The sequence below is a fragment of the Ranitomeya variabilis genome, chromosome 4 (genome assembly GCF_051348905.1).
Source record: "Ranitomeya variabilis isolate aRanVar5 chromosome 4, aRanVar5.hap1, whole genome shotgun sequence".
In the NCBI taxonomy this organism is placed as follows: Eukaryota; Metazoa; Chordata; class Amphibia; order Anura; family Dendrobatidae; genus Ranitomeya; species Ranitomeya variabilis.
The window spans coordinates 661117767-661189855 of record NC_135235.1 but is presented as its reverse complement, the minus strand read 5'-3'; the positions used below and the strand labels follow the sequence as shown (position 1 = coordinate 661189855).

Genomic DNA, 72089 nt, shown 5'->3' with positions numbered 1-72089 from the left:
GTGTCGTCTAATGTAATCCCACCGCGGGCCAGGGATCCTGTTGTGAATTTGGATTCTGGGCTCCCCCGGTGGCTACTGGTGGAATTGAACTGGTGTTTTCATCTTCTCTGTTCACCTGTTCCCATCAAGATGTGGGAGTCGCTATATAACCTTGCTGCTCTGTTAGTTGCTTGCCGGTCAACAATGTTATCAGAAGCCTCTCTGTGCTTGTTCCTGCTCCTAGACAACTACTAGATAAGTTGGACTCTTGTCCATGTTTGTTTTTGCATTTTTGTTCCAGTTCACAGCTGTAGTTTCGTTACTGTGTCTGGAAAGCTCTTGTGAACAGGAATTGCCACTCTGGTGTTATGAGTTAATGCCAGAGTTTTAAAGTAATTTCTGGATGGTGTTTTGATAGGGTTTTCAGCTGACCATGAAAGTGTTCTTTCTGTCTTCTGCTATGTAGTAAGTGGACCTCAAATTTGCTAAACCTATTTTCATACTACGTTTGTTATTTCATCTTAATTCACCGCCAATACATGTGGGGGGCCTCTGTCTCCTTTCGGGGTATTTCTCTAGAGGTGAGCTAGGACTAATATTTTCCTCTGCTAGCATTATTTAGTCCTCCGGCTGGTGCTGGGCATCTAGAATCAACGTAGGCATGCTACCCGGCCACTGCTAGTTGTGCGTTAGGTTTAGTTCATGGTCAGCTCAGTTCCCATCTTCCAAGAGCTAGTTCCTATATATGCTGATGCTATGTTCTCTTGCCATTGAGAACATGACAGTTTGACTGGCCCACTAAAGGGTTAAAATCCTTGGCTGAGAAAGGAGAGAAATAAGAAGTCTGCTGAGAATTTTTTTTTTTTTTTTTTCTCCTTCTAATCTTTGAATGGCTCTGTGTCCACCTGTTTGTAATGGATCTTCAGAGTGTAACTGCAGGTTTGAATAATCTCGCCACGAAGGTACAAAATTTGCAAGACTTTGTTTGTCATGCACCTGTATCTGAGCCGAGAATTCCTTTGCCGGAATTTTTCTCGGGGAATAGATCTGGGTTTCAGAATTTTCGAAATAATTGCAAATTATTTTTGTCCCTGAAATTTCGCTCTGCCGGAGACCCTGCACAGCAGGTCAGGATTGTGATTTCCTTGCTCCGGGGCGACCCTCAAGACTGGGCTTTTTCATTGACACCAGGGGATCCTGCGTTGCTCAATGTGGATGCGTTTTTTCTGGCCTTGGGGTTGCTTTATGACGAACCTCATTTGGAGCTTCAGGCAGAAAAAACTTTGATGTCCCTATCTCAGGGGCAAGATGAAGCGGAAATTTACTGTCAAAGATTCCGTAAATGGTCTGTGCTTACTCAGTGGAATGAGTGCGCCCTGGCGGCGACTTTCAGAGAGGGTCTCTCTGATGCCATTAAGGATGTTATGGTGGGGTTCCCTGTGCCTGCGGGTCTGAATGAGTCCATGACAATGGCTATTCAGATCGATAGGCGTTTGCGGGAGCGCAAACCAGTGCACCATCTGGCGGTGTCCACTGAGAAGTCGCCAGAGAGTATGCAGTGTGATAGAATTCTGTCCCGAAGCGAGCGGCAGAATTTTAGACGGAAAAATGGGTTGTGTTTCTATTGTGGTGATTCTACTCATGTTATATCAGCATGCTCTAAGCGCACTAAAAAGCTTGATAAATCTGTTTCCATTTGCACCTTACCGTCTAAGTTTATTCTATCTGTGACCCTGATTTGCTCTTTGTCATCTATTACCACGGACGCCTATGTCGACTCTGGCGCCGCTTTGAGTCTTATGGATTGGTCCTTTGCCAAACGCTGTGGGTATGATTTAGAGCCTTTGGAGACTCTTATTCCTCTGAAGGGGATTGACTCCACCCCATTGGCTAATAATAAACCACAATACTGGACACAAGTAACTATGCGTATTAATCCGGATCACCAGGAGATTATTCGCTTTCTGGTGCTGTATAATCTACATGATGATTTGGTGCTAGGATTGCCTTGGCTGCAATCTCACAACCCAGTCCTCGACTGGAGAGCTATGTCTGTGTTGAGCTGGGGATGTAAGGGGGCTCATGGGGATGTACCTGTGGTTTCCATTTCATCATCTATTCCCTCTGAAATTCCTGAGTTCCTGTCTGACTATCGTGACGTCTTTGAAGAATCCAAGCTTGGTTCGTTACCTCCGCACCGAGAGTGCGATTGTGCCATAGATTTAATTCCGGGTAGTAAATACCCAAAGGGTCGTTTATTTAATCTGTCTGTGCCTGAACATGCTGCTATGCGAGAATATATAAAGGAGTCCTTGGAAAAGGGACATATTCGTCCATCGTCATCTCCCTTAGGAGCCGGTTTTTTCTTTGTGTCAAAAAAAGACGGCTCTTTGAGACCATGTATCGATTATCGGCTTTTGAATAAAATCACTGTAAAATATCAATACCCATTGCCGTTGCTGACTGATTTGTTTGCTCGCATAAAGGGGGCCAAGTGGTTCTCTAAGATTGACCTTCGTGGGGCGTATAATTTGGTGCGAATCAGGCAGGGGGATGAGTGGAAGACCGCATTTAATACGCCCGAGGGCCACTTTGAGTATTTAGTGATGCCTTTTGGTCTTTCAAATGCTCCGTCAGTTTTCCAGTCCTTTATGCATGATATTTTTCGCGATTATTTGGATAAATTTATGATTGTGTATCTGGATGATATTCTGATTTTTTCGGATGACTGGGACTCTCATGTCCAGCAAGTCAGGAGGGTTTTCCAGGTTTTGCGGTCTAATTCTTTGTGTGTGAAGGGTTCTAAGTGTGTTTTTGGGGTACAGAGGATTTCCTTTTTGGGATATATTTTTTCTCCCTCTTCCATTGAAATGGATCCTGTCAAGGTTCAAGCTATTTGTGATTGGACGCAGCCCTCTTCTCTTAAGAGTCTTCAGAAATTTTTGGGCTTTGCTAACTTTTATCGTCGATTTATTGCTGGTTTTTCGGATATTGCTAAGCCATTGACCGATTTGACTAAGAAGGGTGCTGATGTTGCTGATTGGTCCCCTGACGCTGTGGAGGCCTTTCGGGAGCTTAAGCGCCGTTTTTCCTCTGCCCCTGTGTTGCGTCAGCCTGATGTTGCTCTACCTTTTCAGGTTGAGGTTGACGCTTCTGAGATCGGAGCTGGGGCAGTGTTGTCGCAGAAAAGTTCTGACTGCTCCGTGATGAGGCCTTGTGCCTTCTTTTCCCGTAAATTTTCGCCCGCTGAGCGGAATTATGATGTTGGGAATCGGGAGCTTTTGGCCATGAAGTGGGCTTTTGAGGAGTGGCGCCATTGGCTTGAGGGGGCCAGACATCAGGTGGTGGTATTGACTGACCACAAAAATTTGATTTATCTTGAGACCGCCAGGCGCCTGAATCCTAGACAGGCGCGCTGGTCATTATTTTTCTCTCGGTTTAATTTTGTGGTGTCATACCTACCGGGTTCTAAGAATGTTAAGGCGGATGCCCTTTCTAGGAGTTTTGAGCCTGACTCGCCTGGTAACTCTGAGCCCACAGGTATCCTTAAGGATGGAGTGGTATTGTCAGCCGTTTCTCCAGACCTGCGGCGGGCCTTGCAGGAGTTTCAGGCGGATAGACCGGATCGTTGCCCACCTGATAAACTGTTTGTTCCTGATGATTGGACCAGTAGAGTCATCTCTGAGGTTCATTCTTCTGCGTTGGCAGGTCATCCTGGCATTTTTGGTACCAGGGATTTGGTGGCAAGGTCCTTTTGGTGGCCTTCCCTGTCACGAGATGTGCGAGGCTTTGTGCAGTCTTGTGACGTTTGTGCTCGGGCCAAGCCTTGTTGCTCTCGGGCTAGTGGATTATTGTTGCCCTTGCCTATTCCTAAGAGGCCTTGGACGCACATCTCGATGGATTTTATTTCAGATCTGCCTGTTTCTCAGAAGATGTCTGTCATCTGGGTGGTGTGTGACCGTTTCTCTAAGATGGTCCATTTGGTTCCTCTGCCCAAGTTGCCTTCTTCTTCCGAGTTGGTTCCTCTGTTTTTTCAAAATGTTGTTCGTTTGCATGGTATTCCTGAGAATATCATTTCTGACAGAGGGACCCAATTCGTGTCTAGATTTTGGCGGGCATTCTGTGCTAGGATGGGCATAGATTTATCTTTTTCGTCCGCTTTCCATCCTCAGACGAATGGCCAGACCGAGCGGACTAATCAGACCCTGGAGACATATCTGAGGTGTTTTGTGTCTGCTGACCAGGATGATTGGGTTGCTTTTTTGCCATTGGCAGAGTTCGCTCTCAATAATCGGGCCAGCTCTGCCACTTTGGTGTCCCCGTTTTTCTGTAATTCGGGGTTTCATCCTCGATTTTCCTCTGGTCAGGTGGAATCTTCGGATTGTCCTGGAGTGGATGCTGTGGTGGAGAGATTGCATCAGATCTGGGGGCAGGTGGTGGACAATTTGAGGTTGTCCCAGGAGAAGACTCAGCTTTTTGCCAACCGCCACCGTCGTGTTGGTCCTCGGCTTTGTGTTGGGGATTTGGTGTGGTTGTCTTCTCGTTTTGTCCCTATGAGGGTCTCTTCTCCTAAGTTTAAGCCTCGGTTCATCGGCCCGTATAAGATATTGGAGATTCTTAACCCTGTTTCCTTCCGTTTGGACCTCCCTGCATCCTTTTCTATTCATAACGTTTTTCATCGGTCATTATTGCGCAGGTATGAGGTACCGGTTGTGCCTTCCGTTGAGCCTCCTGCTCCGGTGTTGGTCGAGGGTGAGTTGGAGTACGTTGTGGAGAAAATCTTAGACTCTCGTGTTTCCAGACGGAGACTCCAGTATCTGGTCAAGTGGAAGGGATACGGCCAGGAGGATAATTCTTGGGTGAATGCATCTGATGTTCATGCCTCTGATCTGGTTCGTGCCTTTCATAGGGCCCATCCTGATCGCCCTGGTGGTTCTGGTGAGGGTTCGGTGCCCCCTCCTTGAGGGGGGGGTACTGTTGTGAATTTGGATTCTGGGCTCCCCCGGTGGCTACTGGTGGAATTGAACTGGTGTTTTCATCTTCTCTGTTCACCTGTTCCCATCAAGATGTGGGAGTCGCTATATAACCTTGCTGCTCTGTTAGTTGCTTGCCGGTCAACAATGTTATCAGAAGCCTCTCTGTGCTTGTTCCTGCTCCTAGACAACTACTAGATAAGTTGGACTCTTGTCCATGTTTGTTTTTGCATTTTTGTTCCAGTTCACAGCTGTAGTTTCGTTACTGTGTCTGGAAAGCTCTTGTGAACAGGAATTGCCACTCTGGTGTTATGAGTTAATGCCAGAGTTTTAAAGTAATTTCTGGATGGTGTTTTGATAGGGTTTTCAGCTGACCATGAAAGTGTTCTTTCTGTCTTCTGCTATGTAGTAAGTGGACCTCAAATTTGCTAAACCTATTTTCATACTACGTTTGTTATTTCATCTTAATTCACCGCCAATACATGTGGGGGGCCTCTGTCTCCTTTCGGGGTATTTCTCTAGAGGTGAGCTAGGACTAATATTTTCCTCTGCTAGCATTATTTAGTCCTCCGGCTGGTGCTGGGCATCTAGAATCAACGTAGGCATGCTACCCGGCCACTGCTAGTTGTGCGTTAGGTTTAGTTCATGGTCAGCTCAGTTCCCATCTTCCAAGAGCTAGTTCCTATATATGCTGATGCTATGTTCTCTTGCCATTGAGAACATGACAGGATCCGTGGCCATGCGCAGTGCATATCCTCGCCTCTCACTCCCCTCCCTCCGGCTTCTTCAGACTGTGCGGTGTCACGGCGGTGGCATGCTATTAGGGATCAGCTGACGGCGCACAGTCTGAAGAAGGCGGAGGGAGATGAGTGACAGCCTGAGGTGAAGATATGCACTGCACATGCCCATGGATCCCAGGCCCGCAGTGTGATTAAATCAGAAGACACTGCGAGGCGGGATCTCGGCCAGCGCGGCTGCACAGGCGCAGCCAGCCTGACACCAAATGATGTCAGAAGATGGGCAGCGCTAAGTGTGCCTGGCCAAGGGATAACATTACAGCGCAGGCTCCGGGACAGAATCAAACAACGCTGAGGAGGCGGCGCACGGCGCCAAGGGGGTAGGAATGACGGCTGTGCTGCATCACATTACAAAGGAAAGTCCCACCTCCGGGACGGTTTAACGGTGTGAGGGGACACATTTCATAAGTGTGTAGTTCAGCCTTTGAAAGGAGCATAATTAAAAGAGCCACCTTTTCCTTCTGCAGCATTACTGCTGCACAAGGTGGCTCTTTCAGTAACAAATGCCTGGGGGGGTGGGGGTGGTCAGTTTCCCTTAAGTATTAGTTGTGCCAGCGTGGCGGTCGCATGACACGTTGCCAGATACACAGCAGGGGAGCAGCTGACGTTACTGAACCCCACTAACACATTGGCGAGGTGTTTGGCTCTGTGCAAACAGCACTTTCGGGCAGCAACCAGCAGTGTTGGAGCCCAGGGACAGCAGGAGGATCAGATAGGAGGTATTGCAGCACACACAGCAGAAGAACAGCTGACGTTACTGAACCCCAAGAACAGAGGAGCGACTGTTGACTGTGCGGACAGCACTTCCAGGCACCAACTAGCGGTGTTAGAGCCCAGGGACAGCAGGAGGATCAGATAGGAGGTATTGCAGCACACACAGCAGGGGAGCAGCTGACGTTACTGAACCCTTATAACAGAGGAGCGACTGTTGACTGTGCGGACAGCACTTCCAGGCACCAACTAGCGGTGTTGGAGCCCAGGGACAGCAGGAGGATCAGATAGGAGGTATTGCAGCACACACAGCAGGGGAGCAGCTGACGTTACTGAACCCCAATAACACGGCAGCAAGTGTTAACTGTGCATCCAGCACTTCCAGGCACCAACTAGCGGTGTTGGAGCCCATGGACAGCAGGAGGATCAGATAGGAGGTATTGCAGCACACACATCAGGGGGGCAGCTGACGTTACTGAACCCCAAGAACAGAGGAGCGACTGTTGACTGTGCGGACAGCACTTCCAGGCACCAACTAGCGGTGTTGGAGCCCAGGGACAGCAGGAGGATCAGATAGGAGGTATTGCAGCACACACAGCAGGGGAGCAGCTGACGTTACTGAACCCCAAGAACAGAGGAGCGACTGTTGACTGTGCGGACAGCACTTCCAGGCACCAACTAGCGGTGTTAGAGCCCAGGGACAGCAGGAGGATCAGATAGGAGGTATTGCAGCACACACAGCAGGGGAGCAGCTGACGTTACTGAACCCCAAGAACAGAGGAGCGACTGTTGACTGTGCGGACAGCACTTCCAGGCACCAACTAGCGGTGTTAGAGCCCAGGGACAGCAGGAGGATCAGATAGGAGGTATTGCAGCACACACAGCAGGGGAGCAGCTGACGTTACTGAACCCCAAGAACAGAGGAGCGACTGTTGACTGTGCGGACAGCACTTACAGGCACCAACTAGCGGTGTTAGAGCCCAGGGACAGCAGGAGGATCAGATAGGAGGTATTGCAGCACACACAGCAGGGGAGCAGCTGACGTTACTGAACCCCAAGAACAGAGGAGCGACTGTTGACTGTGCGGACAGCACTTACAGGCACCAACTAGCGGTGTTAGAGCCCAGGGACAGCAGGAGGATCAGATAGAAGGTATTGCAGCACACACAGCAGGGGAGCAGCTGACGTTACTGAACCCCAAGAACAGAGGAGCGACTGTTGACTGTGCGGACAGCACTTCCAGGCACCAACTAGCGGTGTTAGAGCCCAGGGACAGCAGGAGGATCAGATAGGAGGTATTGCAGCACACACAGCAGGGGAGCAGCTGACGTTACTGAACCCCAAGAACAGAGGAGCGACTGTTGACTGTGCGGACAGCACTTACAGGCACCAACTAGCGGTGTTAGAGCCCAGGGACAGCAGGAGGATCAGATAGGAGGTATTGCAGCACACACTGCAGGGGAGCAGCTGACGTTACTGAACCCCAATAACACGGCAGCAAGTGTTAACTGTGCATCCAGCACTTCCAGGCACCAACTAGCGGTGTTGGAGCCCAGGGACAGCAGGAGGAGCAGAGGAACACCGTTTAGGCCGAAGCCTGATTGGAGCAAGTCGAAAGGGAACCTTTAGCCCCCCCCCAAAAGGCGTTTGGAGCTGAAAGAGCCAGCTTTTGCATCACAAAGGATGCCAAAGGAAAAGGTGGCTCTTTTCATTATGCTCCTTGCAAACACAGAACTAAACACTTTTAAAGTGTGTCCACTGGTACCGTAAAACCATCCCGGAGGTGGGACTTTCCTTTGTAATGTGACGCAGCCCAGCCGTCATTCCTACCCCCTTGGTGCCATGCGCCGCCACCTCAGCGTTGTTTGATTCCGTCCCGGAGCCTGTGCTGTTATGTCATCCCTTGGCCAGGCGCACTTTGCGCTGCCCGTCTTCTGACATCATTTGGTGTCAGGCTGGCTGCGCCTGTGCGGCCGGGGTGGCCGAGATCCCGCCTCGCAGTGTCATCTAATGTAATCCCACCGCGGGCCTGGGATCCGTGGCCATGGATCCCAGGCCCGCAGTGTGATTAAATCAGAAGACACTGCGAGGCGGGATCTCGTCCAGCGCGGCTGCACAGGCGCAGCCAGCCTGACACCAAATGATGTCAGAAGACGGGCACCGCAAAGTGTGCCTGGCCAAGGGATAACATAACAGCGCTGGCTCAGGGACAGAATTAAACAACGCGGAGGAGGCGGCGCACGTCGCCAAGGGGGTAGGAATGATGGCTGGGCTGCGTCACATTACAAAGGAAAGTCCCACCTCCGGGATGGTTTTACGGTATCAGTGGACACACTTTAAAAGTGTTAAGTTCTGCGTGTGCAAGGAGCTAAACAAAAATAGTTACCTTTTCCTTGTGCAGCATAACTGCTGCACAAGGTGGCTATTTCAGTAACAAACGCCTGGGGGGGACAGGTTCCCTTATATTTCAGTTGTTGTGTCAGCGTAGCGGTCGCAGGACACATTGCCGGCTACACAGCTGGGGATCAGCTGACGTTACTGACACCCAATAACACTGGGTCATATGTTTTGACTGTGCAGACGGCACTTCTGAGCCTCAACTGGCGGTGTTGGAGCCCAGGAATTACAGTTCAGGTGGTAGAAAGATGAACACAACAGGAGACCTGGATACTGTAGACAGTCACCCAATTATTTAATCGGGAAGAGGAGTGGCAAATTCCTGCAAGATCCAGGCCTGGTTCATTTTCAGGAAAGTAAGCCAGTCAACGTTATCGGAGGATAGTCGCATGCGACGGTAAGTTAGTACACCACCTGCAGCACTAAAGACGCGTTCCGATAATACACTAGCCGCAGGGCAAGCCAGCACCTCCAATGCATACTGGCTTAGCTCTGGCCATGTATCCAGCTTAGAGACTCAAAACTTGAAAGGGGAAGAGCCGTCTGGGAGTACAGCAAGAGGGCAAGACATGTAGTCTGTCACCATCTGACGGAACCGTTGCCTCCTGCTGACTGGAGCCGTCTGTGATGGTGTAGACATTTGTGGCGGGCACACAAAACTGTGCCACAGTTGGGCCATACTGGTCTTGCCTTGGGCAGAGGCACTGCTTCTGCTCCCTCTTTGTGCAGAGCCTCCTCCACTGCCTGGACGCACTGAGCGGCTTTGTAAAGCACTAGCAGCACTTCTCTCAGTTGGACTGGAGAAGATGATGGAATTCACCAGTGTGTCTTGGTACTCCCGCATTTTACGCTCCCGGTTCAACGGTGGGATGAGGCTTTGTACGTTGTCCCGGTAGCGAGGATCGAGGAGGGTGAACACCCAATAATCAGACATGTTGAGAATGTGGGCGATGCGGCGGTCGTTTCTCAGGCACTGCAGCATGTAATCAACCATGTGCTGCAGACTGCCAACTGGCCAAGAAACGCTGTCCCCTGCTTGAGGCGTGATCTCTGCCCGCTCGTCATCACCCCACCCTCGCTGTACACACTGACTACTGGACAATTGTGTAACTCCCTCCTCTGGAACGAGGTCTTCCTCCTCCATTGACTCCTCCTCATCACAAAGTGTCCCCTGCCTACGCGTTTGTGAGGAACCACGTGGCGCTGACTGTCCAGAAGATGATGGAAATGGTGAATCCTCATCCTCCACCTCTTCCACAACATCATCCCTTAGCGCTTGCAGTGATTTTTCAAGCAGGCAGATAAGGGAGACAGTCATGCTGACTAGTGCATCATCTGCACTCGCCATCCGTGTGGAATAATCGAAGGGACGCAAAACCTGGCAGACGTCCTTCATAGTGGCCCACTCTGTGGTTGTGAAGTCTGAACAGCGCAGAGTGCGACTTCTTTGCGCCTGATGCAGCTGGTACTCCATTACTGCTTGCTGCTGCTCACACAACCGCTCCAACATATGTAACGTGGAATTCCACCTGGTAGGTAGGTCACATATGATGCGATGTTCCGGAAGGCGGAATCGGCGCTGCAGAGCCGCAATGCGCGATTTTGCCGTGCTGGAACGCCGCACGTGAGCACACTCTAGGCGGACCTTGTGCAGCAGTGCATCAAGATCCGGATAGTCCCTCAAAAAACTCTGCACGACCAAGTTGAGCACATGTGCCAGACATGGGATGTGAGTGAGGTTGCCGAAGCCCAGAGCTGCCACCAGATTTCGTCGATTATCACACTACCATGCCTGGCTGGAGATTCGCTGCCACAAACCACACATCGCTCTCCTGCTTGATGGCATTCCAGAGCTCCTGCGCTGTGTGGCTTCGATTCCCCAAAGAAATTAATTTCAAGACGGCCTGTTGACGTTTGGCCACGGCTGTGCTCATGTCGGTCGTAACAGGTAAACGTTCACGGGTCCATGTGGAGGTGGACTGTGACGGCTCCTGCAGCGATGATTCTGAGGAACTTGTGTAAGAGGAGGAGTCAATGCGTACAGACTGGATTCCTGCAATCCTTGGAGTGGGCAGGACACGTCCTGCGCCACTCGCACGATCTGTACCCGGCTCAACAACATTAACCCAATGGGCAGTGAGGGAAAGGTGTCGCCCGTCCATGTTGACTGGTCCACGCATCGGTGTTGAGGTGGACCTTGCTACTGACGGCATTCAGTAGCGCGTGTTTTATGTGTCCCTCCACATTCTTGTGGAGGGCAGGGGCGGCTTGCCTGCTGAAATAAAAGTGGCTGGGCACATTGTACTGTGGGACTGCCAATGACATCAAGTCACGGAAGCTGTCAGTCTCCACCAGCCTGAATGACAGCATTTCCAGTGACAGAAGTTTGGCAATGCCTGCAGTCAGAGCCTGTGCTCGTGGGTGGTTTGCCGAGAAAGGCCACCTTTTCTCCCATGCCTGTACTACCGATGGCTGTAGACTGGGCTGGGAGTGTGAGGATGACTGGGAACGTGGTGCTGCGGGTGGAATTACAGTGGGTCTCAGTGCCAGAAGTTCTTCCATGGCGATCCTGGGAGGAAGCCGAACCAGCTGTGTGTGAGCTGGAGGAAGAGGCAACACGAGCTGAAGAGGTGGTAGCTGCCGCTGTTGGTTGGCCTAGCTCTTCAGTGTGTTTTTGTAACTCCGCCGCGTGCCTGGTCCGCACATGTTTCCACATATTTGAGGTATTGAGGCTGCTGACATTTCTCCCTCTTTTGATTTTCTGATGACACACCTTGCATTTGACATAGCAAATGTCATCTGCAACTGTGTCAAAAAAGGACCAGGCACTGCAAGTCTTGGGAGCGCCCTTTTTGGCTTTTGGAAGAGACATGCTCCTAACGGGTGCCAAAGTGGAGGCTACAGGATCCGCAGTCTTCCCCCTCCTTCTCCCTCTTTGGCCCGTTTGGGGAATCTCTTCCTCAGAGCTGCTCCCACCACCTTCCTGTCCCTCACGCCACGATGGGTCAAGGACCTCATCATCTACACTACCCTCTACCACCAACTGCTCCTCCTGGGTAGTCTCAGCAGCACAGCACACACCAGAAAGTGGCACCTGAGTGTCATCAGCGGATGCGTTCTGCGGTGTGGTGACCGGAGGCACTGGCCCACCCGCCTCTTCAGACTCAGAGAGAAAAAGCTGTTGGGCATCACTGCACACTGCCTCTTCTTCCATTTCTCCAATGCTGCTTGGCTGGCCCCGTTTCCAAGCCAAGAGATTCAGAGAACAGAAGTAGAGACGGCTCCTGTCCTGGGCTCTCTGTCTGCCTGGGCAATTTGGCAGGTGGTGAAAAGACAGATGGGTGCTCTCCAGTGCTCTGTGTCTGAGAGGATGTGGCACTAATTGAAGTCGATGTGTTAGCTGCCATCCATCCGACAACGGCTTCAATTTGGTCTTCACGCAGCAGCGGTGTATGGCGCTCTCCGACAAAGCTGCGCATGAAGGACTGTTCCCTGCTGAAACTGGGTGATGATGAGTCACCGGTGCCCGCAGCAGGCACAGAATCCCCACGTCCTCTCCCTGTTCCGCGCCCACGCCCACGTGCCTTACTCCCTGCCTTCTTCATCTTGGTTGACTGATAAAGATAAGCAGAAAAGTACTAACGGCTTTGTGTGCTTATTCCTGAACAGCTCCTACAGGTATAAGAAACACTAATTTTCTAAAGTGTGGACTAGACTTTAATATGAGCTAATGTGGCCTTCCTACACAACTGTAAAGTGGTGTGTTTGGTGAACTTTATTATTTATTTATTTTTTGGGGGCTGAACTGACAACAGGGCGAGCTGCACTCACACGGAGACCGTGCAGACAGCCGTAAACGGCGCTGCAAGGCCCCAAAAACCTCCTCTACGTTATCCTATGTAGTGTTTTTCCACAATTTAGCTGGATACGGGTGGAAAGCCACTAATAGGAATCATTTGAAAAAATGTGCAGCGGGCTGCACTATTTGCAAAAAAGGACAATGGAATGGATAGAACTATATGAATCAGTGAACCACCCTGAGCTGGATACAACCGGCTGTGGCTGCACACAGACTACAGGGCGAGCTGCACTCACACGGAGACCGTGCAGACAGCCGTAAACGGCGCTGCAAGGCCCCAAAAACCTCCTCTACATTATCATATGTAGTGTTTTTCCACAATTTAGCTGGATACGGGTGAAAAGCCACTAATAGGAATTATTTGAAAAAAATGTGCAGCAGCCTGCACTACTTGCAAAAAAGGACAATGGAATGGATAGAACAGTATAAGGCAGTGAACCACCCTGACCTGAATACAACCAGCTATGGCTGCACACAGACTAGAGAGTGGGCTGCACTCACACACACACACAGAGACCTTGCAGATCGCTGTGAAAACAGCTCTGCAAGGCAAAAGCAAGGTGAACACACAGCGGTTGCTAAATTAGCCTGGGAAAAGCACAAAGAAACAAATCGCTATCTCAACTGGCCCTCAGTCAGAACACAGCGTCCTATGTCTAACTGAATTCACAGCAGAGTGAGCGCAAAATGGCGCCAGCGACTTTTAAACTGCAGCATGACATCATTTCAGCAGCCAATCACAGCCTTGCCAGTAGTTTCATGCCCACCATGCTGAACAGGATGTGCCCACACTTGTAATCATTCCTCATTGGCTGAATTTGTGCTGTTTGAATTGAGAACTTCCGATTCCGGTATCCGATATGCGGCAAGTATCGGGTCTCGGTATCGGAATTCCGATACCGCAAGTATCGGCCGATACCCGATACTTGCGGTATCGGAATGCTCAACACTACCCGAGACATAAAAAAGCCAGGCTGGAGTTTGCCAAAATTTACCTGAAAAAGCCTAAAATGTTTTGGAAGAATGTTCTCTGGTCAGATGAGACAAAAGTAGAGCTTTTTGGGCAAAGGCATCAACATAGAGTTTACAGGAGAAAAAAAGAGGCATTCAAAGAAAAGAACATGGTCCCTACAGTCAAACATGGCGGAGGTTCCCTGATGTTTTGGGGTGGCTTTGCTGCCTCTGGCACTGGACTGCTTGACCGTGTGCATGGCATTATGAAGTCTGAAGACTACCAACAAATTTTGCAGCATAATGTAGGGCCCAGTGTGAGAAAGCTGGGTCTCCCTCAGAGGTCATGGACAATGACCCAAAACACTTCAAAAAGCACTAGAAAATGGTTGAGAGAAAGCACTGGAGACTTCTAAGGTGGCCAGCAATGAGTCCAGACCTGAATCCCATAGAACACCTGTGGAGAGATCTAAAAATGGCAGTTTGGAGAAGGCACCCTTCAAATATCAGGGACCTGGAGCAGTTTGCCAAAGAAGAATGGTCTAAAATTCCAGCAGAGCATTGTAAGAAACTCATAGATGGTTACCGGAAGCGGTTGGTCACAGTTATTTTGGCTAAAGGTTGTGCAACCAAATATTAGGCTGAGGGTGCCAATACTTTTGTCTGGCCCATTTTTGGAGTTTTGTGTGAAATGATCAATGTTTTGCATTTTGCTTCATTCTCTTTTGTGTTTTTTCATTTAAGACAAATTAAATGAAGATAATAATACCAAAGAATTTGTTTGCAATCATTTTCAGGAAGAAACTGAGTATTATCTGACAGAATTGCAGGGGTGTGAATACTTTTGGCCATGACTGTACCTGCTGTATGTCATCTCCTCCTGTATATTGCATATACCTGTGTCATCTCCTCCTGTATATAGTATATACCTGTGTCATCTCTTCTGTATATACCTGTATGTCATCTCCTCCTATATATAGTATATACCTGTATGTCATCTCCTGTATATAGTATATACCTGTATGTCATCTCCCCTGTATATAGTATATGTGTGTCATCTCTCCTGTATATAGTATATATCTGTGTGTCATATAGTCATCTCCTCCTCTATATACCTGAGTCATCTCTTTTATATAGTATATACCTGCTGTGTCATCTCCTCCTGTATATAGTATATACATGTGTCATCTCCTCCTGTATATAGCATATACCTGTATGTCATCTCCTCCTATATATAGTATATAACTATGTCATCCCCTCCTGCATACAGTATATACCTGTAAGTCATCTCCTCCTGTATATAGTATATACCTGTGTCATCTCCTCCTGTATATAGTACGTGTGTGTCATCTCCCCTGTATATACCTTTATGTCATCTCCTCCTGTATATAGTATATATCTGTGTGTCATCTCCCCTGTATATAGTATATATCTGTGTCATCATATACACATACACACACACTCACACAGTACAGACCAAATGTTTTGCCACACCTCATTTAAAGATTTTTCTGTATTTTCATGACTATAAAAATTGTACATTCACACTGAAGGCATCAAAACTATGTGGAATTATATACTTAACAAAAAAAGTGTAAGACAACTGAAATTATGTCTTATATTCTAGGTTCTTCAAAGTAGCCACCTTTTGCTTTGATGACTGCTTTGCACACTCTTGAGGTAGTCACCGGGAATGGTCTTCCAACAATCTTGAAGGTGTTCCCAGAGATGCTTAGCACTTGATGGCCCTTTTGCCTTCACTCTGCGGTCCAGCTCACCCCAAACCATCTGGTTTGGGTTCAGGTCTGGTGACTGTGGAGGCAAGGTCATCTGGCATAGCACCCCATCACTCTCCTTCTTGGTCAAATAGCCCTTACACAGCCTGGAGGTGTGTTTGGGGTCATTGTCCTGTTGAAAAATAAATGATGGTCCAACTAAACGCAAACCGGATGGAATAGCATGCCGCTGCAAGATGCTGTTGTGGTAGCCATGCTGGCTCAGTATGCCTTCAATTTTGAATAAATCCCCAACAGTGTCACCAGCAAAGCACCCTCACACCTCCTCCTCCATGCTTCACGGTGAGAACCAGGCATGTAGAGTCCATACGTTCACCTTTTCTGCGTCGCACAAAGACATGGTGGTTGGAACCAAAGATCTCAAATTTGGACTCATCTGACCAAAGCACAGAACTTTTGGTCTGTAGTGTATCTCTTTAGATTTTATATACACCTATACTGTGTGTATATATCTATTCTATTGTAACCTGTCAGTGTGATTTTACTGTACACTGCACCTGAATTGTCGGCCTTTCAAAGGACACCGTTGTGTATTTCTCACAAGTCACACTGATGGCCCGTGTGGTGCGAGTTTTTCTAGCACAAATAGACTTTCATTGGCGAGTCTCGGTTGATATACGGTGCAAATCACAGCATACTGCAAATTCACTCGCACATATAATATGGCCGTGAAAAAAAAAAAAGCGACGGGAGATTAACATTGGTCCAAGTGCTATGCGATTTTTTTTTCTCGCATAGCACTCGTCCGTATTCCTCTCTAGTGTGACTCCGGCCTTAAAGGGAAAATCATTCAAAATTTTTTAAATTTGTAAAATTTCTGTTTTTTTTACAAAATAAAGCAAAACATATCAATCCAAGTTTACCATTATCAAAGTCTAATATGTCACGAAAAAAAAAAAAATAATCTCAAAATCAATGGGATGTTGAAGCATTCCAGAGTTATTACTATATAAAGTGACACTGGTCAGATTTTAAAAAATTGGCCCCGCCACTAAGGGGCTAAGAGCTTGTACAAGTGAACATTGTTTCAAAACTAATTTACCTGTCTAAGGCTGGTTTCACACCAGCGTTCGGCAGCCTTCTTCCTCCGCTAAGCCCCGCCCACTGCTGCGCCTCTTCCTTCAGCTCCGCTTAAGTCTGCATGTGTCCCCTGTCTTTAACATTGGGTACGCAGGCATGCCTCATTTTGACGATGCGCTGAACTGCGTCGAACGCAACATGTTGCCTTTTATTGCGGTCGGTGCAGCGTTAAAACAACGCATGCGGAGGCATCCGCTTGGCCTGCGTACCCAATGTTAAAGATAGGGTATGCAGGACGCATGCAGACGTAGGCGGAACTGAAGGAAGAGGTGTGGCAGTGAGCGGGGCTTAGGCTACTTTCACACTAGTCCTTCGATACGGGCTGTCGCAAATCGTCGGCCCGACGGACAGTGTGTTTTATGTAGCACAACGTGGGCAGCGGATGCAGTTTTACAACGCATCTGTGGCCCATTGTGAGTTCCGGGGAGGAGGGGGCGGAGTTTCGGTCACGCATGAGCTGTTGAAAATGGCGGACTCGATGCACAAAAAAAGTTACATGGAACGTTTTTTTGTGCCGACGGTCCGCCAAAACACGACGGATGCAACGTGTGGCAATCCGTCCCAATGCGTCGCTAATGAAAGTCTATGGAGAAAAAAAAACATCCTGCGGGCAACTTTGCAGGATGCGCTTTCTCTCCAAAACGACGCATTGAGACATGCGTCACATGACGCTAATGTGAAGGCAGCCTTAACGGAGGAAGAAGGCTGCCATCCGCAGCCCTGCCGAACGCTGGTGTGAAACCAGCCTAAGGCTGTTATTATAGCACCTTACATGTGTTACACAGATACATCATGGGCTTGTCCTGCCCTACGCATGAAATGAAAGGCTAAAATACAATGTGGAGACTTCATCAATGCAATGTTTTATTTACATTCAGAACTGGTTTAAGAGGAACAAATTACCATTTCCCACAGAAATCTCAGACTTTTACTTATAGAAATACTGGATAAATATCATTCTAACATTAGATATAGAAACATTTCTAATTTTATAAAACTGCATTTTTTTGCAGTGAACAACTTTATGCCTTTGCTTGTTTCATTTTATGCATTTCTAAAGTATTGTAAAACTGTAATATGCTGTTGGTGCATGCGGGCCGGACTGTCGGTTTGGTATGTGGCTCTGCCCCCCCCCCCCCCCCCCCCCCCAGGCCTGCCTCCGGTGTCTGAGGTTTCGGTGTCCCGGACCAGAGATCATAATACCGGCCTTGAATAGTGAAGGACACGGCAGCCAACCCTGAGAAACATCCAAGGTGGGAACGCCCCATCATGTCGAAGAGAGTCTGCTAGATCCAGGCCTAGCAGACCAGTGCTGGTGGGTTCATGAATGCCAGGAGGGGGCTGGCCTAAAGGAAGGTCTCGTCTTTTCCTGGCGGGTCGGAGAGTTGTCCCGTCGTTTTTTTGGACAGAACATTTCCAAAACAGCCAAAATTGAACAGCAGATCTCTTGGGAGGCAGACTTTAGTCCTCTGTTGCAGAAGCGAAGTACTCTTAAACTGAGTAGGACGCACTAGAAAGTTGGCATGCATGATTGTTCAGGGCGCTGGTGGACCGGCCACCAGAGAAGGCCTAGACCGAAGCCTGGATATTTTAAGAGCAGGGTCACAGGAGCCTCTGGAAAACATGGAGGCTGCATGAATAGGAAGGTTTCCCCAGGAGACTTCCATATTGCTCAGGGGAAAACTAGGACATATTTGTCCTGTCCTTTCCGTTTTGTTTTTTTTTTAAAGGGAACCTATCACCTGAATTTGGCGGGACCAGTTTCGGGTCATATGGGTGGGGTTTTCGGGAGTTTGATTCACCCTTTCCTTACCCGCTGGCTGCATGCTGGCCACAATATTGGATTGAAGTTCATTCTCTGTCCTCCGGAGTACACGCCTGCGCAAGGCAATATTGCCTTACACAGGCGTGTACTATGGAGGACAGAGAATGAACTTCAATCCAATATTGCGGCCAGCATGCAGCCAGCGGGTAAGGAAAGGGTGAATCAAACTCCCGAAAACCCCACCCATATGACCCAAAACTGGTCCCGCCAAATTCAGGTGATAGGTTCCCTTTAAGTAGCCTCCTCACTGCCTGGTAGGATATACCTGTCCTGAAGATCACAAATCATTCTTCGCAGACCGATGATGAAGATGGGCATGGAATAACCTGGACGCAGACCTTTCGGTGGCTGGCACATAACGGATTCGTCTTCCCTCCCTACTCTATCTGGCTCTGGGGGGTGAGAGGGTAGAGGGATTCGTGGCATGGACTGTCCTCTGGGGAACCACAAACACTCTTGATGTGTTAGGGCCTTGCCTCGTAGACCACAGATGATACGGTAGTGACAATTCTAGGTGGGAGTTTAGAGTGACAATTCCACTGTCGCCCTCAAAAGCTGTATCTGAAAAAAAAAATTAAAAAGAAAAAGGAAAATAGTTAATAAAAAAAACCCCAAAACCTAAGGCAGAAACTGGGCTGGGCGGTCCAGACCCATGTCTGCCTCCTACTGACATTAAGCTAAAACGGATTAGCTTCGTGCCAGTTGGTGGTGTAGCCTACTCTACAGGAAATACCTTAAAAGTTTTTTTTTTGCATAGCATAAGCAGCATACACCCTTGTTTTTTTTTGTGTACCCCAATGAAGCATTAGCCCCCTCCCCCACATCAACCAGAGGGCCACACAGCATAATCTCTTTCCCCCAGTCAGAAACCTCCACCTCACATTAACCAGCGGCCAACACAGCCTAACCTCGCTCCCCCAGTCAGAAACCTCCACCTCACATTAACCAGTGGACCCCACAGGATAAATCCAGACATTCCCTCCCCTCAAGCGTAAATCCAAATATGACGCCCCCTGCCCCAACCATAAATCCCATCAGACACCCCCCCATCGGACGCCACCCCAGCTTAACCCCCCCAGCACAAACCCCCGTCGGACGTCCAACCCCCCAAACACCCCCGTCGGAAGTCCGACCCCCAAACACCCCCGTCGGACGTCCGACCCCCAAACACCCCCGTCGGATATCCGACCCCCACAAACCCCCATCGGACATCCAACCCCCCTCGGACGCCCAACCCCCATCGGATGTCCAAGCCCCACAAACCCCCATCGGACGTCCAACCCCCACAAACCACCATCTGACGTCCAACCCCCTTGGGACGTCCAACCCCCACAAACCCCCATCGGACGCGGACCCTCACCCAGCACAAACCCCCAGATGCGGACCCCCCACCCAGCACAAACCCCCAGATGCGGACCCCCCACCCAGCACAAACCCCCATCAGACGTCCAACCCGCACAAACCCCCATCGGACGTCCAACCTGCACAAACCCCCATCGGACGCCCAACCCCCACAAACCCCCATCGGACGTCCAACCCCCACAAACCACCATCTGACGTCCAACCCCCTTGGGACGTCCAACCCCCACAAACCCCCATCGGACGCGGACCCCCTCACCCAGCACAAACCCCCATCGGACGTGGACCCCCCCACCCAGCACAAACCCCTTCGGATGTCCACCCCCCATCCAGCTTAAACCTTCCTCAGCCCCCCAAAACCCAACCCATAAGCAGGTTGTCCCCCAATTAAAGGGATCCCCCAGTAAGCAGCAGGTCACCCCCCAATAAAAGGGTTCCATCCGTAAGCAGCAGGTCGTCCCCAAATCCCACCACAGAATCCCACCCCCCCCAATAGCCAGCAGCAGGTCGCCTCCCCACGACAAACAGGTCGCCTCCCCACATCCCACGACAAGCAGGTCGCCTCCCCACATCCCACGACAAGCAGGTAGCCTCCCCACATCCCACGACAAGCAGGTCGCCTCCCCACATCCCACGACAAGCAGGTCGCCTCCCCACATCCCACGACAAGCAGGTCGCCTCCCCACATCCCACGACAAGCAGGTCGCCTCCCCACATCCCACGACAAGCAGGTCGCCTCCCCACATCCCACGACAAGCAGGTCGCCTCCCCACATCCCACGACAAGCAGGTCGCCTCCCCACATTCCACGACAAGCAGGTCGCCTCCCCACATTCCACGACAAGCAGGTCGCCTCCCCACATTCCACGACAAGCAGGTCGCCCCCAACAAGCAGGTCGCCCTCAAATCTCACCACAGGGGTCCCCCCAATAGCCAGCAGCAGGTCACCCCCCACATGCAGGTCACCCCCACATCCCACCACAGGGGTCCCCCAATAGCTTACAGCAGGTCTCCCCCCACAAGCAGGTCACCCCCCACCACAAGGGTCCCCCCCAATAGACAGCAGGTCACGCCCTCCCAAAACCCAACCACAAGCATGTCACCCTCAAACCCCACCACAGGGGTCCCCCCAATAGCCAGCAGCAGGTCCCCCAAATCACACCACAAGGGTCCCCCACAACAGCCAGCAGCAGGTCCCCAACAGCCAGCAGCAGTAGGTCCCCCCCCCCCAAATCCCACCGCAGCAGTCCCCTACAATAGCCAGCATCAGGTGCCCCCCAAATCCCACCACAGGGGTCCCCAACAATAGCCAGCAGGTCCCCAAATCACACCACAAGGGTCCCCCCCAACAGCAGGTCCCCCCAAAATCCCACCACAGGGGTCCCCCACAATAGCCAGCAGCAGCGGAAACCCCCCAAATCCCACCACAGGGGTCCCCCCACAATAGCCAGCAGCAGAATCCCCCCCCCCCAAATCCCACCACAGGTGTCCCCCACAATAGCCAGCAGCAGAACCCCCCAAAATCCCATCACAGGGGTCCCCCACAATAGCCAGCAGCAGAACCCCCCAAATCCCACCACAGGGGTCCCCCACAATAGCCAGCAGCAGAACCCCCCAAATCCCACCACAGGTGTCCCCCACAATAGCCAAAATCCCACCACAGGGGTCCCCCACAATAGCCAGCAGCACCCCCCAAAATCCCACCACAGGGGTCCCCCACAATAGCCAGCAGCAGCGGAAACCCCCCAAATCCCACCACAGGGGTCCCCCCACAATAGCCAGCGGCAGAATCCCCCCCCCCAAATCCCACCACAGGTGTCCCCCACAATAGCCAGCAGCAGAACCCCCCAAAATCCCATCACAGGGGTCCCCCACAATAGCCAGCAGCAGAACCCCCCAAATCCCACCACAGGGGTCCCCCACAATAGCCAAAATCCCACCACAGGGGTCCCCCACAATAGCCAGCAGCACCCCCCAAAATCCCACCACAGGAGTCCCCCACAATAGCCAGCAGCAGAACCCTCCAAAATCCCACCACAGGGGTCCCCCACAATAGCCAGCAGCAGCGGAAACCCCCCAAATCCCACCACAGGGGTCCCCCCACAATAGCCAGCAGCAGAACCCCCAAATCCCACCACAGGGGTCCCCCACAACAGCCAGCAGCAGCGGAGCCCCCCAAAATCCCACCACAGGGATCCCTCACAATAGCCAGCAGCGGAGCCCCCCAAAATCCCACCACAGGGATCCCCCACAATAGCCAGCAGCAGGTGCCCCCCCCCAAAAAAAAAAAAATCCCACCACAGCAGTCCCCCACAATAGCCAGTAGCAGGTCCCCCCAAACTCCCACAACAGCCGGCAGCAGGTGCCCCCCCCAAAAAAAAACCCACCACAGAGGTCCCCCACAATAGCCAGCAGCAGCAGCACCCCCCCAAAATCCCACCACAGGGGTCCCCCACAATAGCCAGCAGCACCCCCCAAAATCCCACCACAGGGGTCCCCCACAATAGCCAGCAGCAGCACCCCCCAAAATCCCACCACAGGGGTCCCCCACAATAGCCAGCAGCAGCACCCCCCAAAATCCCACCACAGGGGTCCCCCACAATAGCCAGCAGCAGCACCCCCCAAAATCCCACCACAGGGGTCCCCCACAATAGCCAGCAGCAGAACCCCCCAAAATCCCACCACAGGGGTCCCCCACAATAGCCAGCAGCAGAACCCCCCAAAATCCCACCACAGGGGTCCCCCACAATAGCCAGCAGCAGAACCCCCCCAAAATCCCACCACAGGGGTCCCCCACAATAGCCAGCAGCAGAACCCCCCCAAAATCCCACCACAGGGGTCCCCCACAATAGCCAGCAGCAGCACCTCCCAAAATCCCACCACAGGGGTCCCCCACAATAGCCAGCAGCAGAACCCCCCAAAATCCCACCACAGGGGTCCCCCACAATAGCCAGCAGCAGAACCCCCCAAAATCCCACCACAGGGGTCCCCCACAATAGCCAGCAGCAGAACCCCCCAAAATCCCACCACAGGGGTCCCCCACAATCCCACCACAGGGGTCCCCCACAATAACCAGCAGCAGCACCCCCCAAAATCCCACCACAGGGATCCCCCACAATAGCCAGCAGCAGCACCCCCCAAAATCCCACCACAGGGGTCCCCCACAATAGCCAGCAGCAGCACCCCCCAAAATCCCACCACAGGGGTCCCCCACAATAGCCAGCAGCAGCACCCCCCAAAATCCCACCACAGGGGTCCCCCACAATAGCCAGCAGCAGAACCCCCCAAATCCTACCACAGGGGTCCCCCCACAATAGCCAGCAGCAGCACCCCCCAAAATCCCACTACAGGGGTCCCCCACAATGGCCAGCAGCAGCACCCCCCAAAACCCCACCACAGGGGTCCCACACAATAGCCCGAACCCCCAAAATCCCACCACAGGGGTCCCCCACAACAGCCAGCAGCAGCGGAGCCCCCCAAAATCCCACAACAGGGGTCCCCAACAATAGCCAGCAGCAGGTGCACCCCAAAATCCCCCCACAACAGCCAGCAGCAGGTGCCCCCCCCCCAAAAAAAAAAAATCCCACCACAGCAGTCCCCCACAATAGCCAGTAGCAGGTCCCCCCAAACTCCCACAACAGCCGGCAGCAGGTGCCCCCCCCAAAAAAAAACCCACCACAGAGGTCCCCCACAATAGCCAGCAGCAGCAGCACCCCCCCAAAATCCCACCACAGGGGTCCCCCACAATAGCCAGCAGCACCCCCCAAAATCCCACCACAGGGGTCCCCCACAATAGCCAGCAGCAGCACCCCCCAAAATCCCACCACAGGGGTCCCCCACAATAGCCAGCAGCAGCACCCCCCAAAATCCCACCACAGGGGTCCCCCACAATAGCCAGCAGCAGCACCCCCCAAAATCCCACCACAGGGGTCCCCCACAATGGCCAGCAGAACCCCCCAAAATCCCACCACAGGGGTCCCCCACAATAGCCAGCAGCAGAACCCCCCAAAATCCCACCACAGGGGTCCCCCACAATAGCCAGCAGCAGAACCCCCCCAAAATCCCACCACAGGGGTCCCCCACAATAGCCAGCAGCAGAACCCCCCCAAAATCCCACCACAGGGGTCCCCCACAATAGCCAGCAGCAGCACCTCCCAAAATCCCACCACAGGGGTCCCCCACAATAGCCAGCAGCAGAACCCCCCAAAATCCCACCACAGGGGTCCCCCACAATAGCCAGCAGCAGAACCCCCCAAAATCCCAACACAGGGGTCCCCCACAATAGCCAGCAGCAGAACCCCCCAAAATCCCACCACAGGGGTCCCCCACAATAACCAGCAGCAGAACCCCCCAAAATCCCACCACAGGGGTCCCCCACAATAACCAGCAGCAGAACCCCCCAAAATCCCACCACAGGGGTCCCCCACAATAGCCAGCAGCAGTACCCCCCAAAATCCCACCACAGGGGTCCCCCACAATAGCCAGCAGCAGAACCCTCCAAAATCCCACCACAGGGGTCCCCCACAATAGCCAGCAGCAGAACCCTCCAAAATCCCACCACAGGGGACACCCACAATAGCCAGCAGCAGCGGAAACCCCCCAAATCCCACCACAGGGGTCCCCCCACAATAGCCAGCAGCAGAACCCCCCAAAATCCCACCACAGGGGTCCCCCACAATAGCCAGCAGCAGAGCCCCCCAAAATCCCACCACAGGGGTCCCCCACAATAGCCAGCAGCAGAACCCCCCAAATCCCACCACAGGGGTCCCCCACAATAGCCAGCAGCAGTGGAAACCCCCCAAATCCCACGACAGGGGTCCCCCACAATAGCCAGCAGCATAACCCCCCAAAATCCCACCACAGAACCCCCCAAAATCCCACCACAGGGGTCCCCCACAATAGCCAGCAGCAGCAGAGCCCCCCAAAATCCCACCACAGGGGTCCCCCACAATAGCCAGCAGCAGAACCCCCCCAAATCCCACCACAGGGGTCCCCCACAATAGCCAGCAGCAGTGGAAACCCCCCAAATCCCACGACAGGGGTCCCCCACAATAGCCAGCAGCATAACCCCCCAAAATCCCACCACAGAACCCCCCAAAACCCCACCACAGGGGTCCCCCACAATAGCCGCCAGCAGCAGATGCCCCCCAAAATCCCACCACAGGTCGCCCCCCACACAGACAAGCAGGTCGACCTCCCCCAATAGCGATCAGCAAGTAGCGTTTTTTCACCCTGAAACCACTGAAACCAATGGCGTCCACAAGCTGTCATGCTGCTTTCATTTGCCGCCCTGGTAAATGGAGAGAGAATACGCCCATGATGTGAACTCAGAACACGCCCCCTCCCAATAGGACACACCCCCGGAAATGACGTCACACCTGGAAGGAGTCGTCCTTACACTCTGCATTTACCCTCAAGAAACCAACTCCGATGCTACCTGATACCAGGAAGCCGCATTGTGCTGAGGCTGCAGAGATTACACTGAGGTGATTTGGGGCACAGATAAGTGGATATTCCTGCAAGGGGGGCTGCATGTTTGAGGGTCGCACAGGGAACAGGGAGACTTTGTATCTGTTGGATTGGGGTCTGCGTGGTGTAGAAAGGGTCCTGTTACTTGTGTGTGGCTGGGGGTCTGCGTGGGGAAGTAGGGACTGCTTGTTACTTGTGTGTGGCTGAGTCTTGGAGAAGGAAGGGTCCTGGTATATGCGAGTGGCTGGGGGTCTGCGTGAGGAAGGAGGGGGTCCTGTTACTTGAGTGGGGCTGAGAGTCTACATGTTTAACCCCTTCATGACCGTGGGATTTTTCGTTTTTCCCTGTTCGTTTTTCACCCCCCTCCTTCCCAGAGCCATAACTTTTTTATTTTTCCGTCAATTTGGCCATGTGAGGGCTTATTTTTTGCGTGACGAGTTGTACTTTTGAACGACATCATTGGTTTTACCATGTCGTGTACTAGAAAACAGGAAAAAAATTCCAAGTGCGGTGAAATTGCAAAAAAAGTGCAGTCCCACACTTATTTTTTGTTTGGTTTTTTTGCTAGGTTCACTAAATGCTAAAACTTACCTGCCATTATGATTCTCCAGGTCAGTACGAGTTCATAGACACCTAACATGACTAGGTTATTTTTTACCTAAGTGGTGAAAAAAAATTCCAAACTTTGCAAAAAAAAAAAAAAAGCGCCATTTTCCGATACTCGTAGCGTCTCCATTTTTCGTGATCTGGGGTCAGGTGAGGGCTTATTTTTTGCGTGCCAAGCTGGCGTTTGTAATGATACCATTTTGGTGCAGATACGTTCTTTTGATCGCCCGTTATTGTATTTTAATGCAATGTCGCGGCGACCAAAAAAACGTAATTCTGGTGTTTCAAATTTTTTTCTCGTTACGCCATTTAGCGATCAGGTTAATGTTTTTTTTTAATTGATCGGGCGATTCTGAACGCGGCAATACCAAATATATGTGTAGGTTTGATTTTTTTTTTTATTGATTTATTTTGATTGGGGCGAAAGGGGGGTGATTTAAACTTTTATATTTTTTTTTATTTTTTTTTTCACATTTTTTTTTAACTTTTTTTTTTTACTTTTGCCATGCTTCAATAGCCTCCATGGGAGGCTAGAAGCAGGCACAGCGCGATCGGCTCTGCTACATAACAGCGATCATCAGATCGCTGCTATGTAGCAGAAAATCAGGTGTGCTGTGAGCGCCGACCACAGGGTGGCGCTCTCACAGCTGCCGGAGATAAGTAACCATAGAGGTCTCAAGGACCTCTATGGTTACCATTCTAAAGCATCGCCGACCTCCGATCATGTGACGGGGATCGGCGATGATGTCATTTCCGGCCGCCCGGCCGGATGCGGTAGTTAAATGCCGCTGTCTGCGTTTGACAGCGGCATTTAACTAGTTAATAGGCGCGGGCAGATCGCGATTCTGCCCGCGCCTGTTCCGGGCACATGTCAGCTGTACAAAACAGCTGACATGTCCTGGCTTTGATGCGGGCTCACCGCGGAGTCCTGCATCAAAGCAGGGGAGCTGACCTCGGACGTACTATCCCGTCCGAGGTCAGTAAGGGGTTAAGGAGGGGGTCCTGTTACTTGCGTGTGGCTGCGTCCTGCGGGTCTGCATGGGGAACGATGGGTTCCTGTCACTTCCGTAGGGCTTGGGATCTGCGTGGGAAGGAAGGGCTGCTGTTACTTGTGTGGGGCTGCATGTTGTGGTCTGTGTGGAGAAGGAGGGGGTCCTGTTATTTGCATGTGGATGTGGGCTGGGAGACTGGGGAAAGAGGGGGTCCTGTTACTTGCATGTGGCTTTGTGCTGGGGGTGTATGTGGGGAAAATAAAGGGGTGCTATTACTTGTGTGTGGCTGGGGGTCTGCGTGGGGAGGAGAGGGTCCTGCTGCTTGCTGGAGGGCTGATGTTGGGAAGGGGGTGATGTTTTGTGCGTGGGTAAGGAGGTGATGTTACTCGGTGCAGTGCAGGATAATGTGTAATGTCACTTGCTTTGGGCTGCATGTAGGGGCGGGTGTTTTGTATATAAAGCTCCTTTCCTCATTAACCCCTTTATCCCCCAAGAGTGGTTTGCACTTTAATGACCAGGCCAGTTTTTACAATTCTGACCACTGTCCCTTTATGAGGTTATAACCAGTGGCGTAACTACAAAGTTATGGGCCCCGGTGCGAACTTTCAAATGGGGCCCCCCCGCCAAAATATTTTCCACCCAAATCCACATCCTGCCCATGCTCCTGCCCCGTCCGTCTCTACGCATTCTGCCCCGTCCGTCTCTACGCATTCTGCCCCGTCCGTCCGTCTCTACGCATTCTGCCCCGTCCGTCCGTCTCTACGCATTCTGCCCCGTCCGTCCGTCTCTACGCATTCTGCCCCGTCCGTCCGTCTCTACGCATTCTGCCCCGTCCGTCCGTCTCTACGCATTCTGCCCCGTCCGTCCGTCTCTACGCATTCTGCCCCGTCCGTCCGTCTCTACGCATTCTGCCCCGTCCGTCCGTCTCTACGCATTCTGCCCCGTCCGTCCGTCTCTACGCATTCTGCCCCGTCCGTCCGTCTCTACGCATTCTGCCCCGTCCGTCCGTCTCTACGCATTCTGCCCCGTCCGTCCGTCTCTACGCATTCTGCCCCGTCCGTCCGTCTCTACGCATTCTGCCCCGTCCGTCCGTCTCTACGCCAACAGCCAGCAGCAGATGCCCCCCCCCAAAAAAAATCCCACCACAGCAGTCCCCCACAATAGCCAGTAGCAGGTCCCCCCAAACTCCCACAACAGCCGGCAGCAGGTGCCCCCCCCAAAAAAAAAAAAACCCACCACAGAGGTCCCCCACAATAGCCAGCAGCAGCAGCACCCCCCCAAAATCCCACCACAGGGGTCCCCCACAATAGCCAGCAGCAGCACCCCCCAAAATCCCACCACAGGGGTCCCCCACAATAGCCAGCAGCAGCACCCCCCAAAATCCCACCACAGGGGTCCCCCACAATAGCCAGCAGCAGCACCCCCCAAAATCCCACCACAGGGGTCCCCCACAATAGCCAGCAGCAGCACCCCCCAAAATCCCACCACAGGGGTCCCCCACAATAGCCAGCAGACCCCCCCCAAAATCCCACCACAGGGGTCCCCCACAATAGCCAGCAGCAGAACCCCCCCCAAAATCCCACCACAGGGGTCCCCCACAATAGCCAGCAGCAGAACCCCCCCAAAATCCCACCACAGGGGTCCCCCACAATAGCCAGCAGCAGAACCCCCCCCAAAATCCCACCACAGGGGTCCCCCACAATAGCCAGCAGCAGTACCCCCCAAAATCCCACCACAGGGGTCCCCCACAATAGCCAGCAGCAGAACCCTCCAAAATCCCACCACAGGGGTCCCCCACAATAGCCAGCAGCAGAACCCTCCAAAATCCCACCACAGGGGACACCCACAATAGCCAGCAGCAGCGGAAACCCCCCAAATCCCACCACAGGGGTCCCCCCACAATAGCCAGCAGCAGAACCCCCCAAAATCCCACCACAGGGGTCCCCCACAATAGCCAGCAGCAGCAGAGCCCCCCAAAATCCCACCACAGGGGTCCCCCACAATAGCCAGCAGCAGAACCCCCCCAAATCCCACCACAGGGGTCCCCCACAATAGCCAGCAGCATAACCCCCCAAAATCCCACCACAGATGCCCCCCAAAATCCCACCACAGGTCGCCCCCCACACAGACAAGCAGGTCGACCTCCCCCAATAGCGATCAGCAAGTAGCGTTTTTTCACCCTGAAACCAATGGCGTCCACAAGCTGTCATGCTGCTTTCATTTGCCGCCCTGGTAAATGGAGAGAGAATACGCCCATGATGTGAACTCAGAACACGCCCCCTCCCAATAGGACACACCCCCGGAAATGACGTCACACCTGGAAGGAGTCGTCCTTACACTCTGCATTTACCCTCAAGAAACCAACTCCGATGCTACCTGATACCAGGAAGCCGCATTGTGCTGAGGCTGCAGAGATTACACTGAGGTGATTTGGGGGCACAGATAAGTGGATATTCCTGCAAGGGGGGCTGCATGTTTGAGGGTCGCACAGGGAACAGGGAGACTTTGTATCTGTTGGATTGGGGTCTGCGTGGTGTAGAAAGGGTCCTGTTACTTGTGTGTGGCTGGGGGTCTGCGTGGAGAAGTAGGGACTGCTTGTTACTTGTGTGTGGCTGAGTCTTGGAGAAGGAAGGGTCCTGGTATATGCGAGTGGCTGGGGGTCTGCGTGAGGAAGGAGGGAGTCCTGTTACTTGAGTGGGGCTGAGAGTCTACATGTTTAACCCCTTCATGACCTTGGGATTTTCCGTTTTTCCCTGTTCGTTTTTCACTCCCCTCCTTCCCAGAGCCATAACTTTTTTATTTTTCCGTCAATTTGGCCATGTGAGGGCTTATTTTTTGCGTGACGAGTTGTACTTTTGAACGACATAATTGGTTTTACCATGTCGTGTACTAGAAAACAGGAAAAAAATTCCAAGGGCGGTGAAATTGCAAAAAAAGTGCAGTCCCACACTTATTTTTTGTTTGGCTTTTTTGCTAGGTTCACTAAATGCTAAAACTGACCTGTCATTATGATTCTCCAGGTCAGTACGAGTTCATAGACACCTAACATGACTAGGTTATTTTTTACCTAAGTGGTGAAAAAAAATTCCAAACTTTGCAAAAAAAAAAAAAAAAAAAAGCGCCATTTTCCGATACTCGTAGCGTCTCCATTTTTCGTGATCTGGGGTCAGGTGAGGGCTTATTTTTTGCGTGCCAAGCTGGCGTTTGTAATGATACCATTTTGGTGCAGATACGTTCTTTTGATCGCCCGTTATTGTATTTTAATGCAATGTCGCGGCGACCAAAAAAACGTAATTCTGGTGTTTCAAATTTTTTTCTCGTTACGCCATTTAGCGATCAGGTTAATGGTTTTTTTTAATTGATCGGGCGATTCTGAACGCGGCAATACCAAATATATGTGTAGGTTTGATTTTTTTTTTTTTATTGATTTATTTTGATTGGGGCGAAAGGGGGGTGATTTAAACTTTTATATTTTTTTTTTATTTTTTTCACATTTTTTTTTTTACTTTTTTTTTTTACTTTTGCCATGCTTCAATAGCCTCCATGGGAGGCTAGAAGCAGGCACAGCGCGATCGGCTCTGCTACATAACAGCGATCATCAGATCGCTGCTATGTAGCAGAAAATCAGGTGTGCTGTGAGCGCCGACCACAGGGTGGCGCTCACAGCTGCCGGAGATAAGTAACCATAGAGGTCTCAAGGACCTCTATGGTTACCATTCTAAAGCATCGCCGACCTCCGATCATGTGACGGGGATCGGCGATGATGTCATTTCCGGCCGCCCGGCCAGATGCGGTAGTTAAATGCCGCTGTCTGCGTTTGACAGCAGCATTTAACTAATTAATAGGCGCGGGCAGATCGCGATTCTGCCCGCGCCTGTTCCGGGCACATGTCAGCTGTACAAAACAGCTGACATATCCTGGCTTTGATGCGGGCTCACCGCGGAGTCCTGCATCAAAGCAGGGGAGCTGACCTCGGACGTACTATCCCGTCCGAGGTCAGTAAGGGGTTAAGGAGGGGGTCCTGTTACTTGCGTGTGGCTGCGTCCTGCAGGTCTGCATGGGGAACGATGGGTTCCTGTCACTTCCGTAGGGCTTGGGATCTGCGTGGGAAGGAAGGGCTGCTGTTACTTGTGTGGGGCTGCATGTTGTGGTCTGTGTGGAGAAGGAGGGGGTCCTGTTATTTGCATGTGGATGTGGGCTGGGAGACTGGGGAAAGAGGGGGTCCTGTTACTTGCATGTGGCTTTGTGCTGGGGGTCTATGTGGGGAAAATAAAGGGGTGCTATTACTTGTGTGTGGCTGGGGGTCTGCGTGGGGAGGAGAGGGTCCTGCTGCTTGCTGGAGGGCTGATGTTGGGAAGGGGGTGATGTTTTGTGCGTGGGTAAGGAGGTGATGTTACTCGGTGCAGTGCAGGATAATGTGTAATGTCACTTGCTTTGGGCTGCATGTAGGGGCGGGTGTTTTGTATATAAAGCTCCTTTCCTCATTAACCCCTTTATCCCCCAAGAGTGGTTTGCACTTTAATGACCAGGCCAGTTTTTACGATTCTGACCACTGTCCCTTTATGAGGTTATAACCAGTGGCGTAACTACAAAGTTATGGGCCCCGGTGCGAACTTTCAAATGGGGCCCCCCCGCCAAAATATTTTCCACCCAAATCCACATCCTGCCCATGCTCCTGCCCCGTCCGTCTCTACGCATTCTGCCCCGTCCGTCTCTACGCATTCTGCCCCGTCCGTCCGTCTCTACGCATTCTGCCCCGTCTCACCAGAACAGCAGGAACCGGAAATCTGCTGCTGGTTGATACCAGAGAACACGAGCTGCACACAACCAGGACTGAGCTGCTGAGAGCTGAAGGACCTGTGGTGACGTCATCGTCATGTGATCAGGAGGCAGAGCTGATAAATGGTGAAAGACCTATGATAGTGATGACCTCACCACAGGATCTTCAGCTCTTCCTTTCAGATCAGACGTCGGCTGCTGATCTGATGTGTGCACCAGGCAGGTCAGGTGGAGGGCAGGTCTGTCTGTTGCCGTGCGGGAGGAATCACCTGCACGGCAACAGTTTTTAACTTTTTGCTGGTGTCGGCGTGCATCTGACCTGCCGGGGCCCCTGACTCCCCCGGGCCCGGTCGCAGTGGCGACTGCTGCGAGCGACCGTGGTAGTTGCGCCCCTGGTTATAACTCTGGAACACTTCAAGGATCCTGATGATTCTGACATTGTTTTCTCGTGACCTATTGTACTTCATGATCATGATAGTGGTAACATTTCTTTGATATTACTTGCATTTATTTGTGAAAAAAATGGAAATTTGGCAAAAATTTTGCAATTTTTCAACTTTGAATTTTTATGCCCTTAAATCAGAGAGATATGTCACACAAAATACTTAATAAGTAACATTTCCCACATGTCTACTTTACATCAGCACAATTTTGGAACACCTTTTTTTTTTTGTTAGGGAGTTAAGTTGACCAGCAATTTCTCATTTTTACAACACTTTTTTTTTTTTTAGGGACCACATCACATTTGAAGTCATTTTGAGGAGTCTATATGATAGAAAGTACCCAAGTGTGACACCATTCTAAAAACTGCACATCTCAAGGTGCTCAAAACCACATTCAAGAAGTTTATTAACCCTTCAGCTGTTTCATAGGAATTTTTGGAATGTTTTAAAAAATGAACATTTAACTTTTTTTCACAAAAAAATTACTTCAGCTCCAATTTGTCTTATTTTACCAAGGGTAACCTTAGAAATTGGACCCCAAAAGTTGTTGTAAAATTTGTCCTGAGTACGCTGATGTGGGGGTAAACCACTGTTTGGGCACATGGCAGAGCTCGGAAGGGAAGGAGCGCCGTTTGACTTTTCAATGCCAAATTGACTGGAATTGAGATCGGACACCATGTCGCATTTGGAGAGCCCCTGATGTGCCTAAACATTGAAACCCCCCCACAAGTGACACCATTTTGGAAAGAAGACCCCCTAAGAAACTTATCTAGATGTGTTGTGAAAACTTTGAACCTCCAGGTGTTTCACTACAGTTTGACGCAGAGCCGTGAAAATAAAAATTCTTTTTTTTCCACAAAAATTATTTTTTAGCCCCCGGTTTTGTATTTTCCCAAGGGTAACAGGAAAAATTAAACCCCAAAAGTTGTTGTCCAATTTCTCCTGAGTACGCTGATACTCCAGGTGGGAAGGAGCGCGTTTTGGAATGCAGATTTAAGTGGATTGGTCTGCAAGCGTCACGTTGCATTTGCAGATCCCCCCCCAATGTACCTAAACAGTAGAAACCCCCCACAAGTGACCCCATATTGGAAACTAGACCCCCCAACGAACTTATCTAGATGTGTTGTGAGAACTTTGAACCCCCAAGTGTTTCTCTACAGTTTATAATGCAGAGCCGTGAAAATAAAAAATCATTTTTTTTCCACACAAATTATTTTTTAGCCCCCGGTTTTGTATTTTCCTAAGGGTAAGAGGAGAAATTGGACCCAAAAAGTTGTTGTGCAATTTGTCCTGAGTACGCTGATACCCCATATGTTGGGGTAAACCCCTGTTTGGGCGCACGGAAGAGCTCGGAAGGGAAGGAGCACTTTTTCAAAGCAGAATTGGCTGCAATTGAGATCGGAAGCCATGTCGCGTTTGTAGAGCCCCTGATGTGCCTAAACAGTGGAAACCCCCCAATTATGACTGAAACCCTAATCCCAACCATAACCCTAACCACACCACTAACCCTAATCCTAACCGTAAATGTAATCCAAACCCTAACTTTAGCCCTAACCCTAATGGGAAAATGGAAATAAATACATTTTTTTTAATTTTATTATTTTTTCCCTAACTAAGGGGGTGATGAAGGGGGGCTTGATTTACTTTTATAGCTGTTTTTTTTAGCAGATTTTTATGATTGGCAGCCGTCACACACTAAAAGATGCTTTTTATTGCAAAAAATAGTTTTTGCGTTTCCACATTTTGAGAGCTATAATTTTTCCATATTTTGGTCCACGGAGTCATGTGAAGTCTTGTTTTTTGCAGAACGAGTTGACGTTTTTATTGGTACCATTTTCAGGCACGTGACATTTTTTTTTTATCGCTTTTTATTCTGAATTTTGTGAGGTAGAATGAACAAAAAACAGCAATTCATGAATTTCTTTTGGGGGGGGGGGTGCGCTTATACCATTCCACGTTTGGTAAAAATTTTTAAAAAAGTTTTATTCTTCGGGTCAGAACGATTGCAGCGATACTTCATTTTATATCATTTTTATGTTTTGGCGCTTTTATACGATAAAAACTATTTTATATAAAAAATAATTACTTTTGCATCGCTTTATTCTGAGGACTATAACTTTTTTAATTTTTTCGTTGATGACGCTGTATGGCAGCTCGATTTTTGCGGGGCAAGATGACGTTTTCAGCGGTACCATAGTTATTTATATCCGTCTTTTTGATCGCGTGTTATTCCACTTTTTGTTTGGCGGTATGATAATAAAGCGTCATTTTTTGCCTCTTTTTTTTTTTTTTTTTTGTACGGTGTTCACTGAAGGGGTTAACTAATGGGACAGTTTTATAGGTCGGGTCGTTACGGACTCGGTGACACTAAATATTTGTACTTTCATTGTTTTTCTTTTTTTATTTAGATAAAGAAATGTACCTATTTATTGGAACAATATATATATTTTTTTTCTTTATTTAGGATTTTTTTTTTTTTTACTCATGTAAATATTATTTTTTTTACTTTTTTACATTGCCCCGGGGGGGACATCACATTATAGTGACAGATCGCTGATCTGACACTTTGAAGTGCATCAGCGATGTGACAGGCACTGCAGGGAGGCTTCCCAGCGCCTGCTCTGAGCAGGCGCTTGAAAGCCACTTCCCTGCAGGATCCGGAAGGAGGTAGGAGACCCTCGGAGCAATGTGATCACATCTCGTTGCTCTGAGAGTCTCGGGGAAGCACGCAAGGAGCCCCCTCCCTGCGCGATGCTTCCCTATGCCGCCAGAACACTGCGATCATCTTTGATTGCAGTGTTCCGGGGGTTAATGTGCCAGGAGCGGTCCGTGACCGCTCCTGGCACATAGTGCCGGATGTCAGCTGCGATAGTCAGCACGTACCCCCTCCTGCGACATGGGAAGCCTTGCCTGGGATGATTTTTGGGGCCGACAGGTTCCTTAAAGGGCACCGATCTCCCTGCAGCATCAACAGACTAGCACATGAAGTGTCACCTCCATGTACCCTCTTCTGCAGCCAGGCCTAATGCCGGACAACCAGCCCCGTCCATCCTGAGGGATTGAACCCCTTGGATGTACAGAGGCACTTTTTTGGTGTCCGTGCAGCCCCCCACTCTTATAGCGGATGATGCAAGGAGGTGGACGGTCTCTCTCCATCTCCCTATGAAAGGGATAGTGGATTGAGGGATCACCCTTTATCCCTGCACCATCCAAAACCAGCAGCGACAGAAGGAGGACTTGCTGTAACCTGACCTGCTGCATACAGCTGCGTTACTCACCACCCGGTAACTTCCCCGGGTAGGTGCTGGAGGGCTCTGAGCAGGCGGTCTGGGACGGCGCTGGCATTGGGGTCCCATACTGGCAGCAGGGGGTGAACATCCAGCTTCTCCTGTCCGGCACCGAAAAATTCAGCCAGCGGCGTTGGCCTTGTGCATTCTGCAGCCGGAGACTTCGGCAGCCCCGCCCACTATGCATATCTTGGCGGCCATCTTTCTCCTTCCTCTGCCGCCTCCGGACACACGCTGGCATCCGGAAGTGGCTTCCTGGCACAAGGATCCGGAGGCATCAGCGCTGAGGACAGCGCTAACCACATCAGGAGTGCCACACTGCAAAGAAGAGACAGGGGACACAGGATCTGGGTAAGGGAGCGCTGCACTATTGCTCTTTTGCACCTCTGCTGTACCCTATACTCTGTAGGAATCCCTTTTAAAGGGGCACATAGAGGGGTACATCATGTCCCAGCCTAAGGCACCAAAGAAAACTGATAAGACTATTAGTCTTTTTCACTTTATGTAACTCCTGCCAGTCTACATTTCCTAAAGCTGAGAGTTCAATGCTCTGCAAAGCCTATGACCCCAAATACGTTCAGGATCCCACTGCTGCCACCCAGCCCAGTGTACTTAGTCCCCCTGAGTGAGTTTTGTCACTGTTGCAATACATGGCTTCTCTGGCCAAAGCGATTGAATCCTTCTGTGTTACTTCTGTGGATTGTGGTGTTCGCATGACTGACGTAGATGGAGCCTCCCCTACAAGGGAGCCATCGGCTAGCAGCAAGCACTCTAGAAACGTACAGGCGTCTTGAAACCGGATCCGTAGTACGTCACCCGAGCAGTCACGTGCCTTGGCGTCTGTGAACTCCGTTTCTTTCCCTCTCCAGAGGTTTGTAGGGAACACGATTCTGAGTATGAATCGGACGTCTTCTTGGATCTGGATTCCCCAGATTTTCAGAAAACTGGGGATTCACTGATTGAGGCTGTCAACCAGACTCTAAAGGTTGATGAAGACTCCAGCTTGGTGTCGGGCCACGCTGTGTCCTTCAAGAGGAGTAAACGCCCTCATAGAGCATTTGCCATTCACCCGGAGTTTCGGGCTATAGTTAATCAGCACAGGGAGCGACTGGATAAACGTTTCACAGGACAAAAACCTTGAGGCGAAGTATCCTTATTCAACTGATCTAAGGAAAGATTGGGCTGAATCTCCTGTAGTAGACCCGCCAGTGTCTCGCCTGGCATCCAAACCCTTCTATCCTTGCCGGATGGATCATCCATTTAAAATCCCACGGACTGTCAGATAGAAAATTTGGCTCGCTCTGTCTTCGAAGTATCAGGCTCTCTAGCCATCTTTCGCTGCAGTGTGGGTAACTACAGCAATGGTCTCCTGGATCAGCCACTGATTGGGAGCATGGAGGAAATGTCTTAGTCAGAAATTCAACTTATGTTCCAGTCCACACAAGATTACAAAATACAACACCTACATGTTCTATCTTCTGAGATGTTTCCCCTCATTATCTCCAGTAATTTTATTATTACATAGGATTTTTGTGATGTTACATCGACTCATCTTCTCTTTCAGGACTCTACAATATCTGATCCTGTCAGTGAAGATATTCTATATAAGAAAATTTTCCTGATTTACCCATCAAGGATGGATATGGACAAAGACAAGATGGTGGAGAGGATATTACACCTCACCCTAGAGATCCTCTTCAGTCTTACTGGAGAGGTGAGAGATTCTGATGATGCCACATTACATCATTCTTATCTATGGAAATAACAGATGGACAGAACTGGAGAGGTGAGGATTCCGGAAATGTCTTTAGTGAGATTTATTATTGTGTCTCTCCATAACCAGGATTATACAGTAGTGAAGAAGACCTCTAGTGAGCACTGTCATATCCTTGTGTCTGAGGGATGGGGAAGACTGCTTAGCCCAATCGCAGGGCCTCCACCTCACCCCCTGATGCATGAGGCCATCAATGACAAGAAGATACTAGATCTCACCTACAAGATGATTGAGCTGCTGACTGGAGAGGTGACACTGCTGGGAATGCTGGGACATTATACAGTAACGCTATGAAGGGATCGGGGTGATGACAGTATCATTGTATGTGTCAGGTTCCTATAAGGTGTCAGGATGTCTCCATATATTTCTCCATGGAGGAGTGGAAGTATTTAGAAGGACACAAAGATCTGTACAAGGACGTCATGATGGAGGTTCCCCAGCTCCTCACATCACCAGGTAATAGACAGGACTAAATACAAACCGTCTATAATTATCTGTATGTAAACAATGAATTCAGTCCCTGTATGTGTTTCCTCCAGATCTATCCAGTAAGAGGACAACTACAGAGAGATGTCTCAGTCCTCTTCTTCCACAGGACTGTAAACAAGAAGATCCCTATCTTCTTCAGGATTATCAGGTAGATTGAGAGAAGGTGTCATGAGATCTTCTCTATGATGTGTAGATGACTGTGAAGCTATTGTGCTCAGTCTTGTTTTATCCACCAGTATTATACATTTTAAACTTGTGCAATGCAAATGGTGGAGATAACATTTAATAAAGATGACCATAGACATTAGGGCCTCAATTCCTCAAGGTTTTTTGACACTCTTGTGGTGTAAAACACCTACAAATTTTCAAGTTTGTAATAAGGAACTAACAGGTTCGATTTATACAGAACTGCAGCTACAGTATTTGTCTCATAACTACTGCTGTCGTGGTGTTTTTGGTCATACTAATTCCATTTTTCTACCACTTTTACAATATTTGTTTCAGGGTGAAGATCTGACCCATATTAATACTATAGAGACCTATGTGAGGGATGATGAGCAGTGTAAAGAGAAGTTTCCTACATATGACTACCCAGGTGAGAATTGGCTTCTTAATTCCACTCATTCACTGACTGGTACAGGTATTGTGATGCAGTGACTGGTGTTATGTATGTAAAGAATGAATTCAGTCCCTGTATGTGTTCCCTCCAGATCTATCCAGTAATAGGACAACACCAGAGAGATGTCCCCATCCTCTTCTTCCACAGGACTGTAAACAAGAAGATCCCAATGTTCCTCAGGATCATCACTTACATGGAGAGAAGGTGTCATGAGATCTCCCTTATCATGTGTAGACGGCTGTGAAGTTCTTGTTTTATCCACCAGTATTATATGTTTTGGAAAAGGAAAGGATATGTTTCCAGTACACTGACCAGTTAAAATAAAAAAAGTTTATTTGGACGTGATTAAAAATAAACACTGCCTTTGTTAGGGCCCTGCGTGGCCGGGATTCTTCTGTTTCTTGTAAAAATGTTTGTTTGTTATGCGAGAAAATTCTATATAAACGATTGAAGAAAAAATAAACAATAAAAACAACTTGACTAAGGGCGCACCTTTGCGCCAGAAACGCGTCAGGTCGTTTTTATTGTTTTATTTTTAATCCTGTCCAAATAAAGTTTTTCTCCAGTCACCTTCCACGACAGCAGTATCGGAGGATGTCTCCCCGCCCTAATAGGGGGCAGGAAACAGAGAGGTCAAATACCCCTCCCCTTCTTGCAACCTCCAGTGTTTTTCCGGTCCCCTATGGGGCATGAAGAGGTTTCCAATAGTGCTGCCGTGGCCGGCGATCGGGAGCGCTGTTATCTGCATATGCCGGGCAGTCGAGGTCGGGGGCTTCGCTCTCCTCCTATGACTGCTCCCATCTCCGTGCGACTTGGGACCCCTAATCTGCCCTTCCTGCGCCTTCTCGGAAGGTAAAGCAGGGCGGTGAAGTGCATCGGGGTCCTCCTGTAGCTCCCCGACTCTCTCCTCCCTCCTCGCCGCTGCCAGAGGCTGCGCGCGCATCGGAAGTGACGCGCCCAAACTTTCGGCTTGATCTCCATGCGCTGGGGCACACACACGCTCGCCGGCCGGCGTCCTGATCCTGCGGCAGCCATGATGGGCATTGCTGACATCACCCCCTACGGACCTTAGAGAGGAGGAGGAGCACTAAACTCGCTGGTGACCTCGATACATATATAGTCCTGGTCAGGGGGAACCCTCCAGGTAAGGGCCATCTGTCTATGTCTCCCTGTGATTGTGATTGACCATATGGACGGCGACAAACCCCTGCACTCTGCTTCTGAATAGCCCAGCGTTCACCCTCCTACTGTAAGTAGTGGATGAGGTCCCTTGCTGTCCAGTTATTTATGAAGAGACTCCATCCTTTCTCTCTCGTTTTAGGGAGACAAGGTCCCTGCCCCTAAAAAGGATAAGATGTGTTATGACCTGGTGGTTAAGGAGCAACACTGATATGACCTGGTGGTTAAAAAGCAACATCGGACAAGCTCTGAGGAGGTGGTATCTTTACTGACCGCAGTTCCTAATCCTAACACCAACACTAGAAATAGCCGTGGAGTGTTCCTGTCTCTCCCTAGACACCTCGTCACAGCCTGAGAGCTAACTACCCCTAAAGATGGAAACGGAAAGCTATCTTGCCTCAGAGAAATTCCCAAAAGGAAAGATAGCCCCCCCCCACAAATATTGACTGTGAGTGGAGAGGGAAATAACATACACAGAAATGAAAACAGATTTTAGCAAAGGAGGCCAATACTAATCTAAATAGACAGAATAGGAAAGGATACTGTGCGGTCAGTATTAAAAACTAAAAATCCACGCAGAGTTTACAAAAATGATCTCCACACCGACTCACGGTGTGGAGGGCAAATCTGCTTCCCCAGAGCTTCCAGCTAGCCTGAATATATCATAATGACAAGCTGGACAAAAAGAAGCATAACATGAGCAGAGCAATAAAGTCCACAGCAAATGGACAACAAGAACTAGCAAAAACTTATCTTTTGCTGAAATGGACAGGCCATCAGAGAAATCCAAGGAGAGATCTGAATCCAACCCAGAACATTGACAGCTGGCATGAACTAAAGACCAGAGCCAGGTTAAATAGCAAAGCCAGGAGAGACGATCAGTGAAAGCAGCTGCTACAGCAAAACTCAAGGAGCAGCAATTCCACTTGAAACCACCAGAGGGAGCCCAAGGGCAGAACTCACAAAAGTACCATTCACAACCACAGGAGGGAGCCCAAGAACGGAATTCACAACAGTACCCCCCCCCCCCCCTTGAGGGTCACCGAACCCTCATCAGAGCCCCCAGGCCGATCAGGATGAGCCAAGTGAAAAGCACGAACCAAATCGGCAGCATGGACATCGGAGGCAACAACCCAAGAATTATCCTCCTGGCCATAACCCTTCCACTTGACCAGATACTGAAGCTTCTGCCTCGAAAAACAAGAATCCAAAATCTTCTCAACCACATATTCCAACTCCCCCTCAACCAACACCGGAGCAGGAGGATCAACGGAGGGAACCATGGGCACCACATATCTCCGCAACAAAGATCTATGGAAAACATTATGAATGGAAAAAGAAGCTGGAAGGGCCAAACGAAAAGACACCGGATTGATAATTTCAGAAATCTTATAAGGACCAATAAAGCGAGGCTTGAACTTAGGGGAAGAAACCTTCATAGCAACATGACGAGAAGACAACCAGACCAAATCCCCAACACGAAGCCGGGGACCAACACACCGACGACTGTTAGCAAAACGTTGAGCCTTTTCCTGAGACAACGTTAAATTGTCCACCACATGAGTCCAAATCTGCTGTAACCTATCCACCACAGAATCCACACCAGGACAGTCAGAAGGCTCAACCTGCTCTGAAGAAAAATGAGGATGAAAACCAAAGTTACAAAAGAAAGGTGAAACCAAGGTAGCCGAACTAGCCCGATTATTAAGGGCAAACTCGGCCAACGGCAAGAAGGTCACCCAATCATCCTGATCAGCAGACACAAAGCCTCTCAAATAGGTTTCCAAAGTCTGATTGGTTCGCTCCGTTTGGCCATTTGTCTGAGGATGAAATGCTGAAGAAAAAGACAAATCAATGCCCATTCTAGCACAAAAGGACCGCCAAAACCTAGAAACAAACTGGGAACCTCAGTCAGACACAATATTCTCCGGAATGCCGTGTAAACGAACCACATGCTGAAAAAATAATGGAACCAAATCAGAGGAGGAAGGCAACTTAGGCAAAGGTACCAAATGGACCATCTTAGAAAACCGGTCACAAACCACCCAGATGACAGACATCATCTTCTGAGAAACAGGAAGATCAGAAATAAAATCCATGGAAATATGCGTCCAGGGCCTCTCAGGGACCGGCAAAGGCAAAAGTAACCCACTAGGTCGGGAACAGCAAGGCTTAGCCCGCGACAAGGAAAGCCACCAAAAGGACCTAGCAACCAACTCTCTGGTACCAAAAATCCCAGGATGACCGGCCAATACTGAACAATGATCCTCAGAAATTACCTTACTAGTCCATCTATCAGGAACAAACAGTTTCCCCACTGGACAGCGATCAGGTTTATCAGCCTGAAACTCCCGAAGCACCCGCCGTAAATCAGGAGAGATGGCAGAAAGAATCACCCCCTCCTTGAGAATACCAGCCAGCTCAAGGACTCCCGGAGAATCAGGCAAAAAACTCCTAGAAAGGGCATCAGCCTTCACATTCTTAGATCCCGGAAGATACGAGACCACAAAATCAAAACGGGAGAAAAGCAGGGACCATCGAGCTTGTCTAGGATTCAACCGCTTGGCAGACTCAAGGTAAATCAGATTGTTATGATCGGTCAAGACCACAACGCGATGCTTGGCTCCCTCAAGCCAATGTCGCCACTCCTCGAATGCCCACTTCATAGCCAACAACTCCCGATTGCCGACATCATAATTATGTTCAGCAGGCGAAAACTTTCTGGAGAAGAAAGCACACGGCTTCATCAAAGAGCCATGAGAACTTCTCTGAGACAAAACGGCCCCTGCCCCAATCTCAAAGTGTCAACCTCAACCTGAAAAGGGAGAGAAACATCTGGCTGACGCAACACAGGGGCAGAAGTAAAACGACGTTTAAGCTCCTGAAAGGCCTCAACAGCCGCAGAGGACCAATTCATCACCCTGTTTAATACAAACCAGATTATACGCCCCTCGAAGGTCGATCTTGGTAAACCAACTAGCCCCCTTAATCCGAGCAAACAAATCAGAAAGCAAAGGTAAAGGGTACTGGAATTTGACCGTGATCTTATTGAGAAGGCGATAATCTACGCAGGGCCTCAAGGAAGCCATCCTTCTTGGCAACAAAAAAGAACCCCGCTCCCAACGGTGATGAAGACGGGCGAATATGCCCCTTCTCCAAAGACTCCTTTACGTAACTTCGCATAGCGGCATGCTCTGGCACAGACAGATTGAAAAGTCGGCCCTTAGGGAACTTACAGCCAGGAATCAAGTTAATAGCACAATCGCAGTCCCTATGAGGAGGTAGGGAACTGGACTTGGGCTCATCAAATATATCCTGGAAATCCGACAAAAACTCAGGAACTTCAGAAGAGGGGGAAGAGGAAATTGACATCAAAGGAATATCACTATGTATCCCTTGACAACCCCAACTAGTCACAGACATAGATTTCCAATCCAGCACTGGATTATGTACCTGTAACCACGGAAAACCCAGCACAACAACATCATGCAAATTATGCAACACCAAAAAGCGAATATTTTCCTGATGTGCTGGAGCCATGTACATGGTCAACTGTGTCCAGTACTGAGGTTTATTCTTGGCCAATGGCGTAGCATCAATTCCCCTTAAGGGAATAGGGCTCTGCAAAGGCTCCAAGGATAAACCACAGCGTTTGGCAAATTCTAAGTCCATTAAGTTCAGGGCAGCGCCTGAATCTACAAATGCCATAACAGAAAAGGACGACAATGAGCAAATCAGGGTAACAGACAAGAGAAATTTAGGCTGTACAGTACTAATGGTAACAGACCTAGCAACCCTCTTAGTACGCTTCGGGCAATCAGAAATAACATGAGTAGAGTCACCACAGTAAAAACACAGCCCATTCTGACATCTGAATTCCTGCCGTTCTGCTCTAGTCAAAATCCTATCACATTGCATAGGCTCAGGACTCAGCCCAGAGGACACCGCCATATGGTGCACCACCTTGCGCTCACGCAGGCGCCGATCAATCTGAATGGCCAAAGACATTGATTCGTTCAGACCAGCAGGCGTGGGGAACCCCACCATAACATCCTTTAGGGCTTCAGAAAGACCCTTTCTGAAAATTGCTGCCAGGGCATGCACAGACCATTTTCTAAATTTCTGGCAGTATACTTCTGCCGCTTCCTGACCCTGACACAGAGCCAGCAAGGTCTTTTCTGCCTGATCCACAGAATTAGGTTTGTCATACAGCAATCCGAGCGCTTGAAAAAATGCGTCTACATTGAGCAATGCAGGATTCCCTGGCTCAAGGGAGAATGCCCAGTCCTGCGGGTCTCCACTTAGCAGAGAAATGACAATCTTCACCTGCTGAATGGGGTCACCAGAGGAACGGGGTCTCAGAGCAAAAAACAATCTGCAATTATTTTTAAAGTTCAAAAATTTAGATCTATCCCCAGAAAACAAATCAGGAATAGGAATTCTAGGCTCTAATACCAGAGTCTGAACAACATAATCTTGGATACTCTGTACCCTTGCAGCGAGTTGATCCACACATGAGGACAGACCCTGAACCTCCATGTCAGCACCAGAATCCTGAACCACCCAGAGATTAAGGGGAAAAAAAAGACAAAACAGGCTGCAAAGGAAAAGAAAAAAAAATGGCTCAGAACTTTTTTTTTCCTTCTTTTGAGATGCATTCAACACATTATGGGCCAGCTGTACTGTTATGACCTGGTGGTTAAGGAGCAACACTGATATGACCTGGTGGTTAAAAAGCAACATAGGACAAGCTCTGAGGAGGTGGTATCTTTACTGACCGCAGTTCCTAATCCTAACACCAACACTAGAAATAGCCGTGGAGTGTTCCTGTCTCTCCCTAGACACCTCGTCACAGCCTGAGAGCTAACTACCCCTAAAGATGGAAACAGAAAGCTATCTTGCCTCAGAGAAATTCCCAAAAGGAAAGATAGCCCCCCCCCCACAAATATTGACTGTGAGTGGAGAGGGAAATAACATACACAGAAATGAAAACAGATTTTAGCAAAGGAGGCCAATACTAATCTAAATAGACAGAATAGGAAAGGATACTGTGCGGTCAGTATTAAAAACTAAAAATCCACGCAGAGTTTACAAAAATGATCTCCACACCGACTCACGGTGTGGAGGGCAAATCTGCTTCCCCAGAGCTTCCAGCTAGCCTGAATATATCATAATGACAAGCTGGACAAAAAGAAGCATAACATGAGCAGAGCAATAAAGTCCACAGCAAATGGACAACAAGAACTAGCAAAAACTTATCTTTTGCTGAAATGGACAGGCCATCAGAGAAATCCAAGGAGAGATCTGAATCCAACCCAGAACATTGACAGCTGGCATGAACTAAAGACCAGAGCCAGGTTAAATAGCAAAGCCAGGAGAGACGATCAGTGAAAGCAGCTGCTACAGCAAAACTCAAGGAGCAGCAATTCCACTTGAAACCACTAGAGGGAGCCCAAGGGCAGAACTCACAAAAGTACCATTCACAACCACAGGAGGGAGCCCAAGAACGGAATTCACAACAAAGATGCCCAGCCGCAAGTGTGGTGCATTGGCGTCCAAGCTTCCATCCACTTATAAGAAAAAGCTCTGCCAACCATGCACGGATGAAGTGCTACATAGTGAACAGCCCTATCTTCTGGACAGCGTCAGAACCCTCATCAGACAGAAGGTCCAGTCCTCTATGGCGGCCCTGTCTCAAGCCCCGACACCACAGCCCCCTCCTCCTAAGAAAAGGAAGATTGCTCCTGTTGATCCATACCTCGGGTTCAGAGGACATTTGGGAGAATGAGGGTTCAACTTCCACCCCCAAATCTGATAATAAAAAATATCTCTTCTCTTCCGAGGATATGGAAGAGCTAATCTCTATGGTGAGGGGCACCATGGGGGTGGAGGAGGAAGTAGCGAGCCACTCTGTTCAGGATGATATGTTTGGGGGGTTAAACCCTGGGACCCCGAAGGGGTTCCCTATACATGAAAATATTGAAAATCTTGTCCTTCATGAGTGGGGCCTACCTGAGAAAGGTTTGAGTGTCCCATCAGAATTAAAGAATCGTTTCCCTCTTGATGGGGACTCTTCTTTATGGGAAATTCCTAAAGTGGATGTACAGGTGTCCAGGGTAACCAAAAAAAAGGCTCTAACCTTTGAGGATTCCTCTCAGCTCAAAGATCCTATGGATCGAAAAATCGAGAGCTTATTAAGGAAATTCTGGGACACATCTACTAATCTGCTGAAAACAAATGTGGCCTCAACATGTGTTGCCAGATCCCTATTTCTCTGGCTATGTACCTTAGAAAACCACCTTTCTCAGGGGACATCAAGGGAAGAGATTCTAAATTCCCTACCACGTCTTCAGAAGGCAACAGGGTTCCTTGCGGATGCTTCCGCTGAATCTGTATGGGTAGCTGCTAGGTCTGCAGTTCTCTCTAATTCCACTAGGAGAGCTCTATGGGTTAAATCCTGGGGAGGTGACATTACTTCCAAGTCCAAACTGTGTGTTATTCCCTTTCAGGGACATTACATGTTTGGGCCAGTCCTTGATGAGATCCTAGATAAGTCTACAAATAGAAAGCTCTTCCGGAGCAGAAAAGCTCTAGGAAACGTTTTTTTTCGTCCCTCCCGTGAGCAAGCACCCCAGAGAGATTACAGGGGTAAAAGTAAAACGGGAGCTACCCCAAAGGGGGTAAAACCAAGAATATCATTGTCCCCCAGCCCCAGCAGCCCCCTGAGAAGCAATGACTGCTCTCCGGTCGGGGGCCGACTCTCGGGTTTTCTCTCCCAATGGCAGGCCATCACCACAAATCAGTGGGTCCTGCGTACCATACAGGAAGGCCTGAGGTTAGAATTCGAGAGTCCTCACCATTTGACAATTGCCTCCCTACAATCTCCACACCTTCAATAATCCCTGATTGCAGATATTCTCGGTTTGCTTCTGGCAGGAGTAATCTCCCGGGTACCTCATCAGGAAATGGGAGAGGGTCACTATTCTCACCCATTTTTGGTAAAAAAGCCCTCTGGGAAACACCGGATTATCATAAACCTGAAACCTCTAAATCAGGTGATCAAATATCAAAGATTCAAAATGGAATCAATCAGATCCGCAATCCCGCTGATTGGTCAGGACTGGGTAATGGCTACGTTAGATCTGAGGGACGCATACTATTATGTGTTGATGCATCCCGACCACAGGAAGTTCCTCTGATTTGCAGTGTCCCAAAACCATCGAGTCAGCCATTATCAATTCAATGTCCTTCCATTCGGAGTCTTGTCAGCTCCACGGGTCTTTACCAAGATCATGTCAGAAGCAGTAATCTTCATCCGTCAACAAGGGATCTGTATCATCCCGTACCTAGACGATTTCCTTATTGTCGCCCCATCCATTCCTCGTCTGAATCAGGATGTGACGAAGGTCCTCGATATCCTGAGATCTCTGGGGTGGATTCCAAACTTGGAGAAGTCGGACCTCCATCCATCTTCGAGAAAAAAATTCTTAGGAGTTCTTCTGGACTCGGGGGAAAGAATGTCCTTACCCAGGGACCGTCAGGTCGATCTCGTCCACAGGATTTCCAGGTTCAGGAATCAGAGGACCCAGACCTTAAGAGACTCGATGTCAATCCTGGGTTCATTGACGTCATGCATCCAAGCAGTCTCCTGGGCCCAGGCCCATACAACAATCCTTCAGCCATGATAGAAGGTTTCCACTTCCAGGGGTTGTGGCCCCCAAACATCAGATCCAGCTCCTCAAATCTGAGGGAACTAAAAGCGGTGGAGGAGGCTCTAAAAGCAGCATCTGTCTTCATCCAAGGTCACCATGTACGTGTAATGTCCAACAACACGACTACAGTGGCCTACCTCAGACATCAGGGAGGCACGAAATACACCAGCCTGAAGTTAACCGCTGCAAAGATTTTTTTCCTGGGCAGAAAAACGCCTCTTGTCCATCACGGCAGTACACATAAAGGGATCAGACAATGCCCAGGCAGACTTCCTCAGCAGGAGAGATTTCCATCCTGGAGAATTGTCTCTAAACCAAGAGGTATTCCTATCCCTGGTCCGGAGATGGGGAAGTCCCAACGTGGATCTGTTTGCCAACAGTCAGAACACGAAGTCAAGCATTTTCTTCTCCTTTAACCCCTCAAACGAAGCACAGGGACTGGATGCCTTCTCACATCCTTGGAAGTTTGCTCTGGCATACGTCTTCCTGCCAATTCCTATGTTACCAAGAACGCTACAAAAGATCTGGGCAGACCGAGTCACGATTCTGGTAGCACCAATGTGGCCAGGAAAAAGCTGGTACGGTGCGTTAACAGACATGTCTCTAGAAGGTCCGATACTTCTACCTCAGAGAGTCGACCTTCTTCAGCAGGGACCCCTGCTTCACCCAGACTTACACAGATTGAAACTGGCAGCCTGGTTACTGAGGCCGAGATTCCGAGAGCCATAGGTCTCTCAGATGATGTAATTCAAACCCTACAAAAAAGTAGGAAACCAATAACTAACACCATCTATGGCAAGGTTTGGAAAACATTTTCATCCTGGTGTTTCCCAAACAAACCCGATCCATTCCATCCCAACATTGCACAAATCTTAGATTTTCTCCGGAAGGGACTGGATTTAGGCCTCTCATCTAGTACTCAAAAAGTTCAGGTGTCGGCACTCAGTTCTTTCTTTGATCAGGATGTAACAGGCCACCGTTGGGTTAGTTTCATGACATCTGCAACTAGGATTCGCACTAGGCTCCATGTCCAGACTCCTCCTTGGGATTTGAACCTTGTCCTAAATAGTCTGACCGGGGACCCCTTTGAACCCTTACCAGCCACCAGCTTAAAAATCCTGACCCTCAAGCCTGTCTTCCTAGTAGCAATCACTACCGCTAGGCGTATAGGAGAGCTAGAGGCTTTCAGTACAAGAGCCATACTTAACCATAACCATGGATAGCATAATCCTTAAGTTAGACCCTTCCTTTATGCCTAAGGTGGTCTCAGACTTCCACAGAAGTCAGGATATTATTCTACCCTCATTCTGTCCAAATCCCTCTAATCCAAAGGAAGAAGCCTTTCACACCCTGGATGTCCGCATGGTGGTCCTGTTCTACCTCCAACAAACAGAAGGTTGAAGGATAGACCAAAACCTATTTGTCCAGTTGTCAGGACGGAATAAAGGCAAAGCAGCAAAAAGTACGATCGCTAACTGGATCAAACAGGTCTTTTGTCTTGCATACTCATCCCAGAAGCTTGCACCTCCAGCATCACTGAAAGCTCACTCCACCTGTTCAGTTTCGACTTCCTGGGCAGAGAGCGGGAACGCATCGTCTGAGCAGATATGCAGAGCTGCTACCTGGTCGTCAGTCCATACATTCACCAGGCATTACAGGCTAAATTTCAATAGGGACCTATTTTTTGGCAGACGCGTTCTGCAGGCAGTTGGCCCTCCCTAAAGAAATTAGCTGTTGGTATCACTCCGATACTGCTGTCGTGGAAGGTGACTGGAGAAAATAGAATTAGACTTACCGGTAATTCGGTTTCTAGGAACCTTCCACGACAGCAGTAATTTCCCTCCTTATCTGATATTCTTATTGGATGATTCCTGCACTAAAAGGGAACCTGTCACCCCCAAAATCGATGGTGAGGTAAGCTCACCGTCATCAGTGGCTTATCTACAGCATTCTGTAATGCTGTAGATAAGCCCCCGATGTTACCTGAAAGAGGAGAAAAAGAGGTTAGATTATACTCACCCAGGGGCGTTCCCCGCTGCGGTCTGGTCCAGTCCGATGGGTGTCTCGGGTTCGGCCGGCGCCTCCTATCTTCATTCCATGACGTCCTCTTCTGGTCTTCACACCGCGCTTTCGGCGCAGGCGTACTTTGACATGTTGAGGGCAGAACAAAGTACTGCAGTGCGCAGGCGCTGGGTCTCTCTGACATTTCCCGGCGCCTGCGCACTGCAGTACTTTGTTCTGCCCTCAACAGGTCAGACAAAGTACGCCTGCACCGGAGCCACGGCGTGAAGACCAGAAGAGGACGTCATGGAATGAAGATAAGAGGCGCCGGCCGAACCTGAGACACCCATCTGACCGGACCGCCCCTGGGTGAGTCTAATCTAATGTCTTTTTCTCCTCTTTCAGGTAACACCGGGGGCTTATCTACAGCATTACAGAATGCTGTAGATAAGCCCCTGATGACGGTGAGCTTACCTCACCATCGATTTTGGGGGTGACAGGTTCCCTTTAAGTGGTAACTATGCATGCTACTGTGTCTAGAAAAAACACTGGTGGTTGCAGGAAGGGGAGGGGTATTTAAACTCTTTGTTTCCTGTCCCCTATTAGGGCGGGGAGACATCCACCGATACTGCTGTCGTGGAAGGTTCCTAGAAACCAAATTACGGGTAAGCCTAATTCTATTTTTCATTTTAACTGGTCGGTGTGCCGGAAATGTTTGCTGAATGCACCAGCAGGTTTGGCACCCATCAGAGGTATTTTAGCAAACTCGCTTGGATTCCAGCTGGATACTACCCACGTAGAGACTCCCTGTCCCCTCCTTCCTGCATATTATATGTGTTATACTTGTGTAATGAGAACAGTGAAGATGGCAGGATTAGAGCTGATCATAGATGTGACTTCTCCAACTGTCGGTGACTTTTACAATATTTGTTTCAGGGTGAGGATCTGACCCATATTAATACTATAGAGACATATGTGAGGGTCGATGAGCAGTGTAAAGAGGAGATTCCTACTTATGACTACCCAGGTGAGTAGTAACCACTAAATTCAGGGAAGTCACAGATTCTTCTCAGTCACCGGATGTGGCTGCTTTATCGGTGGTGTATGACAGAAAAACGACTGGCACATCCAAACTAGTGTGAATAGATGCATACCAGGAGCAGCTACCTCCATATATAATATACAAAAAAAGATTGCACTCTAACGTGCCAAAACACGTCAAATATGAAATACATGAAATATGAATGGCAAAATGGCTTTTTGAACATTAGGAAAAAAAATTTGAGACGCTTAGCACAGAATTTGGCCAAATAGTGTGAGCCCATCAACCATCGTCAAGGTGGTCTCATTAAACTGATGGGTACCTGACCTCCCTGTCCAAATGTGAACACTTACCGAAGGCTAATGTCTGTATGCTTGGGTGAATATGGACACCTCTCTCAGCAAAGCCTACATATGGGTTGGCCGGAACCAAGTGTGACTAGATGTAATTAAAAACCAGATAGTGAAGGAAGGAGTGCTCAGTCAGTAAGCTAACATAGAAATGACAGAAAAACGACTGGCACATCCAAACTAGTGTGAATAGGTGCATACCAGGAGCAGCTACCTCCATATATAATATACAAAAAAAGGTTGCACTCTATCGTGCCAAAACACGTCAAATATGAAATACATGAAATATGAATAGCAAAATGGCTTATCGGTGGTGTAGTCCAGCCGTATCACAATCGTGTGATCACCATTTCATCTCTAGACCACAATATTCTCCTCAATACAAAACTGTTCAAATGACTAAGCATTAAAAGCCCTTTTCTGTAGAACGTATAGCCTGGAAGATCCACCTACCCCCCTGAAATTAGGAGATGCTGCCAGTAACCTGCCCAGATCTGTAAACTATAAAAGACAAATAACCTCAAAATGTACTGACAAGTAAAAAAATAATTTGAAGAAAAATATTATGATGGGCCTGTAAGAGAAAGTGGAGGGTAATGATGCTGTTGACTTCCTAGAAACAAGATATCTTATTGGATAAATCTACCTTCTCTCTTTTTTCTGTGTTACTGAATGTGCTCATATGGTCGTTACAAGCCCAGGCCCAGTCCTTCTGGCCTAATTTCACTTTTATGATCGACAACAGTAAATGTGCAGTGAGGCCAAGTGTGAATTTCTGTACAATAACAGCAGAGTTTCCCTTTATCCTGACTTTTCAATTCCTTTTAAAACCAACTAGTTTCAAAGAGGATCACGATAAATATAATACATTACACCTGTGCCATGATATATCTCTAAGCTGTGCGTGACTGGTGGCTGTAACATACATTTATTCATGCCTGCAGGAGATGTGTTGGCATGGCTCGAGCCAAAGTATCATGGATTCACTCCACGTCATAAATTTCATTATGTTTTCAATCCTAAGGAATTCAGATTACTGCACAATCTCTCCTGAAATGGGGGCGCTAATACTTTCTCTACTCTTATCTTTTAATATCTAATATTTCTTCTTGAAACTCAACTGACAGAAAATATTTGCCTTATGATAGTTTAGATTGCCAAGAACCACCATGTCATGGTCTGTATGAAGTTTTGTCTAGTGCTTCTGTGGTTAATCTTGGTGGCCTCCCTCTGGCTTTGGGAGGGCTTTGAATAGCCTCTCTTGGGCTGTCCGTTTGTCAGTGATAGTCCTGCCCTCAGCTGAGTTAGTTGACCCTTGAGGGCTTATGCCTTGTGCATGCTGTCATATAATCCCCCTGTTTTTGACCTGGTATGTTCCCGTTTTGCTCTTGTCTGCTGATTCTGTACTGTTTGTTCGCCTGGTATTGACTCCTGCTTCGTCTTGTGACTGCTCGTTTTGCCTGTTCTCCTGGTACCTCCATTGCTCTCCCAGTATATGACTCTCGGCTTTGACCTGACCATTCTCTTGTCTCTCGTTCTGATTCCCCGCTGATCTCCCGTCACTGACCTCGGTTCTCCTGACCTCCCCTTGGCCCTGCCGGTCCCCGCCGCTCTCCGATATCTCCTCCTGGAGCTCTCTTGTTGTCTCCGCCTCTGACCCTCCCTCTATGGTCAGGTGTCGCAGGTCCTGCACGCCGGCAGTCACGGCCATCCTGGCAAACCCTCCGTGCACGAAAAACCAGGTAACCCAGTTCCCAGGTTGGACATTTGTACTGATCTGATCTTTGCATCAGTCACGGTGTTCCTGATATTATCACTGACCCAATTAAATTTTCCTGGCTTGTGGTGATATTATGGATCCTGTGTGCACTCTTTCTGAGCAGGTGAAACATCTGACTCAGATGATGCATTAACTGAATGTTGAGCAGCAAGCCCTTGTTCAGTCTCAGCAGCAGGTGACTGATACGGTGCAAGGGGCTTTGTCATCAGGAGTCCAGGGGGCGTGTGCCAGAAATGTTACTCTGATTCCTCCTGAACCTCTGGTGAAGTTGCCAGACACCTTCTCTGGAGACAAAGAGAAATTCAGAGTCTTCAAGGAGGGATGTAAACTTTTTCTTGTTAGGACCCTGCTCTTCAGGGGATGAAAGTCAGAGGGTGTTGGTTATTATATCTCTGTTAAGAGGATCCCCTCTACCTTTCACGGCCCCTGAGAGAATGTCAGTGGATGCATTTTTTTGAGGCACAACAACAGTCCGTATCATATTCCTCACCAATCATTACACCGATGCCTCTACCTTGTGCCAGTCTTTACACTGGTTACCCATCCACTCCAGAATCCAGAACAAACTTATTAACCTCACCCACAAAGCACTCCATGGCTCACCACCACCCTACATCTCCTCCCTCGTCTCAGTCTACCACCCTACCCGTGCCCTCCATTCTGCTTATGACCTGAGGTTAGCATCCTCAATAATCAGAACCTCCCACTCCCGTCTTTAAGACTTTTCATGTGCTGCGCCAATTCTTTGGAATGCACTACCCAGGTTAATATAATTCCCAATCACCATAGATTGTAAGATTGGGAGCAGGGACCTCATTCCTCTAGGTATCTGTTTTGATCTATGTGTTTATTGTTATGCTTAATGTCCATTGTCTGTACAAGTCCCCTCTAAAATGTAAAGTGCTGTGGAATATGTCGGCGCTATAGAAATAAAATGATTATTATCATTGTTACTTTTCAAGAGCCTTTAACCCCTTAACGACTGCCTATACGCCTCTTAACGGCGCTGTGGAAAAAGTGAATAGCGCCCCTCAGAGTCTGATTTTCTCTGGGGTTTCAGTTGCCGGGGGTAGCCGAGACCCCACAGAACGATTCGGGGGGGGTTTTACCTACCCCTGTTTTGCGATCGCCGGTAATTAACTGTTTACCGGCGGCTGCAAAAAAAAAAAAAGGCGATGTGTCATTCTCTATCCTCTGATGTGATTGCACGTCAGAGGACAGAGAAATAGGGGGATTCGGGGACCCTGTTATACTTATCGGTGTCCCTGAGTCCTCCTGGCCACCGGCTTCTTCATCCGGTAAGAAAATGGCGGGTGCATGCGCAGTGCGCCTGCCATGATCTGCCAGCTGGCAGCTAGAGGAGTTGGGCTAAAGTTATGGTTGGGGCTAAAGTTAGGGCTAGAGTTGATGTTAGGGTTAGGGTTGGGGCTAAAGTTAGGGTTAGGGCTAAATTTAAGGCTAGGGTTGGGGCTAAAGTTAGGGTTAGAGTAGGGTTAGGGTTTGGATTAGGGGTTGGTATTAGGCTTAGGGTTGGCATTAGGGTTACGTTTGGGATTAGGGTTAAGGGTGTATTGGGATTAGGGTTAGGTTTGAGGTTAGGGTTGAGATTAGGATTAGGGGTGTGTTTGATTTAGGGTTTTGATTAGGGTTATGGTTAGGGTTGGAATTAGGGTTGTTTTGGGGTTAGAGTTGTGATTATGGTTAGGGTTGTGACTCGGATTATGGATCGGGTTGGACTTAGAATTGGGCTGTTTCCACTGTTTAGGTACATCAGGGGGTCTCCAAATGCGACAGCCAATTTTGCACTCAAAAAGTCAAATGGTGCTCCCTCACTCCTGAGCTCTGCCGTGCGCCCAAACAGTGGTTTACCCCCACATATGGGGCATCAACGTACTTGGGATTAATTGGACAATAACTTTTGGGGTCCAATTTCTCCTGTTACCCTTGTGAAAATAAAAACCTGGGAGCTAAAAAATCTTTTTTGTGGAAAAAAATATTTTTTATTTTACATAGTTACATAGTTATTAAGGTTGAAGGAAGACTTTAAGTCCATCTAGTTCAACCCATAGCCTAACCTAACATGCCCTAACATGTTGATCCAGGGGAAGGCAAAAAAAAACCCATGTGGCAAACAGTAAGCTCCACCATGGGGAAAAAAATTCCTTCCCGACCCCACATACGGCAATCAGACTAGTTCCCTGGATCAACGCCTTATCAAGGAATCGAATATATACACTCACCGGCCACTTTATTAGGTACACCATGCTAGTAACGGGTTGGACCCCCTTTTGCCTTCAGAACTGCCTCAATTCTTCGTGGCATAGATTCAACAAGGTGCTGGAAGCATTCCTCAGAGATTTTGGTCCATATTGACATGATGGCATCACCCAGTTGCCGCAGATTTGTCGGCTGCACATCCCAAAGATGCTCCATACAAGGCAGGATGGATCCATGCTTTCATGTTGTTTACGCCAAATTCTGACCCTACCATCCGAATGTCGCAGCAGAAATCGAGACTCATCAGACCAAGCAACGTTTTTCCAATCTTCTACTGTCCAATTTCGATGAGCTTGTACAAATTGTAGCCTCAGTTTCCTGTTCTTAGCTGAAAGGAGTGGTACCCGGTGTGGTCTTCTGCTGCTGTAGCCCATCTGCCTCAAAGTTCGACGCACTGCGTTCAGAGATGCTCTTAGGCCTACCTTGGTTGTAACGGGTGGCGATTTGAGTCACTGTTGCCTTTCTATCAGCTCGAACCAGTCTGCCCATTCTCTGACCTCTGGCATCAACAAGGCATTTCCGCCCACAGAACTGCCGCTCACTGGATTTTTTTTCTTTTTCGGACCATTCTCTGTAAACCCTAGAGATGGTTGTGCGTGAAAATCCCAGTAGATCAGCAGTTTCTGAAATACTCAGACCAGCCCTTCTGGCACCAACAACCATGCCACGTTCAAAGGCACTCAAATCGCCTTTCTTCCCCATACTGATGCTCGGTTTGAACTGCAGGAGATTGTCTTGACCATGTCTACATGCCTAAATGCACTGAGTTGCCGCCATGTGATTGGCTGATTAGAAATTAAGTGTTAACAAGAAGTTGGACAGGTGTACCTAATAAAGTGGCCAGTGAGTGTATATACCCTGTAACATTATACTTTTCCAGAAACTTATCCAGTCCCCTCTTAAATTTAAGTAATGAATCACTCATTACAACATCATACGGCAGAGAGCTCCATAGTCTCACTGCTCTTACAGTAAAGAATCCGCGTCTGTTATTATGCTTAAACCTTTTTTCCTCCAGACGTAGGGGATGCCCCCTTGTCCCTGTCACCGGTGTATGATTAAAAAGATCATCAGAAAGGTCTTTGTACTGTCCCCTCATATATTTATACATTAACATAAGATCACCCCTTAGCCTTCGTTTTTCCAAACTAAATAGCCCCAAGTGTAATAACCTATCTTGGTATTGCAGACCCCCCAGTCCTCTAATAACTTTGGTCGCTCATCTCTGCACCCGCTCTAGTTCAGCTATGTCTTTCTTATACACCGGAGACCAGAACTGTGCACAGTATTCTAAGTGTGGTCGAACTAGTGACTTGTATAGAGGTAAAATTATGTTCTCCTCATGAGCATCTATGCCTCTTTTAATGCATCCCATTATTTTATTTGCCTTAGAAGCAGCTGCCTGACACTGGCCACTGAATATGAGTTTGTCATCCACCCATACACCCAGGTCTTTTTCATTGATGGTTTTGCCCAGAATTTTAGAATTAAGCACATAGTTATACATCATATTACTTTTACCCAAGTGCATGACCTTACATTTATCCCCATTAAAGCTCATTTGCCATTTATCAGCCCAAGCTTCTAGTTTACACAAATCATCCTGTAATATAAAATTGTCCTCCTCTGTATTGATTACCCTGCAGAGTTTAGTGTCATCTGCAAATATTGAAATTCTACTCTGAATGCCCCCTACAAGGTCATTAATAAATATGTTAAAAAGAAGAGGGACCAATACTGACCCCTGTGGTACCCCACTACTAACCGCGACCCAGTCCGAGTGTACGCCATTAATAACTACCCTTTGTTTCCTATCCCTGAGCCAGCTCTCAACCCACTTGCACATATTTTCCCCTATCCCCATTATTCTCATTTTATGTATCAACCTTGTGTGGCACCATATCAAAAGCTTTTGAAAAGTCCATATACACTACATCTACTGGGTTCCCTTGGTCCAGTCCGGAACTTACCTCTTCATAGAAGCTGATCAAATTAGTCTGACATGAGCGGTCCCTAGTAAACCCGTGCTGATACTGGGTCATGAGGTTATTCCTCTTCAGATACTCCAGTATAGCATCCCTTAGAATGCCCTCCAGGATTTTACCCACAGTAGAGGTTAAGCTTACTGGCCTATAATTTCCGAGTTCAGTTTTTGTCCCCTTTTTGAATATTGGCACCACATTTGCTATACGCCAGTCCTGTGGTACAGACCCTGTTATTATGGACTCTTTAAAGATTAAAAATAATGGTCTATCAATGACTGTACTTAATTCCTGCAGTACTTGGGGGTGTATCCCATCCGGGCCCGGAGATTTGTCAATTTTTGTGATTTTTAGACGCCGCCGTACTTCCTGCTGGGTTAAGCAGGTAACATTTAATTGGGAATTTTTATCACTAGTCATATTGGCTGCCATGGGATTTTCTTTTGTAAATACTGATGAAAAAAAGTCATTTAGCATATTGGCTTTTTCCTCATCCTCATCCACCATTTCACCCAGACTATTTTTAAGGGGGCCAACACTATCATTTTTTAGTTTCTTACTATTTATGTAGTTAAAGAATATTTTGGGGTTATTTTTGCTCTCTCTAGCAATGAGTCTCTCTGTCTCAATCTTTGCTGCCTTGATTTGCTTTTTACAGAATTTATTTAATTTTTTGTATTTATTTAATGCCTCCTCACTACCTACTTCCTTTAATTCCCTAAATGCTTTCTTTTTGTCACTTATTGCACCCCTTACAGCTTTATTTAGCCATATTGGTTTCCTCCTATTTCTAGTATGTTTATTCCCATACGGTATATACTGTGCACAGGTCCTATCCAGGATGCTAATAAACGTCTCCCATTTTCTTTGTGTACTTTTATGTCTCAGGATATCATCCCAGTTAATTGCACCAAGATCCTCTCTCATCCGTTGGAAATTTGCCCTGCTGAAGTTTAGTGTCCGTGTAACCCCCCTACTACACATCTTATTAAAGGAGACATGAAAACTTATTCTTTTGTGATCACTATTCCCCAAGTGACCCCCAACCCTTATATTTGATATGCGGTCTGGCCTGTTTGTTAATATTAGGTCTAGCAGTGCCCCCCTTCTTGTTGGGTCCTGAACCAGTTGAGAAAGGTAATTGTCTCTCATAGTTGTCAAAAACCGATTACCTTTACTGGAACTGCAGGTTTCTGTTCCCCAATCTATTTCAGGGTAGTTGAAGTCCCCCATAATAATGACTTCTCCTTGAGTCGCAGCTTCATCTATTTGCTTTATGAGGATATTCTCCATTGATTCCATTATTTTTGGGGATTTATAACAAACCCCTATCAGTAATTTATTATTTTTCCCCCTCCCCTTATCTCCACCCACAGGGACTCTACATTTTCATTAGATTCACCTATATTATCACGCAGGATGGGTTTTAAGGTCGATTTTACATACAGACACACCCCACCCCCACGCTTATCTGTACGGTCATTTCTGAACAGGCTATAGCCCTGCAAGTTAACAGCCCAGTCATGGCTCTCATCCAGCCATGTTTCAGATATCCCCACCATATCATAATTATGTTCCAACAACATTAGTTCTAATTCATCCATTTTGTTGGCGAGGCTTCTGGCATTAGTATACATGCACTTGATGTTACTCTCTGTACCTCTATTCTTTCTTAAATTACTAACTGTTCTAACCCCACCCCCCATGCCACCACCACCCCCAACTTCCTTATTTGTGCCCAGGTCTCTATCTGCACTATCTTCCCCTCCTATAAAATGAATACCCTCCCCCCCCATCCCTAGTTTAAACACTCCTCCAACCTTCTAGCCATTTTCTCCCCCAGCACAGCTGCACCTTCCCCATTGAGGTGCAGCCCGTCCCTAGCGTAGAGCCTGTAGCCAACTGAGAAGTTGGCCCAGTTCTGCAGGAACCCAAACCCCTCCTTCCTACACCAATTCTTGAGCCACTTATTAACCTCCCTAATCTCCCGTTGCCTCTCTGGCGTGGCACGTGGTACAGACAGTATTTCGGAAAATACCACGTTGGAGGTCCTTGCTTTCAGCTTGCAACCTAATTCCCTGAAATCATCTTTAAGGACCTTCCACCTACCTCTAACTTTGTCATTTGTGCCAATGTGCACCATGACCGCTGGGTCCTCACCAGCCCCTCCCAGTAATCTGTCCACCCGATCAGCGATGTGTCGGACCCGAGCGCCAGGTAGGCAGCACACCGTTCGACGATCCCTGTCTTTGTGACAGATTGCCCTATCTGTTCCCCTAAGAATTGAGTCCCCCACTACCAGCACCTGTCTGGCCTGCCCTGCTCTCCTATTTCCCCCCTTACTGGAGCAGTCACTCCTCCGGCTTTCAGAGGACATGCCTGGCTGCAGCAATGCTACCCCTGTACTGGCACCCCCCTCATCTGCCAACTTAGCAAACTTTATTGGGGTGAGCCAGATCAGGAATAGCCTCCCTGGCACTCTTCCCTCTACCCCGCTTTCTGAATGTCACCCAGCTACCTACTTCACTGTCCTGCAGCTCCATCCTACCATCCCCCTCCTCATCTATCCCATTGAGCGTCTGCTCTGTGAGCAGAAGACTCCTCTCCATATTGTCTATGGATCTCAGTGTTGCCAGCTGCACATTTAGATCCAGAATCTGGGATTCCAAATGAACAACGTGCTCACATCTCGCACAGCAGTATGCACCCTCAACCGGCTGATCAAGGACTGCATACATGTGGCAAGATGTGCACTGGATGGCATTAACAATAGTGGAGCACATTTCCTAATGGGGATTGCACCACACAGAAACATTAAATAAAAAATAAATACAAGTATTAATTAAAAACAGACAGCAATTCCTCCCTTGGAAACTCCCTGATTCCAAAGTCACTGAATCACAAGTCACACTTACCGCCGTCCACACTTACGCTCAGGTTACACTCAGCTCGCTCACACTCGCTATGCTGAAGATTTATAGATTTTTTTTTTTCTCTATTTCCCTTCAACAACAAGCCACCTTGCTGTTCAAATGCACTTCCACTTTCACGACTCTATATTATAAACTTCTGTTTAGCACTTGGGCATTTAAAGTTCTCACCACACATCTAGATACGTTCCTTGGGGGGGTCTAGTTTCCAAAATGGGGTCACTTGTGGGGGGTTTCTACTGTTTAGGTACATCAGGGGCTCTGCAAATGCAACACAACACCCGCAGACCATTCTATCAGTCTCCTTCCCTTCCGAGCTCTGCCATGCGCCCAAACAGTGGTCCCCCCACATATGGGGTATCAGCCTACTCAGCATAAATTGCACAATAAATTTTGGGGTCCAATTTCTCCTGTTACCCTTGTGAAAGTAAAAATTTGGGGGTGAAAAGATAATTTTTGTGGAAAAAATGTTTTTTTTAATTTTCATGGCTCTACATTACAAACGTCTGTGAAGCAGTTGGGGGTTCATAGTGCTCATCAAACATCTAGATAGGCTCTTTGGGAGGTCTAGTTTCCAAAATAGGGTCACCTGTGGGGGGGGGGGTTCTACTGTTTAGGTACATCAGGAACTCTGCAAATGCAACATGACGCCCGCAGACCATCCCATCAAAGCCTGCATTCCAAGCGGTGCTCCTTCCCTTCCGGGCCCTGATGTGTGCCCAAACAGTCCCCCCCCCCCCCCCCACATATGGGGTACCAGCATACTCAGGACAAACTGGTCAACAAATTTTGGGGTCCAATATCCAATCTAGATAAGTTCCTTAATGGGTCTAGTTTCCAAAATGGTGTCACTTGTGGGAGTTTCCACTGTTTAGGCACATCAGGGGCTCTCCAAACGCGACATGGCATCCGATCTCAATTCCAGCCAATTCTGCATTGAAAAAGTCAAACGGCACTCCTTCTCTTCCAAGCTCTGCTCTGCGCCCAAACAGTGGTTTACCCCCACATATGGGGTATCGACGTACTCAGGACAAATTGCACAACAAAATTTATGGTTAAATTTCTGTTGTTACACTTGTGAAAATAAAAAAAATTGGTTCTGAAGTAAAATGTTTGTAAAAAAATAAAATAAAATAAACGTTCATTTTTTTCTTCCACATTGTTTCAGTTCCTGTGAAGCACGTAAAGGGTTAATAAACTTCTTGAATGGGGTTTTGAGCACCTTGAGGGGTGCAGTTTTTAGAATGGTGTCACACTTGGTTATTTTCTATCATATAGACCCCTCAAAATGACTTCAAATGTGATGTGGTCCCTAAAAAAAAAATGGTGTAAAAATGAGAAATTGCTGGTGAACTTTTAACCCTTAGAACTCCCTAACAAAAAAAAATATTGTTTCCAAAATTGTGCTGATGTAAAGTAGACATGTGGGAAATGTTATTTATTAACTATTTTTTTGTGACATATCTCTCTGATTTAAGGGCATAAAAATACAAAGTTTGAATATTGCTAAATTTTAAAAATGTTCGCCATATTTCCGTTTTTTTTTCATAAATCGCAAGTAATATCGAAGAAATATTACCACTAACATGAAGTACAATGTCACGAAAAAACAATCTCAGAATCAGCGGGATCTGTTAAAGCGTTCCAGAGTTATAACCTCATAAAGTGACAGTGGTCAGAATTGTAAAAATTGGCTCGGTCATTAAGTACCAAATTGGCTCTCTCACTAAGGGGTTATGCATATGCAACTAATTATGTGGAAACCTTTGTTTTTCCACTAACAGATGATTGACCTGAGTGGGGACTTTATTTTATTGTGAAATGAATAGAAGTTTTTATTGGTATTATGTTCGTCAACATAAAGTTTCTTAGTGGCTTTTTATTTCATATTTGGAATGCTGAATGAACAAACAGTTCAACACCACGGTCTACTGGTTCATCCTATGAGATTTTCTATTAGACTGTGAACTGTCATTGTCTTAGTGAAGAATTCAATATTTTTACATAACTTGCCATTTTTACACATAGTTTAAGTAGAAATGTGAAATGACATTCAAAGATATTTTATTCAAAAATTAATAATCAATCAATAATCAATAATTGGTTTATATCTTGGCAGATGACCGTACCAAAAGAACAGAGGAACAGCTGACATCTTCAATTTTTAAATCAGATGATTTTGAGATATCACTGGATACAATTGAAGCTAATGTCTTTACTCCAGATGTCCCATCATTTCTTCACAGCAAAGATCTCTCATCTGATCCTTTGAAACAAGTCCTGTCTTCTGATTCATTAGCGACAACTAAGGAAAATCAGAGTCACAAAATAAGCACTGAACATGGAAATACTCCTAAATCAAAGAAGCTATTTTCATGTTCAGAATATGGAAACAGTTTTCCCATCAAAAAGTTTTTTCTTAAACATCCAAAAATTCACACAGTGGAGAATAGATTTTCTTGTTCCAAGTGTGTTAAATCTTTTAAGCACAAATCGCTTCTTGTTAGACACCAAAGAACCCACACAGGGGAGAAGCCTTTTTCATGTTCAGAATGTGGGAAATGTTTTAAACTGAAAGGGAATCTTTATTGCCACCTGAGAACTCACATAGGGGAGAAACCTTTTTCATGTTCAGAATGTGGGAAATGTTTTAACAAGAAATGGAATCTTGTTATACACCAAAAAACCCACACAGGGGAGAAGCCTTTTTCATGTTCAGAATGTGGGAAATGTTTTAAACTGAAAGGGAATCTTTATTGCCACCTGAGAACTCACATAGGGGAGAAACCTTTTTCATGTTCAGAATGTGGGAAATGTTTTAACAAGAAATGGAATCTTGTTATACACGAAAGAACCCACACAGGGGAGAAACCTTTTTCTTGTTTAGAATGTGGGAAATATTTTAACGAGAAATCAGCTTTGGTTAAGCACCAGAGAACCCACACAGGGGAGAAACCTTTTTCATGTTCAGAATGTGGGAAATGTTTTAACAAGAAATGGAATCTTGTTATACACCAAAGAACCCACACAGGGGAGAAACCTTTTTCTTGTTTAGAATGTGGGAAATATTTTAACGAGAAATCAGCTTTGGTTAAGCACCAGAGAACCCACAAAGGGGAGAAGGCTTTTTCATGTTCAGAATGTGGGAAATGTTTTAAGGAGAAATCAGATTTGTGTAAACACCAGAGAACCCACACAGGGGAGAAGCCTTTTTCCTGTTCAGAATGTGGGAAATGTTTTAATCAGAAATGTAATCTTGTTAAACACCAAAGAATCCACAAAAGGGAGAAGGCTTTTTCATGTTCAGAATGTGGGAAATGTTTTAATCAGAAATCAGATTTGGGTAAGCACCAGAGAACCCACACAGGGGAGAAGCCTTTTTCCTGTTCAGAATGTGGGAAATGTTTTAATCAGAAATCGGCTTTGGTTACTCACCAGAGAACCCACACAGGGGAGAAGCCATTATCATGTTCAGAATGTGGGAAATATTTTAATCAGAAATGTAATCTTGTTAAACACCAAAGAACCCACACAGGGGTGAAGCCATTTTCCTGTTCAGAATGTGGGAAATGTTTTAATCAGAAATCAGATTTGGGTAAACACCAGAGAACCCACACAGGGGAGAAGCCTTTTTCCTGTTCAGAATGTGGGAAATGTTTTAATCAGAAATCGGCTTTGGTTACTCACCAGAGAACCCACACAGGGGAGAAGCCATTATCATGTTCAGAATGTGGGAAATATTTTAATCAGAAATGTAATCTTGTTAAACACCAAAGAACCCACACAGGGGTGAAGCCATTTTCCTGTTCAGAATGTGGGAAATGTTTTAATCAGAAATCAGATTTGGGTAAGCACCAGAGAACCCACACAGGGGAGAAGACTTTTTCATGTTCAGAATGCGGCAAATAATTTAACGAGAAATCAGATTTGGTTAAGCACCAGAGAACCCACAAAGGGGAGAAGCCTTTTTGCTGTCCAGAATGTAGGAAATGTTTTAATCTTAAATCTGCTTTGGTTATGCACCAGAGAACCCACACAGGGCAGAAGCCTTTTTGCTGTCCAGAATGTGGGAAATGTTTTACACAGAAATCATATTTGGTTAAGCACCAGAGAACCCACACAGGGGAGAAGCCTTTTCCATGTTCAGAATGCATGAAATGTTTTAATCAGAAATCAGATTTAGATAGGCACCAGAGAACCCACTGGGGGGAGAAACCTTTTTCCTGCCCAGAATGTGGGAAATATTTTATCCAGAAAAGCAATCTTGTTATACACCAAAAAACTCACACAGGGGAGAATTCTCGCCTTTTTCATGTTTGGAATGTGGCAAATGTTTTGTAAAGAAATCATATCTTCATCGTCACCAAGGAATTCACACAGGGGAGAAGCCTTTTTCTTGCTCATAATATAGGAAATGTTTTGCACTAAAATTAACTCTTTAACATCAGAAAAGTCACAAAAGGGGTGAAGCCTTTCTCATGTTCAGAATATTTGTAATGTTTTAACCAAACAATGTATTTCCTAAAATGGATGTCCATTATTAGGACAACCCCTTGTCATTCCTAATGTTTGTCCTATTTCAAATAAAAATATTCATACTTGCCGTGTCGTTCCAGTGGTCTTGGCACTCGCTCGCGTTCCCGGGGCTCATGTGAGGTTGTTACAAAATCAGTGCTGGCTTCACTGTTCCTGCCTTCGGATGTATTGAACATCAACATGAAGCTAGGGCCACCGCTTCTCTCTGACTTGCGCTTATTGTTTGATATGTCCAAAAGTGAAGACAGCGAACCAAGTTTAAGAACGCACATGCTTTCGAAACACATTTGGTATTCGATTAGTCTTTTCCCTATGTTCCCTGTGATTTTTAAATACATTTTTCCAACATGTTTCAACCAAGAAAGAAAAAAGACTTAAACTATAATCAGTTTAAACATGTCTTGGATTTGTAGAGTAGAAGCTGGATCAATCCCTTTTTAAACATCAAAAATCTCACACAGAGAGAAACCATTATACCTACAGTAGAGTGTGAAAAAAAATTACTGGAAAATCTTATTTTGTTGACCATCAAAAATAACTCTGACTGGGAGACACGACATATGTTATTGACAAATTGTACAAAATAGTCGTATAACTAAATGATAAAGGATAATTACTAGGGATGAGTTAACGTGCTCAGTGATACTCTGATATCACTTGAGTATCCGGGTGATTAGAAATACCCATTAAGCTTTAGCCGCTGCTCAGATTTGAAGTTTGAATCCCCACTCTGCATGTTTGGTGTCTTACACAGCCACTAAACATGCAGTGGATTGCCTGCCTGTCACTTTAATGCCGTAGCCATCTCAGAAGTGGCATTACTATGATTGGTGGCCATATTATATAATCAGGGGTTATGAAGGAACAGGTGCTGTCACTCTCAGCACACTGACGCCAGTGCACAGCTCAGGGACAGTTCTTACTGGAGGAAGAGCGTGGTTGTACAGGCCTGTGTGCACAGCATAACGAATCAGAGGCCTGTAGTGTTGATACTGGTGCTGAAGCTGAACAATCATATTAACAGTAATTGTAAGGACTAATCTTGTGCTTTTGTTGTTTTCATCAGATATGGTACATTCTTCATTTAGCCTAGTGAGGGACAGTTGCATGAGCAGGGTGATTGGCTGAATACAGGGGCTTTGCAGGCCATTGCTAAATATATAGCAGTGGCAGTTGACCATTCTTTTTTTGGGGGAGTGAAAAAATAGACTAGTGTCATTCATAGAATATAAATTGCTTTCTGCTGCATTTCAGTGGTTTATAACACTCCAAATAAGCGTTGAGATTTTTTTCTGGATTTAATTTGTCATCTATCCACTTTTACGTGCTTTTTGTTACATTATGGTGATATTAAAGTAAAAAAAATGCATTGACTGCTGCAGATGACCAATTTTTTTTTTATTTTTAAATAAAAAAACTTGGTTTCCAGAGACTTACTTAGCAATAAAAATTTTTTGTAATGCTTGACATGAGGGACAGGGAAGTGGAGGTGCTAATGATGGTGCACGTAGATGCCGAGGATGTGGGACAGATGGGACTACGCCTGTTGCTGAAGTACGAGAACCGTGCCCATCCACATCACATAGGTTCCTGTCCCACTTTGCAGGGAGGTGAGGTACACCACTTCTGAAGACAGAACAGTGTGAACCGGTGGTCGGTTGTACAGCAGATAATGCTTCTAGCATGCTGACCCTCCTTCCATTTTGAGTCCGAGGAGATTAGTGATCCCACACTAGGACCCTCCGTGAAGCTTTTTACAACATAATTTCTTGATTGTGGCCTCAACCTGCATATTCCAAGAGGACATTCAGTTTAATGATGCACAAAACGTAGAGCACTCATATCTTGTCTGAGGAAGATGATGAGGCACAGTTGACAAGTTGTGAGGGTGATCCCTTAAAGTGAGATCTATATACGGTAATTACTTGTACCTGACAAAATATAAGCGGAGTGCATGCTTAGAGGCAAAGAATGTATCGGATACACAGAGACCTATACACACTTCCTCTCTCAGCAAAGGCTTACACACACCTGCTTTATTCTCAGAACAAAACACCAGGCTACAGGCAGGAAATGGGGGTCGCACAACTTCTGAATAGTTAGTGTCACTCTGATTGGTTCATTCCAACTTCATTTCCAACTTCTCTTTCATATGATATTCAGTCCAATGTCCAGTGACTTCTTCACATTCCAAAAAATCCTTCCAGTGTGCTGCTGCTCAGGAAATAGACTCCATCTTGCTACACCGTATCAGATCTGACTTATATAAGGTTTAATAATTGATTTTGTTAGCCATTCTCTCCTTCACAGTCCCCCTTAAATCCATTATTAACCTGATATCACAATGTAATATGACCAAACTGGTGATCGGTCAGTGAATGTTGCAACACACACTCAAAGGGATGAAAAATGGGGAATGGTTACCACCTGAATTTAACCTGAGCCTGTCCCTGCACTGCCCTATTGCCCTAAGTGGGTCCTTCCCCCCCCTCACCTCCGCAAGGAACCTCGTCCCTCGCTGTCACCTAACACTGCCCTGACTAGTGCACTGGCTGGCAAGGGACGCTAGCCACACCACTGTAGATAGTATACACAGGGGACAGTGACAAACACAAAAAGGACAAAGAGAAAACTACATGGATTGTGACATCTGAGCTGTCCATTAGACGGGCAATCTTTATTCATGTGGAAGTCAAATGTATTTATTCCTAACTAATAAATCGAATTGGTCTTTAGGGGTTTTATTGTAGAATCATGGCCATCACCATCTTCTTGGAAAGCTAGGGTAGGGGTCAGGCTGTCCACGCTCTTAGTGACCATCTGTTTAACACAAGGAAATATACAAGAAACCACAGCCATGAAAATAAAGATTAGCATAATAATTGTACCAATCTGTGCCAACCATTTCTGCCATCCTGTCATCCACCCAAACCAAGTATCCCAAGGATCACCAATCCCTGAATTTTTCTTAAGTTCCTCAGATAAGGATTCAAGCTCTTTTATGGCTAGGGTGACTGATACGGATCTGCAACTCTGGACTAGGGTAGAAGGGGGAAAAGCTGACCCTGTAATAGGACCAGGCTGAAACCCTACGATGGAGTGGGCGACCTATTCCTTGTGAATAGACTCACCGACGTTTCTTAGGCTAAACTCAAACGAACACCTACAAGTAGGGGGAAAGGGTGTCCCTGAACGATCTAGGGACTGGGAACAAAAACTGGTAACCTCCTAGTAGGAAAATAGAGGGAGCTGCAGGAATGAATGGATAACCAAAAACAAAACTGACAGAACTAGAGATCCCAGAACTGTGCAATATCAAACACAGAAAGCTAACAAGGCACCAAGCCAGAACACTATCGGATTAACACTGTTGTCCAGCAAGGACTGGGAGGCAGGTGCTGGGTAATAAAGGGTGATGCAATCACCTGACCTAGGACAAACCCAGCACCAGAGGAAAAAGACCAGTAGCCTGAAAACCACAACAAAATGGTGGATGGTCAAAACGAAATAGATTCTAACTGACCTTTCCATGTTTCTGATTGGTCAAAGGCGAACCTTCAGGGATAAGATGAAAAGGCATAATGGCCTTGGCCAAAGTACACTGGCCCGTCCAATTACCCTCTAACTTAGACCTTATCTTCATATCCCCACATATCCAGAATATGTCCACTACTGGGGAGACCCGCTGTGTTAACTTCTCGGAGGTTGCTGAGGAGTAATTATGACAAAAACTGTTACTAAAATTCCCCAAGAAAAGAAACTGCAATCTCCTTGTACTTGAATACAGGTGTAATTCCCAGGATAGATAGTAATACTTCGACCGAAAGACCGAGTTTTATCCAATACAGAATATTTATCCCTCCATCTCCCACATTGTGTATAATTAGTGGAGGTGTTGGTAAAGAGGGCAAGGACACACTCCTCCAATTCAGGGATTAATGGGGAACAGATCCCAAATGGGGCCTGGCTGCTGCACACACATAACAATTGGTTCTATTTTGTTGTTGTGCAGGGTACTTCCACTCAATCCAGGCATTAACATCTGTATATCCAGTCTCTTTAGCAAGTGCATCCTCATAAGTGGGGTTCTGAATTGCAGTCATGCCCCTAAAAACACAAACATGTTGAAGAAGTGGAATTTATGGTATTCCTGATTTGTCACTTTCACCCTGTGCATTTGCCCATTCCTGAGACTCCAACATATCTTTAAGTTGGAAATTGCCTGTCGGGGTCTTTCCTCCCCAACTATAATATGCCCCCAAAGTATACTCTCATGCATCATTAGGTGATGGATCCTCAATACTGAGCATCAAAGGATGACATTTTGTCCTACATTGGTCACTACATTGGAGTATGGTCATCCACATAAGCAAGGACCTCCCTTTACTACTCATTTGTTTGAAGGCAGGGGTCGGTTTATATCCCCACCCTATATCACTTGTATCCCATCCTACAGATGTCCAGAAACCAGTTTTTTTCCCATCCTTCCCAATTACCACAAATTAAAGAATACAAACTGTTCTGTCTTTCCCGAAAGACGTGACGCTCCTGGCTCCCCACACCCACTTCCCTGTATTATGTCACAGGCATCAAACCCATATGTAGCCACCACTATACTCGAGGAATTATAACAGAAAGTGATAATTCCCTTTTCTTTAGTTACAGCTACCTGTTGCCCATTTCCTTTACATAACAACATTAGGTAGAAAATGGCAAGGATATGTATTACTCGGGTGGTTAGTCCACTTTTTCAATGTGAGGTATGAATCCATGGTGGTCTCCCTTAGAGTTTCACTGAGGTAGGAGTAATTGGTATGGCCCCTCAAACTGTGGATCTAGGCTTTTTCTCACGTGTCTGCACACCAATCACCTAGATTCAGCTGATGCACGTCTGCACTTTCATTAGGATCTTGAATGGATGAGAATACATGTTTATGCACCACATTAAGTCTTTTTCTGCAAGGCCTGGACATAGGCTGTAGTACTTATGGAAAGTCTTTGGAGCACTACCAAACAGGACTTCAGAAGGAGATAAACCTGTCTTTCTATTTGGATTGTGTCTGACTGAAGAGAGTGCAAGAGACAAGCACTCTACCTACTTCTTTCATGGGTCTGTCATGGCCTTCTGAATTTTTAAGTTTGTGTCATTCTAGCATTAATTAGCACGTTTTACTGGATAGGCTTCCGGCCAACCAGAGAAGAGATCTACACATACTAGAACATTTTTCATACACTCCTACTTGGGTAGCTGTATGTAGTCAATCTGCAGTCTCTGAAACGGGTAGAGTGGCCTTGGTGTCGCTTTCTTATGGACTTTTACTGTTTTACCTGGGTTGTGCTGTGCACAGATGAGGCATGACTGTACGAGTTTCGCGGCTGCGTAACTGAAACCAGGAGCGATCCAGAAGGCATTTACCATGGTACACATGTGACTTTTTGAGGCATAAGTGGGGCCATGTACTGCTTGCGCCATGATTGGGAACAGGGACCTTGGTATACACAATTTATCCTTATTCTCCCATACTCCATTTATGTTCAGCTCAGCTCCCATTCTTCCACAGTGTTCCTTCTCTGTTTGGGCAGCTGGAGGGATTTCAGGACATCTAGGCTCAGTGTGGCTGGAATATGCTGGCTCTCAGCCACCGTCCTCTGCTCCCTAGGCCACCTTGCTGCTACTTTAGCAGCCTCGTCCACCCTTCTGTTGCCCTCAACCTCCAGGTAGCAACCTTTTGTGTGTGCTTTCACCTTGATTATGCCAACCTGGACTGGTAACATCAATGCCTCCATTGTTTCACCAGCTCTGCATTGTTAATGGGCTTACCAGCCAATGTAAGGAACGCTCTGCTTCTCCAGATAGGGCCATAATCATGGGATATTCCCCATCCATAATTCCAATCTGTGTAAATATTAGCGACTTTACCTGCAGCAGCTCTACACGCCTCAGTGAGTGCCTTCAACTCTGCCTCCTGCACCTACATGTGAGAAGGGAGTGGTTCAGCTCGGATTACCTCGTGAGGATGCTACTGCATAGCCAGTGTAGAATCGCCCATTCTGGTGGTATCTGAGCCATCTACAGAAAAAACTCAAAATCTGCATTAGGATCAGGTTTATCATGGACATGTGCAAAACCCACTGTCTCCTGACTCATCTATGCAGTCATGTTCGTACGTCATGTCAGAGTACTCTTCCTGGACCAACATGTGTGGGGCAGCGGTTCCGCATTTATGGTTTCATGGACCCACAGCATTTTTTATGTAGAACTGGCCACCTATACCATACTGCAATCCATCCACAAAGAGCTCATGGTCTGGGTTACCTAGTGGGACATTGGCAACATGACTGAAACCCCCCCTGTGGGACATTATCTGTACACAGTCATGGTCCTGTTGTAACTCAACTAGCAGATCAGGCAGGTTCCACTACCACCCACTTCCCTCCTCTTCCCCCCAGAGGCAGCAGGATGGCTGAAATCAGTAGGGTGCCATGAATGCTGATGTTATCAGACACAAGGATGCACAGTGAAACCTGAGATGTCATGCAGTGCTGAGAGAAGGAGGCTATCACAGCAGCACAGCTTTATGGCCCTGACTCCCCCCCCCCAAGAGACTGAAGAGGGGAGAAGGAGGGGGCTATCCCCCTGCACAGCCTCTGTGTGTGTACTTTAGATATATAGGAAAAATATATATATTGGTAAAAGGTATCAACCACTGAGCACCCTCAATTCTAAATATTTTTCTACTTTACACATGAAATTTCTTTGCCCTTGTCTGGTCTACGTAAGAGGGGTTCTGGGCCAGGTTTTTGCATTATCAGAGCTGGGAATATGACTTTAATACTCTGAGTGGGACATTATTAGACTTTACACCTTTAACTTTACCAGAGCTGGGTATAATATTTTCTCCTGATTCAGTAGCATCCTGTTGGATATCATGAAGGCTAGCTGTCCTGGAGGATAATCTGTTCCTCTAAATCTCACCAGAAACAGCAGAAAGCATTACAATTTTTTCATTAACCTCTGTAACAAATGACATGGGAAATATTCCAGGGTCTTTCATTCTACTCATCGTGGCCAGCATCTCACTAGGATCCCAGGGACGCCATACACCCTCCTGGGGCTCTACCATAACTGGTCCCCTGGTCTGGGTTGTAAGGTCTGGTGGCTATAACCCAGATGAGCACTGCAAGAGAGCAAGGGGTTGAGGTGGGCTGGCCGCCCTGGCTGAGTAATTGTCCTAGTGAGTCTCAGATGGCAGCAAAACACAGATGTATAACTGCTGCATCCATTTTGGTTTTATCAGGAAAGGAGCTAGAGGGCAGGGCCTAAAGGGGTGATGGTGCCATCCAGTGCAGGCATAATATTCATTGGGGGCATGGACAAGATTTATGGGGGCGTAGCATTTGGAACACTGGTCAAGAGGCACACTATGCACATGAATTGTGGGGGCATAACAAAGGATACAATCCTAGCTTAGAAATCGAAGGTTTAATAGTTCCTATGTGCCAACAGGGGGCACCACATACAGGACAGGTCTCCACCCAAACTAAATTCTAGTTCCTACATACAAAACATATCCATCCTCTAGGGACAATGTAAAGGGGTGGAGATAAACTGGGAGCAGCATGGCGTTCAGCACCATCTTTGTTTCATACTTTCACATACTAAAACGTATCACCATGATTTTCTTCCTGCATATCACCTCTAATTACACAGGTTTTTCCATCTTATCTCAGCCTGATCTAACAAGCCAGCATCATTTAAAGATTCTCTTTTTTCCTTCAATACATTTCCAGAAAACCCTCATTAAATCAGTCACCCAACTTTGCTTAGACAGATTTTCTGTTGTTCTGCACCATGCTAAAGCTACTTACAGCAATTCCTCATCTTCCAACTTCGTTTCTTTTCTTTAATAACTCCCTACCATTCTAACGACTGTGATCTGCCTTTCTCGGGGAATTAACATACTTTCATTACTTGCCTCTTATTCTGTACATGCTTCTTTCCATCTCTGGCAAACATTATCATACTGCAGTCTTATCTGCCATCATCACATTTCCTCCCTCTCTTACAGAACTGCAAAAACTTTCTGCTGGCTTTAGACAAACAAAAAGACTGAGT

The 72089-nt window shown here is 47.6% G+C and overlaps 1 protein-coding gene and 1 long non-coding RNA gene across 3 annotated transcripts; one reads left to right on the top strand and one right to left on the bottom strand.

Annotated features, from left to right (window-relative positions):
* Positions 1-18598: 18598 nt before the first annotated feature.
* On the bottom strand, positions 18599-25063 carry LOC143767539 (uncharacterized). Its single transcript, XR_013213724.1, has 2 exons — positions 24958-25063; positions 18599-18929 (listed from the first exon to the last, which is right to left on the bottom strand). It is a non-coding gene; the product is annotated as an uncharacterized LOC143767539 (long non-coding RNA).
* A 3992-nt stretch (positions 25064-29055) lies between these two features.
* LOC143767515 (uncharacterized) lies at positions 29056-64040 on the top strand. Of its 2 annotated transcripts, XM_077255914.1 has the most exons (9): positions 29067-29218; positions 36867-37016; positions 37146-37325; positions 37409-37532; positions 37616-37713; positions 38070-38160; positions 38276-38388; positions 50013-50103; positions 61557-64040. In XM_077255914.1, the coding sequence occupies exons 2-9, from the start codon at positions 36939-36941 to the stop codon at positions 63344-63346; spliced, it is 2565 nt and encodes an 854-aa protein (XP_077112029.1). In that variant the 5' UTR covers positions 29067-29218; positions 36867-36938; the 3' UTR covers positions 63347-64040. The 2 variants fall into 2 exon arrangements, with proteins under 2 accessions (XP_077112030.1, XP_077112029.1); XM_077255915.1 differs by lacking the exon at positions 38276-38388 and having other exon boundaries at positions 29056-29218.
* The last annotated feature ends 8049 nt before the right edge of the window (positions 64041-72089 follow it).

Excerpts from the sequence above, each read along its gene's own strand:
- LOC143767515 (XM_077255914.1), top strand. The coding sequence starts at position 36,939 with ATGGATATGGACAAAGACAAGATGGTGGAGAGGATATTACACCTCACC. Across the intron at positions 37,017-37,145 it reads TCTTCAGTCTTACTGGAGAG|GATTATACAGTAGTGAAGAA; the intron begins GTGAGAGATTCT and ends CTCCATAACCAG. Across the intron at positions 38,389-50,012 it reads ATCACTTACATGGAGAGAAG|GGTGAGGATCTGACCCATAT; the intron begins GTGTCATGAGAT and ends TATTTGTTTCAG.